This window comes from Anomalospiza imberbis, chromosome 1 (genome assembly GCF_031753505.1).
Source record: "Anomalospiza imberbis isolate Cuckoo-Finch-1a 21T00152 chromosome 1, ASM3175350v1, whole genome shotgun sequence".
NCBI classification, from domain to species: Eukaryota; Metazoa; Chordata; class Aves; order Passeriformes; family Viduidae; genus Anomalospiza; species Anomalospiza imberbis.
Genome location: NC_089681.1, coordinates 40,272,062 through 40,344,150, shown reverse-complemented (window position 1 = coordinate 40,344,150; position 72,089 = coordinate 40,272,062). Strand labels below are relative to the sequence as shown.

Genomic DNA, 72,089 nt, shown 5'->3' with positions numbered 1-72,089 from the left:
CCTTACTTATAAAGAGTTTAAGAGAAACATGCTAGTATGCTCTGATGAAAAGACTAAAGTATCCAATTTCTCAACAGCAAGCAGCAAGAGCTTTTAAAAATATAAAACCAGAGCTCAATATGCAGACCTTAAGTCAATTTAAAAATAGAATAATTTTCATTATTTTGCTGAATTCAGCCAAACATTCTTACCATTGATGAATAGCTTCTCTTCTCGACATAATTTGAAGAGGGCACAAAAACCCATTTAACTGATGGTATTTAATGTGCTCTTTCACTCCCACATCCAGTTGTCCCAAAAAACTTTCTGCCTTCTAAAATAAGATTACTAACTTGTTGAGTGGGGAGAATGCTTATTTCAATTTTAGTAAGGCTCTCAACACCATTTCTCTCAGCTTCCTGACAGACAGACAAACTGAGGAAGTAGAGACTGGATAAGCAGACAGTGAGCTGGACTGAAAACTAACACTCAAATCTAGCTAGAGACCAAGCAATTGTGGGGTCGCACAGAGACTAAAATTGGTTCAAAACTGTTTAATGTCTTCATTGATGACATGGGTGATAGGACATAGTGCACCATGAGCAAGTCTGCAGATGATACAAACCGTGAAAAGTGTTTGATAAACCAGCTGGATGTGCTGCTCTTCAGAGGGATCTCAGTCAGCTGGAAAAATGGGCTGACAGGTGTATTGGGAAGTTCAACACAAGGAACTGCAAAGTCCTGCACCCATGGAGGACTGGACTCCAGACACCCCCCAGTCAGACTGGGGGCTGAGGAGAAGTAAAGCAGCTTTTCAGAAAAGGACCTACACATTCTGGTGGACAAGAAATTGAACTTGAGACAACAGTATGTCCCTGCAGAATATAAGGCCACAACACAGTGGTCTGCATTAAGGGAGAGTGTTGTCAGCTCATCCAGAGCATTACCAGAAGTGCTTATTGTCCTCTGTAAATGGAGATACATCTGAAGTGCTGTGTCCAGTTCTGAACTCCCTTGGATGTGAGAGAAATGAACATTCTGGAACAAGTTCAGCAAAGGAACATGAAGATAATTAAGGGATTAGAGCATCTGCTATAACAAGAGAAGACTGAGAGAACTGGCATTATTTATCTTGGAGAACAGAAGGCTAAGGGTGGATCTTACAAATGTGAATAAATAAATACCTGATGGAAGGGGATACAGAAAATGAAGCTGGAGGTAAGAGGAAAAGAAGCAAAAGGAACAAATTTACATACAATAATTGCCATTTAAAGTTCAGAAAACATTCTTTATCATGATAGTGGTCAAACACTGGAATAGGTTGCCCAGGGAGGTTGTAAATTCTCTATCTCTGGAGACATTCAAAACCAAACTGAAGTCAGACTTGGGATACCTTCTGTACCTGACTGTTTTGGGCAGATGTGTCTGTCTCCAGGAGTTCCCTCCAATTCTCTATCGATCTCTAATTCTAGTTTCTTCTACAGGTTCCTCTGACATAGGAAAACTGATGATTTTATGTCTAGACTGCAAAATAATACTCAGTATAAGCTGTAGCAAGCATGAAAATAAGACCATTAGTAGAGCAAGTAGAGAGAAGAACTGGAGAGCATTGTATCTCACACATAACATGCAGCAGAAACTCAAGATTTTTATATCCAGCTGAAATGAAACCAAAATGCTTCAAGAAAGATGCCCTATGGTCCTTAGATGCCAGAGGACTTCGTGGCTACCTGTCTTGTAAAATTGTTTGTCAATGTCAACCAAAAGATACCACATTCACCAATACAGACATTCATGTTATGAGGTATTGGTTTCTCAGGTTGTAGTATACTGAAAACACGTAATGAACAAGGCTTTTGCAATATGGTCACTCTTGAAGAAAAAAAATGTTAACTAGGGTGGAAATTAGGACCTCTGACTGCTTCTTGCACCATCAAAAAACAAAACCATCAAACAAACCACAAAATAAGATTGTTTTTAAGTGAAAGCTTTTTTGGAAGTCAATGTCATCATCTTAAGTGTGCCATTATGAAAAACTTGGCTGCATCACTTGAAAGTAAATGTTTTAATTAGTTAGTTCCAGAACTTAAAACTTTTTTAGGAAGCTGTGCTGTAGCTCATTTGAGCACCTCACCCAGTGATGACATTAATTAACACAAGGTTTTCTGAGAAAACATGCATCACAAATACAAACCTGCTTAGTAATACACTATATTAATCAATAATAAAATTTATTTATATATCTGTTTATGACTATCACCATGTATGGGTTCTGTTTTTAAAATTAAACCTTTAGGATCTGTTGAGAGTGAGGAAAGCAGAAAACAGCATGAAAAGACCTGTACTCGTACCATTTGTATGACTGCAAGCAACAGTAACAGGTTGGGTTTAATACCATTCAATGAGTTCACACACAGAACAGAAGTGCTTGAAAACAAGATTCTCATGCCAGCCTGACAGGCAGGTAAGATATTCAGGTTGTGGAAAGCAGATGCTACAGTACAAAATTCAACAACTGTCAAGAGCAGCTGTGCCATGCACGAGGCATTAAGTATGTGAGTTACTGACACATTTTCCCAGAAATGCAGATTCTTTGATTTGAGTTCTTGACTAGATAATCAGTGAAGATTGCAAAGGAAGAGAAAAAAGAATCAGACCATTTACCCCATAATTCTATGTAGCATAATGAAGGTAAGAGATATTAATAAGCCTCCTGAACTGCTTGCATCATCTCTAGATCACATAGAGAATAATAACTGTTGCCCCGGATAACACAATCTTAAAGTTTATATGGGAAAGAAAAAAAAAGACAATTCTATACTCCTCAACATTCAAGAGGAGGCAATTTTCTTTTTCTTTTCCATTAATGTAGCAGTCAGAGAAAGATGGAGAACTTTGGCACTGCCATCTGTAAAGTTTCTTTGTGATTTCTTTAGTGTATTGACTTTCCACCTTTTCAGTTGCCTCAGTCTGATGGGCCATGAAGTCTAATAATTCATGATAGAAATATTAGTAGGTGAGACAAAGCCTGTTACTACCACTGTAAGGTTTAAGCCACACCATATCACAGTGCCAGAAGAAGCAATGGTATAGTTCCAAACTCCAGCTCAAAACCACTTTGTCTATCCCTTTCTAAAACTGGTCCTGATCTTAGGTATGCAAGGCCAAATTTTGAATGCTTATTTGCTAGATCAAGATGATTTATCAGGTCTCCTTGCCTTATTATTTACTACACTTTTTTTTTCTTTTTGGTGATTGAGATAGTGGATAAATAGCAATTTTAAAACCCCAAATGACAAATAAGAAGCAAAGGCAGGACAATATTTCCAAAGTAAACTCAGTAGGATAAAAAGTCAAGTGGTTCTAATGGAGGAGTCTGATATCTGTGGTTTGCTAGAATCAAGACAATAGTTAAGATTGGTTTTGGTGGAGACAGGAGACGGCAGAGAGTCTGGACCATTTTGCATGCCAGTTATACCCTACACAATTTTTATTTTTTTTTAAAGCTTATAAAGGAAAGATGAACTGGTAGCACAACCTGAACAGGGACAACTTGTTAATATAAGAACATCAAAGATGTTAGAAATGCTTTTATTTGGGGACAAAGAGAGGAAAGGAACAGGAGAGATAATGATCATGAAGAGATATCAGGTGGAGGGATATAATCAGTGAGGCCTGAGATTGGATTAGAGGATACCAGATTAGCATCTGTGATGAGGGGAGGGGAGGAAAGGCAAGACAAAGGGAAGAGGACAGTTTCTTAACATTTTATCAATTTTCTCTTAGATGATGTTCATGTTTCTTCAAAGAGGAAATTACATTAATTTTTCAAATCTTTCTCTTGTCTATGTCAAGAAAGAGCATAAGAGAGTCTATGTCATGAAAGAGCAGTGTCGTGAGGATAAATAGGGATTTGGGCTTGGAATTTGGCAATATATTTAAGAATAGACAAAGCAAGATCACCCAATTTGAGTTTTCCACAAATTTAAGAAAAACAAGGACAGAAGATAGTTATGAGAGGTGAATTTATAGCTACTTTGGCAGGGTGACTTACAATAAATAGAGAGATAAGCATTTGAACTGATTAATTATAACAAAAAATTACTGTTTTAAGTACTGATGGAGACTATGGAGACTGGGTTGTCAAACAAGATCAGGGTAAAAGAAGAACTCATAATGATGAGCTAGTGGTGATAGGAGGTCAATAAAAAGATTAAAAAAGTTTTCATGAAGGAATGGGGATAAAATTGCTGGGTGACAAATAGTTTAGTACAAGGTACTTTCAGTATGCAGGAGAAAGAATTCTCAGCTAAAAATAAAGATGGTAAAATGAGGAAACAGGATAGGTTAGATCTCATTGGTCATCTACTTGGAAACTAAAAATCACTAAGCAGTGAACATAGGAGATGATGAAGGAAAAAAAAAAGACAACCAGTCAAAAAAATTGAAGATTTTAACAGTCTGGTATTCTACTAACTTTTAAAATAGTTTCAAGTTGCTGTTATATAGTTTCAAAAACCTAGAGAGTAAAAAGAGATTAGGTAAGATCACAGTGACAGATGGAGATGTCAACACAGATGATATAATGCCTTAATGTCACTAAATGAACAGCAAGTCTTGATTGAATTAAAACTTTGCAGCAGATGGTGCCTTTATCATTGCAGACAATCCAAAGTGTCTCTATATTACAATTTATAATTTTTATTGATCAGTGGAAAATTTAGTAGTCTGTTTCTATAAAGGTTATTTTCTTTCCTGGTGATAGCGCTAAATGTCTAGTATCTTTTGCAATATTTATAACTGCTGCCTCACAGAGAAACCTTTATTTTCAGTTTGCAGAATTTATTGGAAGCACAAGAGACCTTTATTTGACTGCCTTAGATTATGAACTGAATATAAAAAGATGGAGTGAAAAACTGACATAAGATAACAAGGTATCATGTTATCATATCCATAAAGCTATGGATATTTATTTCCTGGGCTCCTTTATGCTGAAGGTACAAGTTTCCCCTACAGATCCAGCCTTTATGCCTTGGAAGCCTAATCCTTGCTGGAACTCATTTAGGGAGATATTCAAATGGACAAGCTGTGATTTAACAGACTTTTTTTTGTTAATCTTCATGCGGTGAGCAGAGAAAATGAAAGTTATTCAGAACCTTGTTCAAAAGATGTAGTAAACTGTACGAGTTCAGAGTTGTTTAACTAGCTGAGGTGCCAGCCAAATGTGTTCTGAAAAGAGGATGTAAGATTTGGTCTCACTGCTGGCTTTCTTTGGTTCAGTGCTATAAACTCTTGGAATAGCTCACAAGGTTAGTTTGACCTTCTGTTCCTAAGCATCCAAGGAAAACACTAATGACACTCTATTCTACCTAGCTTACTGAAGTTAAAGAGGAACTAAAGAATAAGTGTGAAACCTACTGTATGTTTTATTCAATTTTCAGTTATGCAGAGGTATGTGAGATTTTTAATTTGCTTGTTTTAAAAGTAATATTTCAGGAATATAGCTTAGTTTCTTGAAAATAAATTATGAGGTTTTGGATTTGCCCATTTTTAAATTACTCTTACTGATTTATAGGTGCTTTTTAGCTCACGCCTGTCAATTTCTTATTCCCTAGCTGATCATGTCACTTTCCAAACTAAGAGGTCAATCTCTTTAGAAAAGGAAAGAATTAACAGCAACCCAATGTGTTTATCAACAATTGTCTTTGCTCATACATTAATATGAACAGCTATTTTTTTTAAACTTTAACAAAATCCTGTTCACCCCAGTTTTGCAAGGCAGTCTACTGTTAAAAAGTATGAATTAAAGAGACAGGAATTCTGACCTACCACCCCATGCATGAGACTTCCCAAAAAATGACAGAAATGTCAGGATAATTTATATGGAAACAGAGCACCAAGCACCCTTTGAGGGATATTTCCACAGCTCTAGGCTGTTCCATGTGGTTGTACTCTGGGCTGTTTTATTGGAAAAGCAGGGCACAACTAACTGCACAGGAGTCTTCTCCTAGTTCATCACTTCACTGAGTACTCACTTCTAAGAAGGAATACAAAACAACGAAACAGAAGCTATGAAGACCTTAATTCTGATATTGCTCAAATATGAGTGTTCACATCTCAAAGAAACCCTCAATCCTGAATAAATATTTGCTTGAGCAAATAATTTTGCAAATTTTTTCCCAATATCAGGAACTTTAGCAAGCATATGCACATAAGAATTTCAAGAATACGTACCCAAGAGTTACAGTGTCATTTGTATCTTAAAGTTATTGTCTATCACAATTCTGGAAAGAGTACACAACTGAAAGAGGCTAAGATCAGGTCTCACTAACTCTTCTACAGTTCATTCATTTATTAGTGATGTTACTAGCTCCTTACAGCCCATTCTTTTCTCATCAGACTCAGCAGCAAACATCACAACATTGATTTACTTGGATACTTTAACTTTGCCAGAAGGAAGAGAAACATATTTTCAGTAAATGTTGCCTTTTTAACTGATAAAAAAGGAAATGCCAGTACATGCACTACACTGACCAGCACTAACCACTCATATTTTATGAAGGCCTGCCATACTCTTGTTGAAGCTTACTAATTATAATGTTACCTTGTAAAGTAATCATATCAGTTTGGAGTTATTTGCTCTGGTTCTAATTAATAATGGCATTAACAAGAGCTTTTTAAAGAAATTTTAGACCAAGTTTAAGAAAACATAACTAATTAATGGATCAAAAGTTATATTTACCCTAGATATTAATTAAACTGTTGTCTTTAAAAGGCAGACAGAAGATTTCTGTACTTAACCTAAAAAAGTTTTTAACTTCTTCATGGATTAAGGTGATCAGTAATGACTTTTATCAAGTATAATAAAATATCTACAGAGATTTGCTCTGGCTCCATGTGGAAGTTTCTGTCAGCTTCAAACCAGGTGCTGAACCCTTGATAGGAGGGTGTGTGGCTTATGGGAAGCAACAGAGTGAGGTGTAGCCTCTCTCACATCAGTTAGCTCAGCTGGGTCCTGCTAGGATGATGCTGCTCAGCCCTGGGGCTGAAGAGAGGACTGAGTCCTTCCCACAGAAGTGGGAATTTCACTCTGGGTCACCAGCTGGAGGGTCTGTCCAGGCTGGCAGACAGGGACAGATGAGCAGGCTCTGCAGAGAAAGTGAACAGTGAGTTTAAAAAGTGAATGTTAATTCTGTGTTTTAGAAGAGAAACTGCTGTATCAAAACAGTAAAAGGCAAGTTGAAGAATTAGGTTCATTGCAGGGAAGAAAATAATTTTCTGGAGTAGCAATTAATGAAATTTAAGGAGAAAATTAAAATGAGATGGCAACTTGTAAAGTAAGAGTAGAGTAAATAATTAAAGTATCTGCAGGGATTTTCTGAAAGAATATATTACTGATGCTTGCTTATTACTAAAATTAATCACTATACTTCCTTCTAGTAAATATTGTAATGGTAATTTGGTTGGGAACCTTTGACAACTGAGAACATGCATAATGTTATACCACATAAATGCACACTTTCCTAAAAGCCCCCCAAAAATGAAAAAATACAGTTTAATTCAGCAATTCTATTATCTACTTAATATTGCAATTTAGTTACTGCTGTGTGCTATTTTTGATAAAGTTTCAAATGGAAGAACATTCAAAGTTTATCTGAAAATTTTTTAAACATTTTAAGTCTGCCATATTTACTTATCTAAAGATAAAATCAAAAGGAATTTTCAACTATGGTTCATTTATGTAGTATCCATGTATGAATTCAGATGTGAGCTTTTGAAACACATTTGCTTTGAACAAGAAATGACTGCAAAAATGTTTTCATCTTGTAAGGTTTTACACTACTTACAATCTGAATTTTCTGTTCCTTAGCCACTTACATCTTCTTTAACAGGATGTGTTGCTTCTACACATTATCTGCCAAATGATTTGGCATTTTTCTAGTCACAGGGAGACCCAAAATCCGCTAGTTAACTTTTGTGGAGTTGGCACTTATGATGTTTGCCTGTAAAATATGATTGCTTCCTTCCTTCATTTATTTATTTCCTGACTTTAATGGTTTTGGTTAAAACATTAGTGCAAGTGCCAGAGAAGTTATTGCTTGAAATGAAAACTCTGTGATTCAAAAAAACAAGAGGGCATATATTTTATATAATTGAAAATAAATCCTCTTTTACCTTTAAATATATGTATTCTTATCCTGATAGTTTACAAAATAATTTGCATTTTGTGGGAATCCAGGGCATCCCTCTGGCTGCCCTGGAAGGTCTGGGACCCTGGCAGGGGGTCAGGAACCCCTCTGTCCAGAGCCCCTCTGTCCATGCAAAAGATTTTTCAATTTTCAGGATGAATTACAAGCTCTGTGTGTTTGATATAAGTAGTAATTACTGTGGCACAGGTGCAAAAGTAGAATTTTAGGATTCTAGATAAGGAGTTCAAAGGGGGCAAGATGGAGGAAACTGGGCGTGCCTTGTCCTTGTTCTTCTTCATGCCCTCCATGTTTCACTGTGGTGTTGGCATTTTTCTATTGGTTTAGGCTGGGGACACACTGTTCAACATGGGTGATAGGTATTGGCACGTTATTGTAAATATACCACACGTAGTTTTTAGTACATAATGTTTGTAACATCCCACTGAGGGGCAGAGCCCCACACACGGTCCTGCAAGACAGACCTGCTGCAGGTCAGAGAGAAAATATTTTAGATAAGAAGAAATAAACAATGTTGAAAACCAGCACAGATGAATTATGACTCCTTCTTTGGCAGCAGGGCTGAAAGACAGAGACTTTCTACAATCTTGGGAGCATCTAAATATCACAGATCCTGACAGTATTTTTGGAAAATAAAATGCAATGTGCTGGCAAGATTATTGTATAAAAGACATCCATACCAACTAAAATAAAACCTTTGTCTCATAGAGAAACAGATGAACAAAGTTTGTCTTCTTTCACTGTGAACTCATAGTCACAATGTGGCAGAATATTGGAAAGTTCCTGAAGACCCCTACTCACAGGATCAGATGTAGACATGAGTGAAGTAGGTGCTGCCTGGGTAGAGGGGCATTTACTTCCCCAGGTGGTACCAAGAAGATGACATGAGATGGTTGTGTACTCTAGCTCCTGCCTATGAATGTGGAGGTGAAGGAAGAGCAGGATCTGACTGGTCAGATAATGAGCCCCATTCTGCCCCTGTCTCAACAAGGGTAAGCCCAGCACAAGTTCTTTGCCCCTCTACCTCTGTAGCTGCCACCTGGAAGAGTTTGTGGGGCCAACTGAGTAAGAGCAAATCTCAGGGGCAGTAGTTAAAAATGAAGCCCACACTTAGAGAAGATGAGAGAGCTTTGGGCAAGAAAAATGATAAATTCTCTCAATTAAATTCCTCTGGTTGTAAATGGAATTTTGTCTTCTTATTAATTTATGCTTGATGAAGTCAAGAGGAGTTTTTAATTTATTGCTAGTAAATAAATGACAGTAACACTTAGTATTTATTCAATGATCACCTCATTTTCTAAACTGAAAATATCCATGGCACAAAAATTGTAGTTGACATCTCAAATCAAAGAAGTAATACTTCTCTTAAAATTATGATGTTTACAACATGCCAGAATATTTAAATTACTGTCCTATCTGTATCTGCCATTTCTTTATGAGTTTCATGGTGTTCTGATGTTGGAGTGTTTTGAATAAGAGATGCCAGTGTAAATCTTTTCATCTCTTACGCCAGTAATTAATTAGTTACTAGTAAATTCTGCTGTCTGACATAGGCAATCTCACAGATGTATGATATAGATCTCTTTTTTATTTAGGTAACAAGAACCAGGCCTCTCTTTTGTACTGAAATGCACATATTCCTTGATCTATGGGAGTCTTTTATGCATGTTTTCAATTATTCACCCAATGTCCTGTTATATACGCACCCGTTTTTAACAGAATAAAATTTTAGACCTCACTCCATGTGATGCCTCTTTTTTTCCCTTTTTGCCCCACTTCCAAAAGTTCCAACTCTTAAGGAGTACATGCATGAAAAGAAACTGACTTCCTCAGAGGTCATGACCTTTCACGCATAATATAAATTCATATATTATGATTATAGTGTAGCTATAGTCATTCAGAAGTACTGCAGAGAGCTATTTGACATTATTGTATATAAAGTGAGGGCAAAGGGAGTTGAGCTACAAAGAGAACCAACTGTTTTTATTAATGCACAATTTCATAACTAATCGTTTTGTTGAAACATAACATACATCTTGGGAAGTGATGTATTTGTGTTAGACATTTGTAAATCTAACTAAGAATAAACACTTCGCTTCAAAGCATTCCTGTGAGGGAATGATCGTATTTTAACAATATGCCCAAAAAGGCTTGTCTTGTTGTTCAAAACAGGTATACCTGAGAGAAGAAGTGTATTCTGAAGTATACTCCTGAATATTAGTCTCTATGAACATGCCTCACTTTTGCTAGCTAAAAATCATGAGATTAGGTAGACATAGTCTACTGATAAATACTTTGGGGATTTGAATTGTGTTATTAAGCAGCCCTAGAAAACTTGTTTTGCACATAAAGCAGGAAACTACCTCAAAGTTTCAGCTATTGCAATCTCACTAGATACTTAAATTGACAACAGCAGCTTCAAAACCAAGATGCATCATCTGGTGCATTGTCCAGGGCCATGGTAAATGATGCATACACATATAGCCCATGGGAAAAGGAGAAAGTCATTAGCTTGAATCCTTTTTGAGTCATCCTGCAGTGAAGGTGACAAATGTTACCTACTCATTTTGGTGAAGCATGTACACTGGGTTAGCATGGCTCGACTGACAGGCAGAAATGTAACAACCCTCAGATTTACTGGAGATGCTAAACTGGGCTTTCAAGACAGTGTCCATATCATGTAGCATTCTTGTTTGGAAACTAGTTTTACAATCCCATCAATTTCAGTAACCCTGTGCTGATAATATTAATAATCTGCCTTGAAGGATGTGCTTGATGTGTGGAACTACAGGAAGAATGGCCGCTGGTATCTCTACCACAGCTAGTCTCAAAAGTTTGACTAAAGCTGCGTTGGTGTGCACCACTTTCATAATGAGACTGGTGTGGAGAAAAGATCAGACTTGTGCAATTGCTTTGCACACTGAGGTGTGCCTTCAGTTTGCTCTGGAATTTACCATATTGTGTTGGTCTGTAGGAATACAGGCAAATACCTTAAAATAGGTTGATTTATGAATTTCAGCTTCAACTTTCTGTATTATGTTATAATCTGGAGATTATCACATAGATGTGTTTCAAAGAAGTGATGAAAGAGAATGATAAAGTGATTTTGTGAATACTTGGTAGAAACTAGAGAACACGAAAGGAGGATAAAGAGTGCTGCTAAGAATTAGTGATACTGGAAAGCAGTCCACTACTTTGAAGTGCAAATCAAAGGACTGTCATTTGAATACATCACCATGTGGGTAACAAATCCTTTCCAAAGGCAATTGACACAATCAAGGGTTGTGTGACCCCAACACTCAGAGACACTCTCTCCATGCTGGTCTTTTTTCAGCCATCTTCCAACCACAGGACTTCTAAAGCTGCTGGTTGAATGCAAGAGCAGGATCTTGCTCTCCTGCTCCCAATCCATGACAAACCATCATCCATATCTGTAGTATTTATAGTATCCAGAAAATTGATTAAAGGTATTATAATTTCTGGTTTACAAGGCTTAAATGTCAAACATTAAATATAAAGAAATTCTGTACAATAATCAGAATGTTACTGGAATAAATTAAAACATGGCATTTATAATATGGAGAACAATTGAAGCCAAAGGTGACAGTAATCTCTGCCGAGGAAACTGTTACTTCAGAGATATATTCTGCTGAATTTGCAGTGTTCTTGGCAAGAATATTTACAGTCTGAAAATAAAAATCTGCTAATTCTTAATTCTAATCTTTTCTCATTTTCATTACCCTCATCACTGCTGTTCACTGATCCAAAGTTTTTTATTCTATCAACTTTAACACAAGACTAAATCCATTTATCCATACTATTTTCACGTATATGAGCTGTATTGATTCCACCTTTCAATTACTTACAGAAATGCTGTAGGCCAGAAAGTACCAAAGGCAACTTTCACATCAGATTTTACTGGGAAGTGCAAAACACCTTCAGAATTTTTCAAAAATTTTCTCAGTATTACAGAACCTCTTCTAAGGCCTACAGGTGCTAGAATGCATGCCCAAGTTTGATACTGTTCTTCAGGTTTATTCATATACAAATATCTCAAAACACTCAGAATTGGCATCAACAAATAAACCTTCATGTAATTAATTCTTTCTCATTTTAGTGATTACTTTGTCTGGAGGATGAGTCATTATTGGTCTTTACTGATGGCTGCAGAGAGCCTGACTTTTGATTTCCCCCACTTTCCATTACTGATTAAGATCTAATTCTCTTTTAAGGAGACCAGCTGTGCCTGGAAATTCCATTTCATGAAGCATGAAAGGGATGTGCTGAAAAGAGGCCCAGCAAGTGAACATTATGGTACCCTTTGTAACACATAGCTAATTTTTCAGACAGAACATAAACTGAACATGTAAAAATCTCTCATTGGCAGATACATAGAGTTTCACCAGCCACTGGATTTTGCAGCTTGAATGAAAGTACTTTTCGTGCTTCACAGACTAAATTAGGAACAACTTGATTTTGTTTTAAAAAGGGGAAGAGTCATGGAATGATCTTCAGAACTTAACTGCAGCACCTATAACATCTGCAAAAACATGGAAGCAAATCCACTATTCTTTTATGTGTTCCACGTAAATCAGCTGCTGGCCATCAGGGTTTCGGGTGGTCCATTTAGGTTGTCTTTATCTGCCTAATCTCTCCATTGTACAATCAAGCTAACAAAAACATATCTGGTCAGCAAGCAGTCAGCATGGAGAGGCAGCAAGTGGCACTCAACCGTGGCTTAGTTCTGACTCCCTCCAAGAATGTATCAAAATTCTCTAAAGAAAATTCTACAAAAATATTATGCAGTTGAAGGGTCAATAGTTGGTGGATTAGCACTTAATTCCCTGGAATAAGGATATAGGAATGAGCTCATTAACAACAATATTTATTCCTGGAACAGGGTATAGAGACAGCTACTCTCCTGCTGCTCAGTTTTGCTTCCCTCCTGCAGTAATTCCCCAAGCCCATACATTCAATTTCCTTTGACCATGGTGTCATCTGGCAGTAGCTGCACCTTTAGCAGCTGTTGCTGGATGTGCCACACACGGCTCCAGACAGCACACTGGAGCCTTGTGCCCTCTCTGAGGTCTATTTGTGCTTCTGGGATAATTCATATTCCCCAGATGTTTGTTGCTCCTCTCCTCTTCATCCATCTCCCAACCCTCCTCTACTGCATGCAGTGTACCGCAGGAAGGAATTTTGTCAGCTCTTTTTAATCTCTTCAGGTAAAATCTTCCAGATTAATGTTACTTTCCTCATCAAATTGAACTGACTTTAGTGGTTTTCTCAGCATTACTCCTTACAAGTTCTTCAAAAAATGGGAGCACAATGTATTCCGCCTAGCAAACATATTAGAAAAATGAACACTTTTAAGATTAAAATTTATGTTCCAATTATTAGTTTTAAATTAATTAATAATTGAAAATGAGCTAAAATTTATTATATGGTTTAATGTTAAATTTCAGACTGAAAAACATTTTTATCTCAGAAACCTAAAAAATTCTTCAACATTGGAAAGTCTATTAACTTCCAGTATTAGCATTTCTTATACTGGATCTTCAGAATTTTGTCTTTATTTCATTGTAAGATCAATTATGAGACAATTTGTTTTCTGATGATAACAAAATATTAATCACCTATTTTTAATTTAAGAACCCCTAGCATTCAGTTTTTTTCAAATGAAAGCTGTATTTCAGCAGTTGATGTAAAATTAAGACCTTTTTTTCTTTGAGCGGCTACCTTTTTTTCTGTAAATTGTTCTAAAAATTTGGCAAATAGAGGCTAGGAGGGAGATTCCCACCAAGAGATCATACAATTACAAAACCTTATGACTAAGTTTCTTTAGGTGTCATTTGTAGTCTCAATATGTCTGCTTCTTACACACAAGCATCAGTTATAAACCAAATTCCTGCATCCTCTCCCTTGAAAAACCAATACTGTTTTTTGGTAACAACTTCATAAATGTGAGAGAAATAAAAGGAGATTGTTCTGAAATTATTTTTCTTATATCCATTTTTGTATCCATTTGTGTGATCCTCTTCCCTCTCTGCTGACACAGACCAGTTATACAATGAAGAAAAAGGTCCCAAACTTAAATTCCCTTGGTTTTGTGTGTGGATGAGGAAAATGACCTGTTGAGAAGAGTAGTTTTCACTTCTCAGAAGTCACATGAAAGCAGTTGATTGCAATACATTTCAGATATGTAGGTTAAAGACCTTGTTTTGAGACATGACTTGATATTGTACTACCAGGTGGAAGGGTTGAATAACTGAGTAGGGTTTGAACTCTAGGAAACACTGAATTCAACTCAATGGAGATCAAAATGTAGATAAAAGGTTGCTCTGGTTTTAAATTATCAGTGACCCTAAAATCAGAGAACTATATGGCCTATATAAGAAAAGAATTGTGACTGCAGTGAAAAATTAGGTTAGAGAGAAGAAATCTCTCACATTTGGGAATTACATATATTTAAATAGTAAAAAATGGTATGTGTTTAGAAAATACATCAAGACACAAAATTCAAGAGCTATTAAAACCTTAAAAAGGACATAAGACCCAATTGAGGAGGCAATTTCAGTGGAATTAACATTATTGGGTACAGAGTTAGATAGGATTGAGAAACAAAAATGCTTGCCAAGTAGATCTGATGAGCCTAATTATCTAGTATACCTACCAGGGATTTATAAATAAGTACAGGAAAGTTATACCCTAACAGTCAAAATGAAAGAAGGCATATTTGTAATACAATTAAAATATAGAAAATATCTGAACTACAAAATTTACCATAGTACATCAGAAAACTCTCCAAATACCAGCAACAATTGCCCGGTTTCAAAAAAATGTGACAAAAAATAATTCTTTTGGAGGTGCTCCTCACAGGAACAGGTAAAAGATTTGTCCTCCCATCCTAAGCTTCAAAAAATCACTGTGCTTTCTTCTAAATTAACAGTCCATTTGACTAAGGGAGATTTTTCCCTATACAACGCTGGCACAGTCAATTCAAGAGCTGAAAGGCAGATTTTAACAACTTGGTGGAGAATGGGTCTGAGAGTTGTTTGGTCTCCCAGATCTGAGTTGCCTGTCATTCAGGAGTAATCAAAGCCCCCTACCTATGTTTGGACTGCTGCTGTGGGAATGGAACTGTGTGTTATCAGGTTACCAAAATGATTTTAGTATTCACTGATATGTAGGATAAGAGAGTTGGGATCTGCTGAATATTGGACTGTAATGTGTTCCTTGTAATGGAAACAATTACAAAAGAAAAAAAATAAGATAAGAAAAACAAAATTGCAGACTAAGCTTATCAGTTCTTAGCCATTTTAAGATCATCATCATTTTGGCTAAAAGTGAGGCTGGCCATCTAACCTTTCCTCTCCTCTCATTACAAAAAAAGCTCTGAGAGTTGCCTGTTTCCTCTGCCTGGTATTAAGAGGTGTATTTTCCTATCCTTAGTGTGCAACCCATATAAGGGACAGACAGTTGTGCTTTTCTGGCCTTCAAACTCTGCTTCCACTCCCCACTGTGTCTAATATTCCTACTGTGCTGGCTGAACTTAGATAATTTCTTCCTGCTTGCCTTCTGCCTCCATAACCAGTTAATGAAGGACCGCGAGTTGGTCTATGTGACCCCCAAAGGTCCCTTCTAAATTCAGGTACCCTAAAGAAGTCAATAAATTTCACACTTTGTAAAAAAAGTGCTTATAGTCATTTTATTAAATTCTAAAAGATGGAAAAATGACATAGTTCACAAGTCATTATATTAGTTTTGTTAACACAGAAGTAGTTGAAACTACAATTCTGAATATAACAAGTCTGGTAACATTTTGTTTCAATGGTAGAATACCCACCAAGGGCTGGCTTGTTTCATTCATGTATTCATAGATTGTCCAAAATTTCACCTATATCTTCTCTCCAGTTTATTTGCCCAAGGAAACAGAAATTCAAAGGTTGATCATAACTGAGTCAAACCAACTTACTTTTCCATCCGTATGAAAATGTAACTACACATTTCCTTTTTAGATGGAATTTGCAACCAAACTACATTTGACCCTTTGACAAAGATTTTTCACAGTATGAAGCATGGTACTCTTTTCCTCCTAGAGCATAGTAGTCCTATCTTTTCTGTGTAACAATTATGCAGCCGAACTGTAGGCTCATAATGAGAGGTTGGCCAAAATTACATGCAGCTTCAGGCTTTGAGAAAATAACAGAAAAAAATAATTTTTCATCTCTCTAGAGTAAATGTTCTGAACATTTTCCTGTCATTAAAAATACATTTATTAACTATCTATTCTATCTAAATCTGAACATCCATCTAAATTTTTATTTCATTGTATGATTGTACTATCTGGGGCTACTGAGCCAATTTCACCTGTATGCACATCCATTTTCCCTGAACCATATCCTGAACATTTTACAAGAGCCAGCTATAAGCTGCAGCACTGAAACATGGGATGCTTATATCCCAGGAAAGGATACACAGCTCAAGCCTATATAAAAAAACATGAAGTATCTCTTTCTATGGGTGACTTAGTACCAGTTGTGTTACTGAGGGCTGCAGATATCAATGCATATCAGACAGAGTTCATTACAGCTCTTGCCTTACAAGAAGTCTAAAATGTTTTGGGGCTTTCAGGAACTAAAAAGTTAAAAAAAAAACCCATGTCATTGGAACGCGTTAGCTGGATCTATGATCCTTCAAGAGCAGACAGCCACCAGGCACTATAATACAAAATAAAAACTCACTTTCTTCTAAGCAGGATTCTTCAAGTTCTTACTTGAGCAGATATCCTGCTTAAACAGATGCTTAACTCCCAATATATTGTATAAACTTTGTAGGGTGGTTTTGTGGAGTCATTTCTGTTTAGCATAAATAGATGACTGTCTCATGTCTAAAAAGTTGTAAATGCAGGTCACAGGAGAAAAGGACTGCATGGACTTATGACAGTGACAAAAGAATTTTGAGTCAAGCAGCATAACAGGAAACTATATAATTTTTTGTTTTAATAACATTTCCCCTTCCTTCAGATGTTAAGTGTGTAGCTAGAGAGAGATAAATCATTTTGCCTGAGATACTACATCACTTTGCAATAGTACCTTACACCTGTGATCAAATAGCACTTGAGAGCATTTCTGCATGTAAAACTATAGTTCAATTTTTTTCTTCTTTAACACTAAAACAAATGGATATATTTCTTTTCCTCTAACTGCCTTCAATGTTCACTGTTCTATTTAGGTCCGATCTGCTGCGTGTTTCAAAGCTGCATTTGAAACTTGTGAATTAGCCACACTACCATGTGAAGGACAGTTTCCTGATGGTGGGAAAGAGTTTAAAAGAATGACAGCTCCCAAGATTTAAGTGGTGCTGCAGGGTGTTAAGCTCCATAGGAGATTTTGAACATGTCAGAAGTGTCAGGTACTTTATATTCATGGACAATTTCACAAAGGAGTTGATGGTGCTGTCTTTACATTATTAAAGGCAAAAGGAATGACGTGGTTACCAAGTTTAATGACTTCAAAGAATTGGGCCTGTCACGTGGGCTGCTACAGAGCTACTTGTATTGAACTATTGTAAGGCAAACATTCTTGTCAGTATTTGCTATTAAATTGTTTAAGAAAGGCCACATTGAGCTTTTAGTCAAGACCTGTAATGTTCTCAAAACACTGAAAATTTGCATAAAAGCCTTGGGGCAATGTGCTAAGTTGATATAAGTTAAAACATCTGTTGCAGGATTTATCCCTGGGTAATTAGACTTGGCACAATGGAAAGGAACAGATTTACCACTCAGCTATAGAAACCTATTTCAGGGAAATAACTGCTAAACTTCTCTTCTTCCTAATTCCTTTCCTAATATCATAGACTATTCTTTTGTTTCATTAAAATGAAAAGATTTCTGGGTATCCTGTATATGAACAAAGAAAATTACAAGTGTGTTTCTAGCACCCTGATTTTTTAAATTTCTGTTTGCAACTCTGCCATATCATATGAAGAAACGTGCAGTCTATTAAAACCACAAGGTGTTCCAGGTTGGGGCTTATTCATAATCTCTAAGTGAAGCTCTCCTACTTAATGTGAAACACCTAATACCCCCCAACCAGCAACCCTGGGTGTTACATCACTGAATGAGCTTGGTTTTTCTCTGCGCAATCAGCCCACCTCCAAATGGACCTGGTTCAAGCAAAAGAGCAGGGAAACCCTGTCCACATTACAACTTTGCCCTCTAGTTTGGCAGCAAGGAATATGAATTTGGCAATGACTATGAAACATCCCAAGAAATAGAAGGATTTCAGACTGGACATTAGAGTAATCAGGACTGACCTAAGAGGCTGTATTTTTCTTCCCTGCTGTGCTTTATTGGGGGATAGCATTATATGCTTATCTAACAGAATGCCTCTCTTCTCCATGGGGTCCAGAGAGACATAAATCTACCCAACACATTTCCCAAAGACATCTGAGAGTTCCTCTGCCAGCATTCTGAGCTCACAGACACAGGCCAGCTGTGGCCTGGAAGCTATAGATCCAATTTAGCATGGCTTTGTGCCCAAACTAAACTAAAACATCTTGCCTCATCAGAGCTGTGTTAATGCCTAGATGACTTCTGGACTGCAAGGGGCAAGCTTGACCCGTTGCAGGATGGGCAGGACAAGGGCACTTGCCTGTGTGAGACACATGTCTGCTTGCAAGTCCCCTGGCTATTCAGGCTAATGGAGTCACCACCTCTTTCAAAAGTGCTGTCCATGCCAAGCAAAGGCAGCCCTAGGAATTTTCTGCTGCAAACTAACACATTGAGAAATTTAGTCTTCCCCAGGCAAAGGAAAGGATTTGGGTGCCAGGTAAGTTCTTAGGGACAAGAGGATATTTGTTCATCTCATCCATAATCTTGTGAAGCAGTTGAATAACCTTAGATTAAAGGCATATTCATTCATTATAGCCTTGAAATGGATTTAGACTAAATGTTCTATTTCTACAGTGTATAAGCTAGCGTGTTCTGCTCAGCCTAATTAGGATATTAACAATGCAAATTGAGAGAACATGTCAAAATTTTAGACAAAACATAATCTATTTTATTTCTACCCAGTATGTAGAGTTGCTGCATATACTTTGAAGACTGTGTATGGTAGAAATTATTTTGGTTTTCAGAATCTTCCCAGAAAAGATAAACTGACATCTGCACTCTCTAAATGATTCTGAGTGCAAAGTCAGTTGTAGAAGTGTGGGGGGGTGAGTTTTATTTGCCTTTAATTAAATTTAAAAAAAATAAAAATCATTAAGCTAAACACTCACATGACCTACAAGATTATTTTTTTTTTCCTGGGACAATTCTACTGACTATTTGGGATTTTAATTGCAAGTTTCAGGTTCAAATTTGTCAGTGACAGGATCAAGCTACTGCTTCAGGTCACAACTTAGGTGGATAAATGAAAATGAAGAGCAAGGACTACAGAAATGTGAATGATGGTGTAATTTCTTAGTACCATAGAAACATAGAATATGCTGAGTCAGAAGGGATCCATCAGGACCATTAAGTCCAACTTCTGGCCCTGCACAGGACACCTCAAGAATCACACCACAAGTATTTTATACAGGATTTAGATTACTGCCAGAATGTTGTTTGTCTAATATGGAGGTGCTCCATCCTTGACATATATTCTATGAATGGGATCAAAGACCCTTGCTTGTTAAATTATATTAAACAGATAGGAATTAAGTTTTTTATTTGATTAGGGGCAACACATTAGTTTGATTAAAATTTGGAGGGGTACAATGAAATCTCATTTCTGAGTAAACAGAATTAGTTTTATAAACTGTGCACATGCCCTTCTAAATGGCGTGCTTGAGGAAAAAAAAGATTCATTGCTAATACACAATGATTGATATATTAGCTTTTGCTGTCATTATCAATTTGCTATTTTGAATAACCTTTAAGGATGCAAAGAACTGCAAAGAATTCAGACATTTGATAATTCATATCAATGCATTCTACTTTCAAACGCTCCAGTCAGGATTGTAAGAGGAATCCTGCTTACATACAACTATAGAAACCACTATATCTCAATATTTAAGAGATTGCTTCAAATACATCAATAAAAAAAGCTAGTTAGAACTTGCCAGTTTCTTTTAAGTTACAACTGTAAGTTTGGTAAAATATCATTTTAAAAACAGGATCCATAGGAATTCTTCTATGTGTCAGTGGAAAAAAAATCACATAATCCATATGAAAGATCTTTTTAAACATTGCTGCTTTCTTTTTACCTCATACATGGAAGTACATGAACATTTTGCTACTCCAATCATAGGCTTGAAAACACACTAAAGTCAGGAAAATTCAGATGAGTGTGTAATCGCTTTAACTAAAGCTTTATCAATGCTTTTTTTGAGTCTCTGTCTCAAAAAATCTCAACTGAGGTATTAATTCTTATTGAATTTTAATAGTCCTTAGCTATAGTTGTGCTGAAGTGATACAAACACATTATTCTGTGACTTTAACAGCCACCAGCCTTCTAACCAACTGGTGGCCTTACAGCAGAATATACGCAAACACAGTATAATACCTTAATTTCCACTGACATTTTGCCATGGCTACACTACTGTCATATTTCTCTCAACTCAATGGTTAAATGCTTGGAGCACAGGTTGTTTTATTTTAGCCAGTAAGCTTAATAAAATATAAATATTTATGGATGCAAATACAATTCCAAAGTTTGATCAAGCTGGCCAAAATCTACTCACATATCTGGTTCCAGGGATTTGACTACTGAACTTGGCAACAGGAAAATGATTGAGTTGATCAGCATTCTAAGGTAAATATGACAGTGAGTTTGCAGGAGATCAGTAGTAGTGACCTGCAAGTGAAAATGCACTGCTGCTCTGATTAAGTAACATAAGACTACACGAGGTGACTTGGAGAATAAAACAGATTACTGAGAAAATAATATCTTACAGAACACTTTCCTACCGAACCACAGAAAGCATGGCTCTCTTACTGTTCCATATATTTTGACGCTATCATGAGCTTAAAAGGATACATATTGTAAGATACAAATATAGAGATATTTTAAGTGTTTATTCTATTACTGACCACCATAGAGATGAGAGTTGCTAGCCTAAAACAAAAGTAGTAACTACTACTCTGGGCTAAGTGTGGGCTGTATTACAGAATGAAAACTAAACAAATTATTCCAACGAGTGAAGCAAAATTGCGGAGCACCAACAGCAGTTTCTTCTTTGAGCCATTGTTCCCTGAATGCCTTCATGGGTTTACATTTCAGACAGGGAATAAAGCATGGCCAGGAATTCTTAGGAAAGCCCTATGATCCCATTACCTTGCCCTTAGGCAAGGGAATTCAAGTGCAAGCACTCTTGAGCTTCAATTTCTTATGTAGATTGCGAAAACGGAACTGGGGGGACTGGATTAGGAAGAGAACTTGGGCCAGGGAAGAGAGCAGGGCATCTATCTCCAGGCATCTGTCTCCAGGCTTCTGTGGAGACAGCTGAGGAATCAGTCCAGTAGGTGGAAAAGCTTAACCTTCTCCATCTTCTACATTTCTTATGTAATCAAAGAGAGCTCTGCCATAGCATGTGCAGTCTTAAATGTCTTATTAACCAAAATAAAGTGAGACATTGCTTGCCAACTGTGTTTTTCCAATGTCCCTTGGCTCATCTGTGCACCATCTGTCTTTAAATCATAAATATACTAATAGCATTTACCCTTTAAGGCCCTAATCACCTAGGTTTGAATAACCCTCAGATCACAGGCTCATATTCAGCTCAAGTCCACTACCCACACCAGGTGCAGCAAACAGAGATAAGCTCTGTAAGATTTTGTTGATGAGAATAGATTCTTTTGAGAGGAGAATCTAATTCAGATGGACTGGCTCTTAAGACATGGTATACATTTTTTGATAGCAGGAGTGATCCCTACAATATATTTTTCCTAAATATTTGTTCCATTAGCCTTTAAATATTCAAGCAGTAAAGCTTCCACTGTTTTAATTGAGAAATAATTCTACAGAAATCACTGCAAAATGAAAACAAAGTTGGATGACAATATTCCTTTCGTTTTTATGTTTTACCTCATTTGCCATTTTGAAAAAAAAAGATGCTCATACAAATGTTAAAAATTTAGGAGACAGCTGAATAACTTAATGGTTTTAATAATATTTTCTTTTTACAGAACTTCACCATCTACTGCAGCTCCAAGCCATCTTCTGAAGAAAGCAGTAAAGAAAGAAAAATATGAGGTTGAAAAATGTCAAACAGAGAAAACCTCCTTGGTCTTTTATACCTCCCTGTCAACAACTCTAGGACCTGTTTTTTCCTTGGTCTTTTATACCTCCCTGTCAACAACTCTAGGACCTGTTTTTGCACAGCTCAGCTTCTGACATGGTAACACTTCCTGTGCAATACACTCATAGGGATATATACATCTGCATAAGAGAGGAGAAACAAAGTAAATATCCTAAAGAAAGGATACAGAACAAGCAGAAAAGAGGGAAAGCTGAAAAAAAAACTGAAATAAAAGGCCAGAAGAAAGATTTGCCTTCACAGAATGTACTCAGATATTTATATTAATTCCCTTTGGAAAAGCTCATTGCATCCTCTTTATTGACAGTGAAGCAAGTCTTTTTCAGCATATGTGCCCACATATCCTCTCCATGATAGTTTAAGCAAAAAGACACAAAAACAGAAAAAGAGAAGCAAACTCAGGTCAATTATCTCCCAACTTTTCAAGCAATACTTCTTTTACCCGGTACAGTTGCAATTGCAACTGTCTTTCACAGTCCCTAACTTTGCTTTTAGTAGCAAACAGAGCATATTCTGCAAAGAACACTACCAAAGCTGCTGGACTGTATTATTTTACTGTTCTTAATAGTTAGTATTTGAAAGACAACAAGTGAAGAAAATTACTGATGGATAAACATTCGTAGAAGAGATGCAAAATTAAAGATTGTCTTGTACCTGTGATGGTTTGTTCAGATTTACTGTATTCATTTTGAATGATATTTTATGCCCTCAGGGTGAGAAGTTCTGTTTATTGTACAAATTTCCTAAAATTCCTTACCATTTTAAAAGTAGACTCTAATTTTTCCACCTCTGCAAAGATACAGCAGAAAAGTACTCTGAACTCCCCAGATACATCTAGACTACTTTGAAACACAAGTGGTGCCTGACAACACAATTTCATTTGGGAACAGCAATTAGAATATTTAGCATTGCCTAGTCACACCAAAAGGAAGAAAATAAGGGATAATAAATGAGCAAACCCAAAACTTCAATTAAGGTATTACATATTCTTTCTAGCAGCTCACTAGCATTTCATTCATCTATTCTGAGGAAGTTAAGAATTTGCATCACATGAACTGTGGGTAGCAAAAAGCCAGTTGTGATTCTTACATGAGATTGTCACTCTGTGGTGTGCTCAGAATTCTGCTCAAGAGTAGCACACAACAGGACATGAGTACAGCAGAGAAACAGAAGTTCCAGACGTGGTACCAAAAGAGATGTGTGGAACTATTCATGTAATGCCCATGAGGCTGCTAAATGTTGTGCTAAGAACCACTCTATGCTATTGTGTTTGGCTGTTTACCTGTTCTTGCAGTGTTCTGACATTGTCTTCATAAGACAATGCAGTCAACCCTGATGATCCAGAACACTGGAATAATTTGTGTAATGAAAGTAATTGGTTTTCAAATCACATCTGTGCTGCAGAGTAAAGCATTTTCCTAAGTGAGGATCTATGTAATCATCCATAAGGTCAAAGGGTCACAATACATGTGTTACTACCTCAGAGCAGGTCTGTCTGAACACTGTGGACAAGTGCTGCTGAGTGCCAGATGGCACAAACATAATGCTGATGTGATGTTCTTCCCCGGCACACAAGCGGAGCTGCGCGCTCTTTGAAGACACACGCCACTGATGTGAGTTAGTGCAAATCTGCCCCCTGCAGTCACCAGCCTCTTGCAAACACGGCCTTCACGTCTTTCCTCATGTTTTATATCAGCTGATCCTTGTCATCATTCAGATATACAAAGGACATATGGTGCGGATCTCTGGCATGCAGGGACTCAGATTTGGCCAAATGGGAAGCAAGCCATGAAGGACAAAGAGAGAGAATGTTACTTTCATCACAAGCCAAGACTGTGGGAACTGTTCTAGACATTAGCAGACCTTTATGTAGAGGTTTTTCAGCATCGAAGAAGATGCATAGCCTATTTCATGACAGCCAAAGTAAATAGTGCTAGCAGGACTCCCTTATTTCTCTGTTTTTGCACTAGACATCAGAAACATTTGCCAATGTCATGGTCACTGATACAAACTCGGTGCACAAAATACCATCTTCATTGCTATTCATAGGCAGTATTTTAATTCTGCTGCTGACCCTCTCTGTAGTGACCAGTCAGGCCAAAATCTTTTGTACATTTCTTTTTTTTAGGTAAATCACATGAGGGGAAGTCAGGCCAATAAAAAACAAATACCAGAAAACTCTCTTAAAATACTAGGCATCTTTATTTTTTACAAAATTATTGAATAAGAATTTTTAGTCCTAGCCTGGTTTTCACCCTCAGATAATTTAATGTCACAAGTACAGCAAGATAATTTAATGTCACAAGCACAGCAAGAATTCCTAGATGGTTTGCAGTTTGTATCACTCTGGAGAGATACTGTCTTTTCCATTTCTCTGTCCAGCAGTTATCCAGGACTCACAGAACTACTCACAGTTAGTGAGTACAGCATTAGAGTGATGCTGGGAAAGTATGCAAGTGTCTTAAATATTTTTAAATGAAAAACATTCACTGTGTTCTGTCAATTTCAGAAAAAGTTAAATTACAAAAAACAGTTCTCTCTGTCTGATCTCCTGTCCCATACACAGCCACTTAGAGGGAAAGCCAAAAGTATGGGATGTCTCATTAGCTATTAACTCAGTCATATAGCAGGGATAGTTGGCTTGTTCATGTCTGTCCTGTGTGTAGAAAAAAGCTGTCAAGAAACAAACTTAATTGTAATAGTTTAGGGAATGAGGGAGGAGAACTGTCATTCAAAATAGTTTTTATAATTTCTCCTGGAAGTACAAAAAATTTCTGACAGACATACGTTCACATCGGAAATTTCAGATACATCAAGGTTATCTCTATTCTATCAGTACAGTGTAAAAAAAAAAAAAAATCTTAATTTCCTCACAGGAAAAGGTAGGCCCAAAATGTTTTACAAGACTTCCTAATTATAGAGTACAGCAATTGCCAATCTCCTGAAGTCTTATTTAGAAAGAAACAAGCAGAGTAAAAAGCATAGGCTTTAAGGCTAGAAAGGATCATTAGATTATCCAAATTTGTATGTGTTTCAGGCCAACACATCTTAATATGTTTAGCTAGTTACTAAGCCTAATAATTTATTAATTTTCCTAGTACATTTTTTTGAAAACCCTCCATTTTGAATTCTTTCCTAATGCTCCCCGAGAATTGAACATACCTCAATAGATTAACTTTTTTTCACATATCATTAGTGATTTAGGGCCATTCTAAATTTAAATCTGCATAACACCAGCTTCCAGCTTTTAGTCTTTATTGTACCTCTCCATACAAATTTATGAAGTCCCTTTGTGCCTTACTCTTGGGAAAGTAATTAAACATGGAAATCTATTCATTACTTGGTAGCCTTTAAAAATCAACTAGGCAGACTGAGCCCCTTAATTCTGTCATTCTAACATATACTTTCCAGCTCCCAGACATTTGTATTCTGTCCCTGCTCTCTCCACTTATGCAACATATCTTGAAGCTGTACAGATAAACTACAGATATGGAGGTAAAAAAATAAGTTAAACACTGTGATGCAACATATCACAAATGTAGCACCACTTTTTTTCTCTCAGAAAAAAACTTCTTAGCACACCTAATATGAACCTAGAACTCTTCCCGGGGTTTTCAGGAAGTAATTCTTCATTCTGTATTTATGGTCTGTATTGCATATTTCTACATGTATAGCCTTATTTTGCTAATATTAATGCAATATTAAAGCAGGCCTGTCTTATAAATCATTCTGGGCATCAAATAATCCATATGATTATATTTTTGTGATTACTTAATATGACTGTTACCAGCAATAGCTTCATGGTTCCAAATCATAAATCAAAAATATTTAATAAGCTTTAAAAGCATTAGTTGATGTGGAGTCCCTTTTCAACAACTCTCCCAATTAATAATGAGTTGTCATTGGCAGTTCATTTCAGATCAGCCTGTCAGCTGTTTGCAACCTGTCTACAAAGACAAAATGCAGATTATATAGAGCCTAGAAAGCAAAATAAGAGTGAGATAGAGGAAATTATAAAGTTTATTAAAATAAGAAAAGAGCTCATACTGCCTTCTTAAAAAGAAGTTGAATTGAATTCACCCAATAAAGCACATAAAACTCAGATGGATAAACGAGTCTACAGTTTGGGGGAAGAAATCTGAACAGTCTTGATTTCATGTTGGGCTCCTAATATAGTCATTGTCAGTTAGGATCTCATAGACTGCAAGGCAGTGAAGTGAATAGACATGCTCTCCTCCCACTTCTAATCTGTTTCTCCAGACTCTCAGCCTGTTAAAACAAACTGCATTTCTCTGCTTATTTACATACTCAAGTTTGCTCTGGGAGGTGGTAAAAAGGTAGAGACTATATAATTCTTAGCAAAGGCTACAGCCATAGAAGCACTGTGATGCTTAAAACCAGAACACACTTTCCAAGACACGTGGGATCAGAATATCCTAGTTAAAACCTGTGCTTTACTGGTTTTGCTATGCCCATGCAAGTCTCAACATTTTCTTCTTATTCTCCAGTTCCCCTCTTCCATATGATTTGATGTCACAACATAAACCAAATTAATCTAACTCTTATCAGTGGAGTGCTAAATCTTATAGAGTGTGAGTCAAGTCTCAAGGCCACCTCCAAGACTTCTTTTTGCCATTGCATTACTTTAGTTAACAAGTGACAGGAATTCGATTTAGGAATGACAGATTTACTGTACAGACAGCTTCTTCTAGTGGAAGTTTTCACTAGATTTCTTCTTCTTTGAGATATTTTGCAAATATCATGTTGCCAGCTATTATTAGACCTTATGTTAATTTAGAAATAAAAATTCCATTTGACAAAAATATTATCGTACTTGTGCCTCCTTTGGCTCAAAGTTATCAATCATCATGATGAAGTAGACATAAGTTATGAGATTTCCATGGAGGAAAGAGTACTGGACCAGTGAGAGAATGTTATAACCCAGCTGTAGCAATAATTCCAAGCAGCTTTTAGGCAGTGAAGTCTTAATAAACTTAAACACTTGTTTAAGCCAGATTTATTGAAGCAGCTTCACATAATGTGGTTCTGGTTTAGGGTTTTCTGTTCTGGGCAGAGCACCAACTGGAAAGAAGCCTTGGAATATGCACTTCCTAGTCCACTAGAGAGTCCTCTGAAAACATCATATACCTTTTCCTCTGCTCTTCCCTGTCCTCCCATCACATGTATTACTAATATTAAACAATAAGATAGTTCACTATTCTATGATGAAAAATTAAAATTAAAGCAAACCAAAAGGATTGTGTTTTATTCACTAAAACAGGATGCATGTTACTAAACTCACACCTGAGACATCAGGTTTTTGACAGTTCCCATGTGAGAATTTGCCATTGACTTGGATATCTTTGAAAGCTCTTAGTGTTGTTTATTTCACCTTTTTTTTTTTAATAAGGACAAAAGGTAAGTACACTCTAAATTTTCTATTTGTATACTTCATGATACATTGTGTCACTCTTTCATGTTATCTTGAACTCTGTCTTTTTTGAAGCATAATTTCCCCTATATTTCTCCCTCCAGAATGGCTTCTATTTGGATTTTGTACTTTAGTTATTTCCAGGAGCTATTTTCATTTGCATGACCACTTTTTCATAGGTTTCTTTCCTCTTCTCTGACTTACTCAGAGGAGTAAGTCATTGGTATCTATTTCATTTCTGTTTACAAATTTAAAGGCATATAATAATAATTTTGGGAGTTCTAACAATCATTCCTTCCTTTCAAACATAAGCCAGTCTGGAATTCATCTCTATTCTTTCCAATAATAATTTATACACATGAAAACAAAGATTACTTCTCTTGCAAAGCACATTAGTCTTCACCATGCTGTGGAGTCTTCAGGATCTCTTTGAGTCTAACAAGATTCTAGTTCAGTTCTAGTCTAATAAACTAAAAGCAATGCTTGAAATATGCTGCTTTGTATTGTGCTTCTAAGTCTCCAAGTTTTTTGCTGCTTCTCCAAAAATTAGTATTGTGATTAAAAGATACAGTGTGACCTGATCAGTGTTTCTTGTTAGTGGATGATGTGGATGAAAACTAAAACTGGAAAGAGAATTCTCTCAAACTGTCTCTATTATTGATGCCATCAAGTCTTAATGAAAAATGACTGAAAAAAATGTCTCAATCCAAAGCCTTCTCTAAGCAAAGCAGTGACAATCACTTTGATACACTCCATTAGATTTGCATTGGGCTTGAGGAACAGTTATCCATCCTGGCCTGAGGATATCAGACAGTGGAGAACAAGGCAGATTTCTCAGAACTCTGACACTCGGTTTGGTGTTAGCCTTCAGCCATGAGACTGTATAGATTAACTGCAAGAATTCAAGCAGCATCATGGATACACTTATTTCATTTGGGAAAATGCAAAATAACTCCATAAACTGACAACACCCAGTCTCACCAAGAGCAATTCAGCCGCAGAACAACTTAAAAACACATTCCTGTTGTTCAAGTGAGAACAAAATATAAGCTGGTGGTTTATGTGCTGTGTCCCCTGGGTCTGTGTGTGACTGAGCATGTTCAAACCTCTAGGGTTCAGAAGCAGCCTTTCTATATTTTGTCTCTGGTTATCACCTGTAAATAAACCATGAGCCTGGTTAATGTGCCCTGAAAGCTGTACAATTCATGTAACAGAGGCATAAGTTATTCTCAGGGTATGGGAATGATGAAGGAACTCCTCAGGAGCACATAACATTTAAGAGCCTTTTGCCCCCATCTTGCAAGCTTTAGTTTCTGATGTCATCAGTGCCATTTATTGCTTTTTTGGGGGTATATGAATGGGAGAGACCTCTTAAGATGCATAATTAACCTACTAGATGAAGGCAACTTTTAATTACCATAATTTAATAAACATAATTCAGTCCTCTAATAAAAAATGCTAAAAATTGCCATTAAAAGACTCTCAGAATGTGACAGTGAAATTATTCAGAGTTTTATACTTTCAAAACATCATCCTGACATTTGTCCCTAGTCAGCTCTTATGGAGTACATCCTCATATAGACTTTTCAGACAGAGAATTACACCAAGGAGTTAGTGATAGACACTGTATCGGTAAGGCAGTAAGGATGTGGAAATCATGTGAGGAGAAATTATTCCCATTGAAAGCCCTAAATAGCTCAAGTTCACAGAAGTTTAGAGACAGAAAAACTTTAAGGGGCATTGCTGTGTAGCACTCAAAGTGGCATTCAGGAATGTGTGAGTTATATAGATCCTCATCCCTTCCATATCTCCCTCCAGAAGCAGGGAGAACATGGTAAGGCAGCGGCATACTTATTGAGAGAAGCAGGGCTCAAAATGAAAAAGAAAGGAAAGGAAAGTCTGCAGTTTGTTTGCTTTTGTAGACCTCTCTTATGACCATATGGAAAATATTCCCTCTATTTTGTATAATTCCTCTCTAACGGAGCACAATCAAAAATTGATCAATTTTAAGTACTTTTATTGATGATAACAAGTCACTTTGGGTACCCAAGATGAAAGCTTACCTGTAAAATATTCCTACCAGAACTTAACATACTGAGTGACAGGGAAACAATGAAAACAATAAATTTTACCTGAATAATCATGAAGCAATGCATATGAGAACAGTCGTGTTACACTTTATGTACAGATATAATGATGAGCTTCAAGCTAACATTTTCTGAGATATGGAAGTGAAATAATTCCATGAAAACATAAATTCATTGTTCAGCTCTAACTAAAGTGAATGTTACTAGAAAAGACATATCAGTTACACAAATTGGAAATACTTAATTTATGTACTATTTAGACAGTGAGTTCTAAGGGAAGCAAACGGCATAAATGTAGTTCATGTTGCAGGGAACAGAAGACTACAGCAAAATGTGCTCCATAAGTAGAAGTGCATGACCATCAGTGAATATTTCAAAGATAGCAGTTTTGTTTGTAGTAAAAATGAGTAAGTAATTATTCCTTGAACTTGTTGCTTCTTACACAAAATGCAAAATTTACCATATTCAATGTAAAAATGGACAGCAATTCCCATGACAGGACTATTCCTTTGTAGAAGAAATATCTTTAATAGGAGGGAACAAACGTTTTCTGATACTGCAAGTAAGCAAATTAATCAACTATTAAAGCAAGGGGCAGAATTACTGCACTTCCATAGAATTACAGAAGTGATAAGGACAAATGAGCACCAAAGATAAATTAATTGCACTTATTATATTGTGCAGTGTAATTACATTAATAATGCTCTACATGGATAGTAAGGGTATGCTGGTATGGTTGGAAAAAAAATACTCATTCTTGGGTCTAAAATCAAAAACCATGCTATAAAATGGTATACATTTGTCTGTCAAAATATTTAAGAATTATCATCTTAGTGAAGCTACATGAAAGCTTCACAAATTTATTTTCACTGTGTTCTTTCTTTGGTGGACTTTCAATGATAATGGCTTATATTTGATTTTATTTTTTTTTAATACCTGTCCATGAGCAGAATAAGGCTTTCATATTCATAGAGACAGTGAGGAGGTAAGACTGGGTGGAAAGTACAGCTATTGTATGGTTGATGGAAGAAGAAAGAAATTAAATGTAGACCAGCAGCAAATATTAGCCTAGGGAATTCAAACTCATACTCAAGAGTATTAAGTGCTGCCTACCCTCACTCTTTTTATTTGTACCTCTCCTTTGCTTCTCCAAAGCTATCTTTCCCAGATCAGGACCAGTGCAGGTAGCCCCTGATACTGGGATGGTGAGAGCAGTGGGACATATTTCAGGCAGATACTTTCTTTCCCAGCATGGCAGCTATTCATCCTGGTCTTCTGCACTGACCAGTTGTCACAGCTCAGAGTGTCATGCCAAACCGTCCTGTGCCGGGTAACTCTGACAGGTCTATAAGCAGCATCTCTATTTCTGCTGACCAGTGCAAACTACTGACCCAGGTGAATTAGAGATGCCATGGTGGACCTGAAGAGACCAAGGAGGATCTGAAGGGATGAAAAGAATGTCAGTGAGGTGTTGGTTTCGTTGGCCGTGTTGAAATAATTAGGATTTCTACATCTCCTATGCCTAATGTATTTATCTATCTAATGTCTCAACTTTATCCATTTCCTCCTGCAGCTGAAAACCAACATAGCCATTAATAAAGTCTTTTATATATGTTCTGAACATATATTCATTTTGTTGTTTTACATCTCAGTTACTGTGCCAACACTTTTGCTGGTCTTCACAATAGGTGTCCAAGGTGAATCTTGCAGTTAATCTTTCCCACATTTTTGCTTATTCTCATTTTTGGTGTCTTCCATGGTATAATTTTCTTTTTAAAACTAATGTCTCATTCCATGCTAAAATTTCAGTTTCTGACACTTACAAGGTGTTTATACCATCACTTATTTCCTATGTGGGAAATATTGGGTTCCTATGTGCAGTGTTGTGTTCTTCTAATTTTTTAAGAAAAGCCCCTCTACAATGAGAGACCTCATAACAGGAAGAGTTCCTTATAAAACTCTTCTTTGCTGTCTTGCTCTCTGCTGTCAAATCTCCAAGTGATGCATTTAGACAGCTGACAATAAAGTCATTTTCCACCTCACCGGTCAACAAAAGTTCATCATTTTCATGTGCACTTCCCTCACACTGTTTTACTCTGTGGCTTTAACCTCTCTGAGACGAGAATAGGGTCTCGTGCATTTGAGTGTATTTGAATAGCACTCAAAGCACAGAGTAGGAAAACTTTTACAGTGTTGTGATAAAAAATTAAGATGGTGTCAGCAATAAAGACAAAAAATTGAACTTTGGGTTGTAGTCTCCATTCACACAGACCCAGGTTAAATTGTTGTTGGCCTTATGCTGTTGGCCTTCTCTCTGCAAAATGCCAGACCAACAACAGTATTTGCTGACAGTGGTTTTCTTTGGTAATTCAGAAGTCTGGAGCAATGAAGTTTTTTGAAAAAGGTGAACAGTTTAGCGGAGTGAAAAATTGGGATGAGGCACTACTGTAGATTCTGGCTCTGTCCCTATCCAATATTCTCCACCAGGACAGAAATTAGGCAAAAATTTTGAGCATCCAATGACAACACAGTAATGGGAAAAGCCATAATCAGAAGTATTTCTGAAGCCAAAATATATTTTGATTCAATTGCTCGAGAAAAAAATGAAAGAAAATCTAGAAAAGAAAACGGTCATGTGAAAACGTGACAAAACTACAGCTTATTTGAGTGTATCCTCTCAGCTTCTATGGCATTTGGTTCTTTACTGTGTTTCCAAAAACCATCCTCTAGACTTGATTCCTAAAATGCAGGACCATTAACAGATCTTACAACTTATGTGTCAGGTTAACAAGAAAGTGACTGTGTTATGCTACTTCATGATTTTTCTGCTACTAACTTTAGCATCCCTGCATCTAAAAATCATGATGGAGTATAGTGACAAACACATGTGGAGAGTAGTGGTTCAAAAACATTGGGTGTATTTCCAGCTATTTAGAGCATACTGGGCATCAAAAAGGGGTAAACAAAAAGAAGGGATCCATGCCACAAATGTCTCAAAGAATAATTTGTTTCCAGAAAAAAAAAATCGAAGTCGTTTGATTTCTGCAGAAGAACAACTATGGGGGTTTATCCTTTTCATAATTTAATTATTTATTTTTTTCCCTCATAAATATTTTAACTTGTCATACTAATCTCTGTTTTGCATCTTTGTAACATCTGTGGATCTTCTCTAAGATAGGGACTGGATCACTTTTCAACTCAATAGAAATAAAATTTCTTTATTTTTTCAAAATTGAAGCTCATGATTTAGCACATTAGATTTGAGCTCAAAAATTTTATTAAAAAACACAAATTAGGTCTTCTCATTTTAATTTAGATAGTGCAAAAAGTAATTTTCAGGAAAAAAAATCACAAATACTTGAATTATTTTCAGTCCCTTGAGGAAAGAAGTTAGAAAATTTTTTTAGACTGAGAAGCTAGCAAACCAGAGTGGAAAAATCAAGGTGAGACTAATGACAAATGCTCTTCTTGGAGACTGATTGCCTGCTCTGAGCCTCATCCTCTCTCCTCTGCTGAAGTGTTTTGGCCAATAATACTTCTGTGAAGTATGTTACTTGCAGAGATCCAAAGATATCCTTCTCACCATTCCAACCGCTGGGATTTTCAGAATGAATATTGATTTCAACATGGATTAGAAGGCGACTTGAAAACATTGCTCTTACCAAAAGAACATGATTGTAGAAAATTAGAAAACCAATTCAGTTAACCACAAATAGAAAGAGTAGAGGACAACCTCCTAGCTGGGACTATAGATGGAGTAAGTACTTCTAAAAGCTGCGGGTTGGACTGCTTAGAGCATCAGAGGACACTGCACATCTTTGGTGCAGTAATACACTGAACATATCGAAAGAAGGAAGAAAATCCCTTTGGATAGCCCTTTGCTATTTGATGAGGAATCCCAGGGCAAAGTTTTCCTGCTATTCTGTAGTGGGAAAAGTGCTGGACATAGAAGCTAAGGGACTCATGAAGCCCACGTTGAGGGAAAAGGTAGGGATAATATTTAATCTGAAGGGATTATCTCGAATGGGGAATTAATCTCAAGAATTGTGATTTGAGCATAGTAATCAATGTGTGCTGTCAATTACTCTGTATCTGACTGTAAAACCCCCATTAGATAATAGGTTATTTGTAAAGCAATGACATGACCTTTCAATAAAAGAGATAAGATAGCAAATGGATAGCAAATGTGACCAATGCAATTTGATTAAAAAAAAATATATATATACAACAGTTGTGCCCTGGAGTCTTCCCAAATATTTAAGGCTGATGTACCACCAGCCAAATTTATTCATTATACCCCTGGGATTTATGGTATTATGCTTTAAAGCATTTTTTCTCCAGTTAGACTTTTTTATTACCCTCTTTGCATACTTGCAGATGTTTTCTGTTGTTCACACTAGGTACATGATGAATTTTGGTTCACACCTTACTCAGCTGAAGAATAAATGGCTGAATAAAAATTACCTCATGAAAATGAATGCTGTAAAATACTAAGCCCACAAGTTTGAAATTCTCAGTGGAAGATTATTTCAAGTTCACCAGTAGAATAAATATACATATTAAATAAGTGACCTCTTAATAAACTTAAATAACTCCTCCTGTAAAATAGTTTATTTTTATGTTCTTTATTCCACCAAAACTGCATTGCAGTTTTCCAGTCTTTATATTTACATTATTTGCAACTCTTTCCATAAGTGCCGGTACAAATGTAACTGATGAAAATCCAGAATAGTCATACAAATGTTCCTGAAAGCAAGGTGCATTTCTGAGCAATTTTTTTCTGATGCACAATAATACATATGTATATATTAACAAAGCTTCATAATATAAAATATCTTCCATGGCAAGTAAAACTTCCCCACTTACAGCTTATTCAGATTTCAGTTACACAGATTTCTGCATTTCAAGTTAGTGCAAATAATGAGAGTAAGAGCCTGAGCAGAACGATGTAAATACAATGGAACAAGAGAAACAGCAAAATTTTACCAACTCCCTGCATACGGTTATAACATTTAATCAGTATATCATTAGTATTCTTCATATACAATGTATTTAAATAATTGGCTTGTCTGAACTATAGGCAACAAATTTACAAAATAAAATAATGTTTCACACAAATATGGAATGTTGGACAAATATATGAAAATAAAATGCATCTAGTAACAAAACATTGTAAATCAAAAAGATAAAAGATGTCTTCTCCATTTTTGAAGATTTCAAGGCACTTTCTTGGCAAATCAGAATTCTCTCCTTTGTAGAAAGTCTGCAAGAGAAAAGGACATGCCATTTTATAGCTAGTTTCAAACCAGAGAAGCAGACTGCTTGACAAAATTCTGTTCCTAAACCACAGCTTCCTGCAGATTGCATAAACCATAAGATTAACTTCAAATGCCAGTGGGTCTTGCCCTCCTGTGAACACTAATGAGTTTTGCCGTGGCAAATCCTCAGGGTCAGTGCAAAGAAGTTAACACATAGAGGTCTGCACTGCTGCACCTTGCAGGGAAGCTCCCCATGCAAATAGCCACGTGCAGTTCTACATTCTGGGTTTCATCAAATCCTTTACTTCCATTTGCAGGGATCTGATTCAGGAAATGAAAATAAACCCACCCAAACCTCTAAGAGCTGTAAGGGCAGCATGTGCTCGGTATCCCTGCCAGGAGCCACCCCAGCGGCCGCCCAGGGTGCGGCGTCTCTCCATGGTGCTGAAACATCCCGCCACGGCTTGCGCGACCACATCCCGTGGGCAGACGGCTGGCTTTCCCCAAGAAAAAGTTCATTTGGAGGAGGGAAAGACCACGTCTTCTCTGTATAGCCGGATATTTACAGATGAGGAAGGAAAATATTTGCATAATAGCACTTCAGCACTTTTTTTAATGAGGAAAAGACAGCCTATTTTAGTACTGGCAGGAAAAGCCTTAAAAATAGCTGTCAGTTCTTCAAGTTTGAGAGCCTCCTTCTTCAAGGCAACCAAGAATCTCCAAGACTCTGTCAGATGTTAAAGTGAAAGAAAATTTTCTCACAGGCAACAGGATCTATGGCCATATCCTCTCTATACTAGTGTGAGGGTGGTGAGGAAAACAGATCCCTTGTGCCAAAAGATGAAGCAGAAACAATCAGAGAATCATGATAGAAATGCAATGTTATTGAGTGATGTATGTAACTCCTTTGTTGCATTCCCAACTAACAGGAAAGAGAGAGAAACTCCTGCCACTCTTCACCCTTCTCAAGAAAATGTTTCTATTCCAAGAATCAGTGGATATGAGTAAATATGAAAATTTGAGGATGTCTTATTTATGATGGAAACTGTCCGCTGTACTTAGTGGAGGAATGGAGTGAGGGAGCACAGAGACAGATGGGAAAGTCTCAGATCATGGATCTACTTTTTCCTATAATGTTTTCTCTATTCTTAACAAAGTAGAGAGAAAGCCAGCCTAAATACAACTTTAAGTGAATGCAGTGCACACGAGCTGCTAGCAATGCTTACCATTGAAAACCTTTCTTCCCTATTTTTCATGTCTTTGAATGTATTTTTGGCAGGCAAATTAAAACACCTGGCTTTGCAAATCATAGCGACTTGTGATCCTTTTGTGTTTTAAAGATGGAAATAGGATGAGATAGATGCTTCTGTACTGTGGATATGTAGGCAGATCTTTGACTCATTCTCTTAAAAGAAAAAAAAATTGGAACACCAGAAATCTCTCTGAAAGCCCTGATGCATGAATCCAGAGATGTAAATGGATACAGATAAAGGAAAAAAATAGACAAAAAAGGTAAAACTGCAGAAAGTAAGAGAGTGGGATGTTTGAGAAAGCCGAGATTTAAAAGAAAATGCTAAAAAGCAAACAGGAATTTAAGAAACCCCCCTTTTTTTTTTTTTTTTTTAATAGGGCATTCAGAAAAGGGTTCCTGCCTTGAGTCATGAAAAGGAGATACAGGCAAAGTAATGAGATGCCTAATCAGTTTCTGTTTGCTGTCCTTTGCATATTCAAAACCATCTGCAACACCTGGAAATTGAGAGGCCGAAGAGACTGAAAATTGTTAAGAAGAAAGGAAGAGAAATAAATTATGTCATTTCTTCTCATAACTGAAATATTGCCATATTCTTTAAAGCACAGCCACCAAAATGAATCCCACCTCCACTGAGAAATCAAATCAGCTAACACTGACTCATATCCTACTCTTCTTTTCTTATTCTTGATTAGTATGAATTGAAGTCTTGATGCAGGAAGAAGTGACATACACAACTCCCCCAAGCTCCAAGCTTGCAGTATTTGTCAGGAGGAGGGGGTGAAAGGAAACCATCTTTAGAGAAATTTAAATAAATAAAATGCACTGAACTTATACATTTTAGTGATTAGTAATAACAGTCGGTGTGTGTATTTACAATTAATCTTTGAAAGTATAACCATCTTATTATTATTCAAACAACAGGAGAAAACAGCTGACTTGGAGATGTTACTTTTATCAGTGACAATGCTGTGTAATTAACATTTGACGTGCTATGAATAAACAAGAATGGACTGGTTTCTTCCTCAGACTACTTAGTGAAACCTTTAGCTTTCCACATCTTTATATTCAGTTTCCTTCTATCATCATGAAGTGGTTATTAACTTTTCAGAAATTCTCAGAAGACAATATGGGAATGAAAAGGAGTGTCAGAAATGAATTAAGTAACAGGTGATATATGAAGATTGCATTGGTAGACCTGAGACTAAGACATGCTGTTTCTTCTATGGATTAACAACAAAGTCCTTGGGCATTTTCTTTCACCAAGCAGACTCCATAATGAAATTTTGAACAGCAAGAGGCCACCCAGTGCACAATTATGGACTGCAGTGCCACAAGGGACTTGTAGGAAATTATAGTGGGGCTTGTTAGAGGTAATTGTACTTCCGTGTATCTCCAGGAGGAGCCAGTCAGTTCTGAAATGCCAAAGCTGCATGTTGATACACTCTGATAATACCATGTTTTTGTATGCACACCTGATAACAAGGTACAAGTGTGAAGCAAACCACTAGACCATTCAACAAATAAGAAAATGAGTGGGGAAAATGATACTTACATAGCAAATATCCTAGGACTGTGTACACAAAGGGCTCATTGCTAATCTTGTTAGCAATCTTGCACACCTTTTGTAATCTATAAAACAGAATTACCCACAGCAATAATGAATCTCAGTTGCCAGATATCCTTTAAAAAACTGCATAAAATTAAATGTAAAGTTTGTACTTGAATTTCAGACACTCTACACAGTGAAACTGTTATCTGATAGAAATTCACAAAATTGTGTGTGCAAGATGCAATATTAGATTGTACCTTAGCATAATCAGTGCTCTAGAGGAAAAGTACAAGTGATGGAAGGCACTAAATTTCTACCAGGAAGTTTTCTACTGGGATGTGGAAGACCAGGAATTTAACTCATTAACTGGGAGGCTATTATAACTATTGCTATAACATAGTCAGAAGTCAGGCTGTTTCAAACATTTTATTTTTTCATTTAGTATTAATATTGATTTAATTTCATATTTTTCACATTTAAGTACATCTCCCAGTCATCAGACTAATGATACTAACCTCCCACTTCCATTCCCCCTGTTGTGTGCCCTTGGTTCAAATGATCACTTGGTTCAAGTGGACACTGAGTCTCTGCCATCCTTTCTGATATTTGCTAACAATAAATTCATAGGTGCTAATTTCTTCTCTTGCTTGTTAAGTATTTTAATAAAACTTAATATAAATTGTGCCAAACAGTAAGAAAGTGATTGCTATCTGGGTTTCAGTTCCTCCAAAAATATTTGTACGGTGTATAACCATGTCAGAAGGAGAGGAAATAACTCATCCTCAGACATCTCATGATGACTAAGGTGTCCCTGACAGAAAATATCAAACCCCTCTAAAGACACAAGGAAAGATCTTGGCTATGATCAGCCTGAGTGATAGATAAGCTGGAGACAAATCTGAAGATTTAGCTCTCCCTTTTAGAACAGAAAATTTCAGGTGAATGTAACACATTGTCTGCTTTGGGTTTGCTTGATGCAAGGGGGAACAAAATTCTGCTGTGGTTTAAATCACCCTCTTTATTTTACAATTTGCTTTGATAGTTGAACTAAAAAAGAAGTTCTTCACACCATTCAAATTCACAGTCTTCTTTTTATCTTTAAGAAAAACTATTTAATTAGAAGGAAAATAATATTACTGTGTCTCTTTAGAAATAAAGTGAAACACTCAGGCAATACATAAGAGTCCAAATAATAATCACAAGCTCTGGATCCATGTGTCAAGGCATACAGCACGCAACATGGCATTTTTGTTGCACAGCACGTAATAGAAATATGCCTTGCCTACTCCTGTGTCTACTTAGAAAGCTGTATGTATATCTTTTGAGGATCAGCCATGGATTCCTACATTCTAGCTTTTGATAAGCGTAAAGGCAAATGGAGATGAGGGCTGCTCCATCCCCTTTCAAACACTAAATCCTCTGATGTGCTGAGCTATGGTGAGAGAGCATCTCAGCTGCTCACAAATAGTGCTTCTAAGCTATGCAGTCAGAAAGTGCCATTGTTTTTTCACATTAAATCCTGAAAAGCTTCCAAAGCACCAAACTTTGCCCACAGTTTGTGCTTACACATCCATAATGAGATTCGCCTTCTCTAATTAAAACGCACTGCTTATTTTCCACTGACTTTAACTGAATTGTCCATTGCACTAGAGAATGTGCTGAAGTAACTTCTATTTAAGGGCTTTCCATTTTGCTTTGGGGTTTTTGTTTGCTTTTTTTCCATTTTATCCAGGAACACTTCTATTTTTCAGTGTCTCTGACAAAACTATATTCAGGCTGTGTTAAAGCAAAGTTTCTGCAGTCTCAGAGAAGAAGGTTGTTTGATGAGAACTGAAAGTATCAATAACAGAATTATGAATCAAATTATTTTACGTCGTTTAACAATGGGCATATAATAGAAAATTATAGTCACAATCTATAATATACTAAACCCCAAAGATACAATTCTACTAGTAAGCATTACAAGAAGGTAAATAATGGTTCAGATTTTATCTTGCACAAGGAAAGCTAAAGAGAGCAAGAAGAATATCTGCCCTCTGCATAAGCATGCCCTACTGATTTTTTTCAGTGTAGTTTTCATTTCATTTATTTCAGCATCACTTTGAAGGAACTCCATGATGTTAAAGTACATAAATAGAAAATCTTTATATATTAGAAGACCTTGGGTATGTTTTTTAATGTAGTGCTAAAGAGCAACTGTTTAAAAAAGGACCAGGACCAAACAAATAACAGAAAAAGTGTGCTGCTTTCAAGCAAGTATCACAGCTAGCATTAGAAGGTACTTTACTACTTACAGGTTGGCGTTGAGCAGTCCCTTGTGTTGTGATACAGCCGATGAAAGTGCTTGCTACACTCTGAGGAAAATGTGACTGGCCCTGTTTGAAAGTAAGGAGGAGTTAACAACAGTGTCACTGCTCTGCAGCTTCAATGAATAACAACACATAGCACTAAGTTCATTTTTTTCTTGGCTAAAATTGCATTTAGTCTTTTACTATACCTTAAACAACTATGATATAACACAAGAATAATAGTGCTAGTGAAATAACAGAAAGAAATTCTGTTACTGTGCCTTTATGCTCATGATATAAAAAAAAGAAAAATGAAACATTAAAATGATGGGTTGGTTTGGCCTTGAAATTCCAGTAATTCAAAATTAGCAGTAGAATTTCTTATATGGTGAAAAATAGAATGGCAATTACAATAGAATTCCATTTGTTCAATAGTTGTCTGTAGTCTAAGGTAGAAGGAATAATGCACCTGGACTGAGGATACTATTTGTAAAGACAAATAAAACCAACATTTTAAGAAAATATGAGTTTCTAACCCCTGGAAAGATGAAGTACTTTAATGTACTAATGCTTTTAATTTGCACATAGATGGTTTATAAAATTCTTAATATACAGTGTGGGTGTTGAGGGAAAAAATGACAGCTGAATAACACCTAGGAACCTGATCTCCTGATAAAATAACATCTAGGAACCTGCTCTCCCAATCTTAGTAAAAAACATATAATGTGCAGAATGCAGGGTGTGTTTCATCTTTGGCAAGGCAAATCCCCGCATGTCCAGGGTACAGTGTGCTGCTCTCTTCTTTGGATATACAGTGCCATTGGTTTACACTAGTATTTGATAAAAAGGTCTCCCTGCTTATGGTCAGGGGGTTGGAACTAGATGATCTTTAAGGTTCCTTACAACCCAAACCATTCTATGGTTCTATTTTTCTATAAAACATGGCTCAACTGTAAGAAGTTGCCAAAGACCCCTTCCAAAATCGCTGATGGCCCCAGGAAAGTATTACTGGTGACATTCAAGTTGCAAAGGAGAGCAAAAATGCAATATTTGCATCCCATAACCTGCTTAGCAAGACTGTCACTGACAGCTAGGGATGAGTATCCTGTGGTTTGGACAGAAAACATTGACATAAACTGACGTTAAGTGAATAAGACTAAATTTAAATCTAAATTTAGTACAAGTAGGAACCCTGAATAAGAATAGCTTGCTTCAAGCAATGCTACAAAATTATTCACATGAAGCAGACTTCGTTGGCCAACTTTCCTTTCAGAGGAAGCTAGGAAGCATTTCTGGAAAAAAAATACTTGTTTCATAACTTGAAAGGTGGTTTATGGGCCTGGTAAAATATATCAAGCTAATTCTCTCTGGATAGTGAAGACAAACTGCCATGAGCTCCAGAGAAGAGATTCCTCTCTATGACAGTGAACATACTTGAAGATTAAATTTATTTTACAGTAGTACATGGATTTCAGTAGATTTTTTCAGCCACAAATAAGCTTTTCAACAAACTGGAAGAGCAGCCTTTGCAAGTCTGAACTGGAATATTGTTGCCATTTTTTTTTTATCTGAGTGAGTAATTAAGCTCAAGGAAAAGTATGGATAATTTGAAATTATCCAGCATATATGGAGACAACACTGGCTTTTGTCACTAAATAAATTCCATGTCCCTTCAGATAATATATGATTTTTTAGCTCTCTTCCCTGTCATCAAAAATAAGCTGTTAATTTTATTGTGCCTCACAAAACACTCAGCTGGCTTTCCAAGATAAATTGATAGATTACTTTATAACTCACAAGATTATTTATGATTTTTCCTATAGTCAAAGACTGTTACATGTGGTTTTTATTTGGCTTTAAAATGTGTCTATTATTTCTGGCATATGAGAATTGTGCAATAATTTTCTTAACCCTGAAACTGTAAAGATAATGTACTATAAAGATAATGTTGATTTCAGCTTCTCTCTTTTTTTTCACAACTTCAATAGTTTAGGATGTCCTAATTCTGAACTAGTGAGGACTGTAATCAAACAGTTTAATTAATGAAGGCTACTAGAAGATTATGATTGGAACAGAATGACAAAACCCAAAGTTCCACAGTATTTTAAGAAAATGCCTATGGATTACAGGATCTAGTAAAACTATGAAAAATAAAATCAAATATAAAACAACTAAAGGCAGAAAGCTCCATCACTGAAGATCTTAAGATATATTTTAAAAATAGTGAAAGAAAGAGAGGAAGAGAGAGACAGAAAGGGAAGGGAAGGGAAGGGAAGGGAAGGGAAGGGAAGGGAAGGGAAGGGAAGGGAAGGGAAGGGAAGGGAAGGGAAGGGAAGGGAAGGGAAGGGAAGGGAAGGGAAGGGAAGGGAAGGGAAGGGAAGGGAAGGGAAGGGAAGGGAAGGGAAGGGAAGGGAAGGGAAGGGAAGGGAAGGGAAGGGAAGGGAAGGGAAGGGAAGGGAAGGGAAGGGAAGGGAAGGGAAGGGAAGGGAAGGGAAGGGAAGGGAAGGGAAGGGAAGGGAAGGGAAGGGAAGGGAAGGGAAGGGAAGGGAAGGGAAGGGAAGGGAAGGGAAGGGAAGGGAAGGGAAGGGAAGGGAAGGGAAGGGAAGGGAAGGGAAGGGAAGGGAAGGGAAAGGAAGGGAAGGGAAGGGAAAGGAAGGGAGGAAAGGAGGAAAGGAAGGGAGGAAAGGAGGAAGGAAGAAAAGAAGAAAAGAAAAGAAAAGAAAAGAAAAGAAAAGAAAAGAAAAGAAAAGAAAAGAAAAGAAAAGAAAAGAAAAGAAAAGAAAAGAAAAGAAAAGAAAAGAAAAGAAAAGAAAAGAAAAGAAAAGAAAAGAAAAGAAAAGAAAAGAAAAGAAAAGAAAAGAAAAGAAAAGAAAAGAAAAGAAAAGAAAAGAAAAGAAAAGAAAAGAAAAGAAAAGAAAAGAAAAGAAAAGAAAAGAAAAGAAAAGAAAAGAAAAGAAAAGAAAAGAAAAGAAAAGAAAAGAAAAGAAAGAAAAGAAAAGAAAAGAAAAGAAAAGAAAAGAAAGCTTACTGTTGGCAGAAATTCTGAGCCAACAAATAAACTTTCAGTATTTTGGAATGATCCTGCTTTCCTCATTCATTCCAGCTAATCTTATTCAAGTAATTTCAACAATTTTGATGGCAACTACTCATGCAGAAAAGGACTATTAATTTAATGAATGGGTCTAGAGACAGGTCTTCAAGTATTTTTCCCCTCTTTTTCTTTTCTATGATTTACCACTCTCACAATAACTCTGTAAAACACATAGTTGTTTTTTTTTCCCTGGTTTTGAGTAACAAAACTCATTCTGTATTCATTACTTAGCTTCCTCAGATTCTTATGTTGAGTTTTTATGGTAGCTGAGGGGTTTCCAAAGCTAAAAATGAAAAGGAAATTGATTAAGTACTAACATAAACAAATCTCTCTTGTCTGTATTTCCAAGGAGAGGATTATTCAGTATTGCACTGTCACATAGCATAGTTTGAAGCTCTATATTAACTTCTTTCTCATATAGACTGAAAATGATCAGGTTCACGATTACTCCTGTTTACTGCAAGGGTGAAGGGCCAGCTGGCTCTGGTACATTTCCTGTAGATTCTGTTGGGCTTCAGTGAGTGATTGGCAGAAAGATCCTAAAAGTTGTGCTTATCCCAAGGGCTGGAATACACTTCCCCCATGCAAAAGAGACAACAAACACCTTCCTTTCTTGTCAAGCACTGCCTGAAATTTCCAGCAAAGAGGAAATGCATAATTATTTCCAATTATCTTTTTCATGCTCTGATGTCCAACCATTTCTCTAGCTTTTAGTTTCAATACTTCAAATAACCCTGAAAAACACCATGAAATTTGTAGTGTCATACTTTCAGACCTTCAATTTTCTGAGTTACAGAAAGCTGGAACTGGAGAGTGAAGAATCAGTCTTCATTAGCAACTCGTCATTAGCAACTCTTATTGCATATATTCAGAGAGTATAATTTTTTTTTTCTCAGGAGTTACAGTACAGTCCCAAAGCTAAGTGCATTATACAGCTCCTCAATTTTCAAGTACTTGGTTGTAATCATCATAAACTTTCATACTTGAAACAGCAAGCTATTTTTATTTTTCACTTACACTAATTTAATTCTTCCTTGTTCTAACTGTTTCCACTATTAAAATAAGAATCCACATGTAGACATCATGAGACAGATACAAAAAATCTTCCCTGATTTGGTGAAAACTTATTTGGCCACAAAGGTCTGTTTCTTTAAAATATCTGTGGTCCAATGAGAAGTTCAAAAATTAGTGAATGCAAAAATAAATATGGAAAGCACAATAGGAGGATAAAAGTTAAACAATGACTTTTAAATAATGTTTTAACTTACCACATTTTGAAAGTTATTTTAGACCAGATAGTTCAGTTGATTATTCAATGGAACTAGAATTCTTCAAAGATTTCTACTTCTAAAATATGCACATTTAACTTCAGAAATGTTAGCCTCAGAAATGTTGAGCTTCAGAATATTAGTAGTGTAGCTACTTAGAGTATGCTCATGTGGGAAAACACAAGCAGCTCCCTTACCTGTAAAATGTTTTATGAACTTGTCTTTTAGACTGGAATCTCTTGGAAAAATTTCTGAGGAGAGAAGAAAAAAAATATATTTATGTAGCCCAGGAATTACAGTAAAAGCTCTGAAAGCATAATATGACAAGATGTCTGATGTACAGAGACCAAATAGATTCCCAAATTAACTAGTATTAATTTTCATAGTTGTGGGGGTGTGGGTATGTAAACAACATTGTGAAGTATTTCAGGTAGTTCCCAGATGAATACCAATGGTCATCCTACAACACACAATCATTTTCTGACACTAATTTCTGCACATATTAGGTCTGAGTGGGGCCTGTAAGCATAGGAAGACTGCAAATAATATAAATTAGCATACTTACAAGCATGTAAGTACCTGAAGAAATTATGTAAAATACTTAGATAAATACAAACTAAATATTACTTTTTGGATTTTGAAATAACAAGTACCTGAAGAGAAAATTCTCCTACAAATCACCTAAAATCGACATGGGCCATGCACATTTTCATTGCAATATTAGTAAAAAAATGGTCCTCCTCTCCTGTGAAAACTGCTGTGAATTTTAAAATATTCCCTTTCCACTTATGACATTTTTTCCCAGAAAGTACAAGAGAGTAGAAGCCTCAGAACACACAAAAGAATCACAAATAACAGAAAATGCAACTAACACAAAAAGATAAAGTTCCAAATTCTTTTTTTCCTCTTTTTTTTTTCAATGGGAGGCTGCCTCTGGCTGACAGCAGAAACTTTTGATGCAAGTAAATATCCTCAGAACCAGTACACCTCCCCCCAGCTTCGTGAATTTTCCACTGGAAAAACGATTTCAAAATTTTTGGGTACCTGCAGTTATTACTGGAGACAGTAACAAGCTGCCTGTTATGTCAAATCCAAAGAACCTTCTCTGGCAGTTAGACAAGGAACTAACTTGCAGCATTAGGACCTGCTGTTAAATATATTTATTCACTAAAAATATTTCCTTATATCTAAAGTAATTTTAAATCTTTGCATTCTCCTGCATTTTTTTTTTTTTCAATTCCCAATCTGAGTTAACATTCAGCTCAGGAGAGAGCTAGTTTCCTTTCATACTATAGGAAGATGTTGGTTATCTGTCAAGATAAATTCTTTACCACTGGCTTTAGGCAGCTTCTCAGAGGTCACATGGGTGCATTTTTAGGCTGGGATTTTAAGATAAAATGCCCAAGTATTACTGCAACTCATCAAGTTTAGAAAACCTACTTTACTTAAGATTCCTTAAATATATCAGTTTTAATTAATTTCTTTTCTCATTGCAGAAGAAATGCTATCCCTTCTCCAATAAACTTGGAATTTTACTGACAAGAATGTCAGGTAGTTTAAAATTATACAGAATGAAGAAGATAAGAAGGCAAAATAGGGAAACAATTGGTGTGAGTTTTGAATGAGATGCCTCAGTGGACAAGTACTGATGAATAATCACTGTCTGGTGAAGGATAGGCTAGGAACCAACCATTCTTGCTCAAAGAACATTTAGATACAGACACTTGCAAAGTACATAGAGTTTCCTGTGGGAACAGTAGCTGCTTTTTGCCCCATAAAATTCTCTATTTGCCCCATAAAATTATTTAGGAAAAGTCTGTTTACAGCCAAAATCCCACCCCTTAATGGCCAGAAGGTGAAACAGGAGGACAGACTGATGCTCTGTCAAGGAGCTGGGCACTGCAAATATAAAATTGCAAGCTGTAGCTGTGTCGGTAGGCCTGAGAAGGAACACTGCAGAGTCTGCTTTCCACGAGTAACCCACACTGGCCCAGGGTTCACAGCAGCCCAGCCTCGCCTGCCCCAGCAGGGAAATCTAGGTCAGTTGTGTGCTGAAAAGCAGCCGAGTGACACTGCCTGAGCGCTTGCTGTCCCTTCGGGCAGCAGCCAGCTTTTCAACATGTGCCCATGCTTCGGCTTCCTTCAAGTGCTCCTTTGCTTAATAGTACAGTGCATGTGCTGGGTGAAACACAATCACAACCAGTGAGCCCCCAGCCCGGCACAAAAGCAACCTAAGCTCATTTGTATGAGAACCACAGGCAGCACAGGTTACTGGAACCCTTCTGGCTCTAATGGCAGAGGCAACTCCCCCTGAACTATGAATTGCCCAGTCATTTTCTATGAAGCACAGTCATTTTCTCCCCTCTTCCAGCAGCGTAGCCAAGCCCTTCTGTCTGTACACAACTGCGCGTCTGAGGTCTCAAAAGACTTAGCATTTCAATCAAACTAATGAACATCTTCTTTGAAAAGAATATGTGTCACTGACTCCTGATCACACTGTGGCCAGAAGCAGGATATCAAGTCCATACATACTTCTGACAAGCTCTTCTGTACATCAGTGGAAAATCATCATCAAAAAGCCCCTGAGCTAGCTTTTTCTGGCTTCTAACAAGTTCTTAGCTGCTCCAGTCATATTTTATGTGTTATCTATCACCTATTAAGGTGTCCATTTTCATAACAAAGGCTTATATCGTCACAATGCAACTTAAATTCTTTGACATACTAATTTCACAAAAGAAAAGCAGAAGCATTAATATAATAAGATAGATTGGCAAAGTATTACTAAAATCAAAACACTTCAAAGTCACACTGTGAAAAACTAAAAAAGAAACAGGAAAATGAAAAAATAAAATGTTTTAAGTGTGAAACCCACATAAATGGGAAATATTGAGTGGAGAGAGTTTATTTAATCCACTCTTGCCTCAAGACCATATTACACAAATTATTAAAATGCAGCCAGTATATATCCTGTGGGATATAGTAACATTGATTTAATCAGCTGGGAGAATATTTAGACTGTGGCATTCTTGTGCCCAGGCTTACAAAGTCTGCACTGCTCACCACAGAATACATCTGGGTTAAAAGGCACTTGAGCTATTGGCTCTTTGTTCATTCTGGGCATAATCTCAGTTTATAATCATAAATAACACTGGTTCTAGGATTTATTTCTTATTTACATTAGGACTTCTATGCATATCCTTAGATATTTACTCATCCGGGGCAAAATATTGCCTGCCCTTGCCCACGGCACTGGCCATGGGCAACTATTAAATGGTGCTAAGATGGATTTGCTTTTGGCTCTTCTGTCCAAAATAGCAGAAATATTTATGGTAAACTCTAGGGACAAGACAAATTTAGAGCACTTTTCAGCTCTGCTTCACAAACAGAATGGTTAAGTTTATAATGCAAAGTTGGTTCTAAACCAATCCATACTATTAGTTCTATCAAGCTATGACATTTCAGAGATCTCATAGCTTTAGATAAGAGGTGAATAGATCTGCCTGAGTTTTATCCCAGCTGGGTTAGATGTGATGATGGGGAGAACTAGCCAGGTCTGGGCTAGGAATCAGTAAGCAACACCTGATCCAGCTCCCCTTTCTCAAATTTTGTTATAAACTTTCCAAAGTTGATTTAACCACTGTTGTAAAGCTAATTCCCCAGAAGATTATTCTTTCAGTTGTTATTCAGCACACAGCAACTGATAGGAATGCTTAATTTTTCACTAATTTGGGTGAAATTACAGAAAACTATGAGATTAAATAAACTACAGATTGGTCTCAGGTTTGTCCTCAGCTTGCAACTTAAGACATAGTTGCTCCACCTTCAATGGGTCTTTTCACCTTTCTGTGCCTTCAATTTCTCTGTGTTTTGTCTGTTCAGACTGCAAAGTTGTGACAGCACATGCTGATTTTTACCCTGTGTTTGCACTGTCTCCTGTATCATGTCACCATAGTTGTGCCAGGAACATTCATGTCCTAATGGAATATAAATAAAAAGAACTGTGATCACAGCCCTGAAATAAGCCAACTCCACACAAAAGTTTTTTGACTTGGAACATAAAACCTTCACATCCTCAGGCAGAAAAAAAAAATCAAGATATCTATTTTTTTATGCTCCCAACAGACAACTTTTGTACATTTTTAATTTATTCAGAGAATTAGTGTTAATCGGACAGCAAAAGTGCTCCACTGGTCAAGGCTGGGCCAATCAGAAATGGTGGTAACACCTTTGTGATAACATATTTAAGAAGAAAATAAAAAGAAGTTATTGTCCAGATGCAACTACAGCCAGAGAAGAGCAGATTGAGAACATTGAGAGGAACAACTCTGCAGACACCAAGGTCAGTGGAGAAGGAGGAGGGAGGGGAGAAAGTGGTCCATTGTGCTGAGCAATGCTGAGATTTCTCTGCAGCTGGTGGCGCAGACCATGGTGAGGCAGCTGTGCTCCTGCAGCCCATGGAAGTTCATGGGGATGCAGAGATCCACCTGCAGCCCCTGGAGGAACCCCATGCCAGAGTAGGTGGATGCCTGAAAGGAAGCTGTGAACCTGTAGTAGGCCCATGACAGAGCAGAGTCCTGGCAAAAATCTTCAGACCCATGGAGAGAGAAACCCACGCTAGAGCAAGTTTCCTGGTAGGATTTGTGACCCCATGGGGACCCACACTGGAGCAGCCTGTCCTTGAAGGACTGCACCCCATGAAAGAGTGGCCCATATAGTAGCAGTTTGTGGTTGATTGTTCCCCGTGGGATGGGCTCCAGTTGGAGAAGTTCATGAAGAATTGTCTCCCGTGGGAGGGATACTGTGCTGGAACAGCAGCAGAAACGGCATGCAATGAACTGACCCTGATCCATTCCCCATCTCCCTCTGTCACTGAGGGAGAGGAGCTAACGCTGAGAAGAAATGAGGGGTGGGGGAAGGTGTTTATAAGGTCTTACATTACTTCTCATTATACTGCTATGATTTTGTAAATAGTAAATTCAATTAGTATCTCTAATTCCAGCCTGTTCTGCCCATAACGGTATTTGGTGACTGATCTCTCCAGGTCCTTATCTCAATTCATGAACCTTCATTATATTTTCTCTCCCCTGTCCAGTTGCAGAGGGGTGTGAGAGAGTGGCATTGCTGGGTGTTTGGCATCCAGCCAGAGTTGTGCACAGTTGTGCATTTTCTTGTTTTTTTATCTGTGAAATGGCAGAAGAAAACCATCAGCAGTAAGATGTAGCTGACTCTTCTATTATAAACCCAGATGCAGGCTTCCAAAACATTTTGGCATGAAAATAGCATGTGCGTTTTGGTTTTCTGTTTTGTTTTGTTTAGTTTTTTAGGGAAGAACATTTCATGTCATGAAGCTGCTTACAACACAGTATATTTTAGCAGAGTTTTAAATAAATGTGACATTTTAAAGGACAAGACTCTCCAAAGTTTCAACTTATACAAAGGCTATATTGGTTCATAGTATACAATTAAATCTTGCAATGGTTGAAATTTCATGCTCCCAAAAATATTGGAACACTTTCAGTAAAACTGTCTCAAGTGCTTACACAGACAAGTCACATTTATTTGGATGGAGCTTTTCTTTTCTACAAATTCTCCACCTTGCCTAAAGATGGCAACTCTTGCCTACTGCAACAATACAAGTTGAAATACTACTAGGAGGAGGTTTGCATACTTTCAACAATGTCAAGATGGTTTACTTAACACAGAAAATAAAATGTTTGGTAACAAAAATTATAATAAAATCTTTCAAATGTAAATTCGTAAAGAATTTTATAAGAAGAAGAATTGAAGCAACAGAGATGAAATTCAACCAGAACAAGATAATAATACCCAAGTAAAGTGATATGCTAGGAAGATGAGTGACTAGAATGACATTGCAATACCAAGATGAAAGTATCCTCAGCATAATTGTCCCAAATATAAGTGAAACCCAGAAAAACAGTGTTTTATATATATATATATATATATATATATATATATATATATATTCAAAAACTTAATGTCCCAAAACATCCTTTCTCTGCATTTAATCTACACGCATAACTATTCCTACAACTTCTAGATATAGATACTGCCTCAGTTTAACAAAAAATTAAAAAGAGTTTTGCTCAAAATAGAAAACAGTTCGAAGAGCAAAGATAAGGCATTCTAGTAGAGAAAAAATGTTAATGTTCATTTGATAAGTATTCAGTGAGGTGTGGAGTAAAACATATGTGTTATTCATGAGAATCACAGATAAAATACCCTGTGATTAAATTGAGCATGAAGTGTGTGCTTAGAGCTCTCACCTGGGTATAACTGCTAGAGGTAGACAGAAACATGTGGTCACCACTGAGGGCAGATGTAACAGGAATTGGATCCCAATCCCTGGCTGGGGCACTTTCCACACTGAGGTTTCACAGTGTTCGGGAGAGCAGCTCCTAGCACAGCCCTCAGCAGCACATGATGTTAAGCATGCTTGAATCAATTAGCATATACTTCTTTCTTCAGTACCCCAAGCAATTAAAAGGTCTTAATTCCCTCCTTTCATTATTGCACTTCAACTGTGACCAGATTACACAAAGCTCTTACTTCTGGGCTCAGGGCTGGGCAAAGTCCCTACCTGAAAAACTGAGGACTTCCAGGAGTTTTGGCTAGGCTGAAAATGCTATATTTTCTATGCTGCTATGCCACTGTAACCAGAATGATATTACTTTTTGTTCTGTACACAATAGACATATCAGTATAGATTGAAGAGTTTTACTGGTTCCTCATGTGGTGTTGGAAACAGCAGGGAAATAGAGTATGCACTTTGCTGAAAATGTGTGACATTTTTATTCTCTACTAAGGGACCACCAATTGATTCTGAGGTCCTTAAGAGCACTCAAAATCCTTAGGATGAATTTGTGGTTGTATTACAACTCAGTTCACAGACTAACAGATTTAACACTTTTCCTATTGCAGTCTCCCATAAAGAGGGAAAAAACCCTTTGTGCAAAAAGGAGCAACTCCTTCCATCATTATCAGTCATAAGTCATGAAACACTTTACATTATTTGCGTTAGAAATAACTTCCATATGGGAAAATACCTTCTTAAATGATGTATATTAATTGTCTTAGACTACTTATCTGCAATTTCTACTACATAAACTGTATTTCTGTTTTTGTTTTGTTCTTTTTCTTCCAGTTTTCCGCAATTAAAAGTTTTACAATAATTTCTAATTATCTTAGTAATTTGTTTGTTTAGATACCCCCACCCCAACTCATATACCTTGCTTTCCCACACTAGATCTGCAATTCATTCCTTTACACAAAGGAAAATATCTATTTCTGTGTGCAGTATTCCGAGAAGTCCGTGTTACTACTCCTGTTAAGTAAAACACACATTTCCCTCTTACTGAATACTTTTGCTTTGAGACTTTGATGTGTACATACTGAGCATAGATGGAAAATGAGTCAATGCTCCAGACAGACACATTCCTTTTTGGATGTAACATTGCTGTTGAAATTCAAAACCTACCAGATTCCTCCAAGTGCTGTGTAATGAAGATTACAATAACTTAGCAATTTTTTTCATTTTCTGTCACCTTCTACTCTAGCAAGTGAAGAATTATCTAGCATCTCAGTATTTTCTGGGGAAGAAAAAGTCTCAGATAAATCACCAAATCAACATGGCTTGGATTCACAGATGTAAGAGTGTCTGCTAAAGATAAAATCCAGAATTAATATATTACTGCATACCACTGCCATCTACTGAAAGGTAGAATATGCTGAAAGTAGTCATGCATACCTTCCTGCTCTGCAAGCAGACTTTACCAGGCTTCCCATTACCCTGACTTATGGGAGCCCTTTCAGTTCCCACAACACAAAGTATACTCCAGAGCTTAAGGGTTACACATAGAGTTCAATTAAGAATTCATAATTAATGACTTGGTCAATTTATCCTCTCAAAGAGTAGATATAAACCCTATTCCAATCTCTTTGGACTTATTTGCTGTCCATAAAATTTTTGTTTGGCATTACAACTTTATTTATACAGAAAATTGGAAGGCACATTGTGATATATTATAACACCTCATTAGTCAAGTCCTAAAATGCTAGTTCTGCTCCCAGGTCTAATAGATGCTTCTATGTTTAATTACTTGTCCAAGCTTGAAAAAGTGCTTCTAAGGATACTTAAACCAATAACTTAACATTTATTTGCCTCAGTATACATTCCAGTAATATTTTTCTGATGTGAAAATGGCAAATAATACTCCTCTTAAATGCAGATTAATTGATATATCTTCAAATTCTCCCAACTTTAGTTACAAACACAATATCTGGCCTTGTATATATAAATTTTTAAGGTTTTATTCTGGAACATTCACCAGAAACTTGAGTAATGAAGTGGGCTGTGACATCAGGCACTTTAGAGGTACAATGGAATGACCCCAAAGAAAAAGCCTACCAGGATCTGATTTCATAATGGTTGATGAAGTTTACTATGTCAGCCATATTGTCAAGAGTATTACATTAAAAAAAAAATCAGTGTTGTTATTAACTCTGCTAAAGATGGGTATAAAAGGAAGCACTAGCTTCAAAAATCACAGTCTGGCATTTAGTCACGATTTCTATTTTTGTCCTCTCTTTGCTCTGGAGTCAACCATTCACTCTTATCCCAGAACCTCTACTCACATATGTCCTATCTCTCTTACTCACCCCTGTAAGTCTTGTCTACATCAGCTGCTCCCTTAAAACCAGGGGGATTAATATCCACAGGGCATTCAGGAGCATAATTGCAATCAATTTTGGTTCTACCAAAACTGCGGTACTGCAAATACTGGGGATTTTTAAAAAGTGCAAATTATTGTACAATGGGATTCCTAAAACTGACAAAAAACCCCAAAACAGATAAGGACACTTACAAAGGGTAGTAAAATGTGAAAATAAGCCCATTAAAAACATACAAAGAGCAAAGGCATACAGCTTTCCTAGTTCTGCATGCTTAGTTTTTTGTCTGCAGATCTATGTTTATATGTCCTCATAAAATTTGTCTGATGGATTGAAACCTGCACACTACAGATGCAAATAGATTTGAAGTATTTCAAATTTCTCATTATTCACCTTTTGCTTGGAATGGAATATTCATTATTTCTTTTAAGATTTCTAAAAACTGGCTTGAAATTTAATTTGAAGTGCTGCCTTTTTACAGTGACCAGAGTCAAATTCTACTCTCACTGATGGTCGTATACTCCCTCTCACTCATGAACACCTTGTTCATGTAATTGCAAGAGAATTATGGAAGGCATTTTTTACTCAAGTAGTTTTCAGCTTTATTGTTATTGCAGAGACTTCAGGTGGTTCTCAAGAAAACACATGACAAATGTGGGACACAATTTCAGTTGGATTTATAGAATGTATTTGAGCAATGGGGCAGTAAACTTTAGGAACACTGTTAAAAATAGTATGGAAAATTCTGTACATACTATAATATAAATAGTAACACAAAAGACATGACTTGGATCTTTCTTGAAGAATAAAGGGGTACTTATTTATCTCTAATAATTGATAAACAGGAAAGAGAAGTCTTACATTACCTAGGCACATTCCATTTATTTGAAAAAGTTTATGAACAAGATTCTTGAATGTGCTTCCCAAAATAGCTCATAGCTGGATTCAATAAATCCAATAGGCTTCAGTCAAATTATTCTAAATGTGAAATACTAATTTTAATTTATTTACCGATTTAAGTTCTGTCATCCCCATTGGATCATGGCCTATGAACACCTAAGAGGATAATTTCCCCTTAAATCTCTACTACTACCTCTCTCCTGGAGTCCTTCTGATTACACCCTACGTCTTACCTAAAAATGATGCAAGCTTGTAAACCATGAACCAAAACATGTTCTTAAACCTTGAGAAGAAGTGCATTTATTTGCCACAGTGTTTTATCCCTAAATCCTCCATTCTTTGTTTACTGCAAGTCACTAAATGGAGTCAGTTTCTCAATTAATTCAGTTTACTTACTACTACATGCTAAGGAGTACCTGGGATTAGAAATTAAATGTCTCAAGCTCCTTGCCACATTTCTGGCAAATCCATAAGTAACATCCTACTGATTCAGCACTAGTTTTTATGAAAAAACTGCCCATTATCTGTGCTTTTTTTGATGTTTCAAACTGTAAAACTTCACTGTTTTTAGGAAAAGCAAATGAACTTTGGTGTACATCATGAGACAGATAACTTTTAAAGCAATCCTTTTTTTTCAAGTTTCTCTTTCTGAAGCACCAGAGCCATAATTGTGCTGCTGTCTCAGAAGGCGTTATGTGCTCGTTTCTATTCTAAATTTATATTCTAAATTTGAGCTCATTTGTATTCTAAATTTTTTTCACTGCTGCAGTTTTTTATCCATTCATCTGTGGTAGAAAATGAATGAAGTCTTTTTAGAGAAAGCAAGACCTTCAGTCCTGTAATCCTTGTACTTCTCTATTAAACATCACAGGACATACTGAGAGCAGATTACCCTGGACAGGGATGCTGTGCTATTGCAGCTAGGATCATGGCAGTCTTGTAAGCACAGTCCATCCCCAGCATAATGTGGGATGGACTGTGGGAAACCTGCCTTCTTTCATGCGAGTGCAGGTAAGAGAAGTGACACAAAGTCTTCTGAGACAAACTTTTGTCTCCAGGTTTTCCTATGTTTCAGGTGAATTCAATTTTTCCATAAAAGCTTTCACAAAATCAGATCAGTAAGAGTAAACAAAGCAAACACATACTGGTTTTACTTGACTTTGCTTTTTCATCATATTATGCTGCTAACTGGAAAGAATAGAGAATTTCTACCCTTTCGCAGCTTTCTTGCTTGAACTCCTAGGACCATCTTTGAGATACCACAACTGTTCATGTGGTCTCAGTTTCCCACTCTCTGTGATCCATATCACCATATTATTCAAGAGTAAAAGCACCTGTGACAGTGCAAGGGAAGAGACTGGAAAATTCATCCAGATGTAAAAGAACAAAAGTAGGAGAAACAGGCAGAGGAATATTTGGTGTTCATCTTGTATCACTTGGAGCACTTTCAATGGATACAAAACACCTTCCCACCTTTACTCATACTGAGGTCAATCCTTCAGAAGCTATGGAGGACAACTGTATTTAACCAAGGCTCTTCAGTAGCCTTAGAAGCAGAAAAGGTTGACTTGCAATCAGGAGAGGATGATTCAGATCTGTTCACATCCATGCTAAGGACCCAGACAGATACTTCCCCCACACTTCCCTGTCCTTGCCCTACTCTTGCCAAGCCACTGCCCTTTGCCTTCTCCCCTCCCTTGCATTCTGCTTGGCCTCCACATCTTGTCTGGACTCTGCTAGCTGCGAGTGGGAGCAGAGAGTGACAGGAACAGTTAGCAATTGCTGCTATGAAGACAACTAACAGCATGAACAGTAATTCCAGGGAGGCCTTCCCACCTCAGCAGAGCAATGACTATTTACAGCCTGAAAGAGCTGGCCAGCCACAGTTCAACATCCTCTTAAGGGCAACAGATTATCCCTAGAGTTGGCTCCTCCAAGATTGAGCACTGAACTGTGGGAAGAACATAACCTGAAGCTGGAGGGAGCTAACCCACTCGAGCTACAGAAGAAACATTTAATTGTGTCTGAAGTGTCAGGATAGTTGGACTTGGAATGGGGAGGATAGTTTCTCCTGCTGTGAACTATTCACGTTTTTCAACACTGGGAATATTATGTTCCTCCTCTTCCCCTCAAACTTTGATTTTTCTTTGATTAATTCACTATTTTTGAAGGAAACATGATTGCTTGCTAAGTGCTTAGACACCAAACTTCCATTTCTCAGAAAAAGAAATCACAGCTCAGTTATGGTTAAAAGACTGCTGTAATGATATTATCATCATCACGAACTTGAAGAAGCTGGGCCCTAGGTGCAGTATGAATGCAGAAACCAGCACATAAGAACTGCCCTATCTAAATCAGAATATTTCTCACAGCATCTTCCAAGTATGTCCAGAAATATGATACTAAATAGTTTCTCTATGCTGTGTTCCTTTATAATGTATTAGTTACATGCTGTACCAAGTCATTCATCATCCCAACAGAATTTGTACAAATATATGTCAGTCTATAAATTGGCTGTAGAAGTTTCCAAATATTTTTTTTCTGTCACAAGTCTACTAGTATTTCACCTTGTCACTAGTACTATGTGAAGGATCTTAGCCAGATAATGGAAATGTGTTTCATTTTTTCATGTGAAGCCTTCTCCCAAAACAGTCCTGCTCTTTCTGAATGTAAGACTGTCAGTCAGCTCCAGGTAATTTAATTTTGGTTGTAACTAAAAATTCCTTTCAAGTTTTCATGTGCTACTGTCCTTCTTTGGATACTTTCCTCACTCCTATAAAGCCTTCATGATTAAATATGTTTTTTGTTTTTTTTTTTAATTTTAATAGAGAATTTAAAAATACTAAAGGAAGAATTCATTAGTCTAAGATTAAAAGTGGTGTGATTAAAAAAATTTTCTCCTTTCATTCATAAAAGTAACAAACATTTCTTAGATGTTCATTACAAGAAAAAATGAAGTTATAACTATGAAGTTATAAGTATTTCAAAACTACGGTTCCTCAAGAGGATATTTATAAGGTGATGTCCTTGAGCTGAGGCACAGGTCTAATTCCAATATTGGAAGAGTTGTAATGCAAGACTACAATAAAGGGAGGAAAATAAGTGAACGTTTCAATGTATCTCTTTGAGACTGGCAACTGTCAAAAACCACTGTCTAAACCAGGAGTTCCATTTGCCGTGCTTAGTGACAGAATCCATTGTTTGAATGTCAAATTTTGGAATAAAAACCAAGAGCAACTAAGGAAATGGGTTCTGTTTAGTCTTAGCTTATGTTTACAGCAATAAGCCATAAAGCAGTTGTGTAGAAGCAGCTCTCTGGATTCCCGACTAATACAACTAACCTAGGAGCTGATGTACTCTCAAAGAACACATTTTTGAGGACTGAAAAATGCTGGAAGGAGAGTATGCCCTGATTCTGTTCTCCTTGATTTCCACAGGAGCAAAACCAGGTTCTCAATCTGTGTGTAATTCACATGATCTACTTAGCTAAACAATTAAGTCACAGCTCTGACATCTGATATTTATTTTAAGTCCTTTGAGCCAGATTCTCTTTTCTGAGCCAACGCTTTTTTCTGTTCTGGTGGCACAGAGGCTATAACAACCATGGATTTTCCCAGCTGGAGATTCTATCAACATGAATAAGTCTTTACCTGTCTGGCAAAATCAGCTTTCATGTTATTTCCTCCTCTATTTTACCCTCTGCATCTTTACCATACTCTTATGAGAAGGAGTAAATTACTAGGCCTGGGCTACATTCCTCATTACCATGCTTCAGATATCCTTATCCTGTATACTTGCCTCTTCAAATTAAACCTATATGGTTAATTTGAAATAATCCTTAGGCTATTGTAACTGAGGTAAAAGCATAGTCTGCTCTGGTGCTTCTTCTGTGGTATTTCAGAAGATATACAACTGAGGATCCTTCCAAGGTTTGCTACCAGTGAGGTACCTCAGAAACTCTAAACCCATGTACAGTTCCATTTGTGCAGGTCATGCTTATTAATTTAATCATAGTGCAAGGTCATCCCTAAAGAGCCTCAGTCCGAGCATGCCAACCTCTTAACCCTCATCTCCACTCTTAGAGAGCACAGGCTGTTTGAAAGAATAATCTGAAGGCAGGTTCAACTGAAAAATTCCACACAATCTGAATAGTGTTTGTCAGCCATTGCCTGAGGGGGAACCTTATGGCTCCTTCTACATTATTGAAGGGGATGCATGCAATGAGAAGAACTTTAGGTGAGACTAGTTTAATGGAGATGACAAAAATCAGGATGCAGTTTAACCCTGTGCTGATTTGAGACTACTTTAACCAATAATGCAGTGTGGAACTGATCTGCTGGGAAATGTGAATACTCACAGTGGGACTGCCTCCTATGTGTGCTGCAGGAAGTAATGGAACAACGCTAAGACACTGTGAAGGGACCACCAATTATTCAAACGTCATCCATATCTTCGAATATGTTCAGACTGTCAAGGAATTGGCCAAGGATCTGGGTCCAATCTCAAGAGGCGCTCACAGCCTAAGCCCTTATGCCTTTGCTCTTTTTTGATTGTTTACCAAACAGAAGAAAAAAAAGGAATAAGTATAGAAAGTGTGGTTTCTAAGAAGAAATTAAAGGTGTGCTTGGGCATGCCACTTATTTTGTTTTATCCCCTTTAGCTACCATACAGCTGTGCCCCACTTCTGGGGAGAATTCTATTCTAAGGTGTGAGTTCCAATGAACACACTTATAATGTTCATCAAACAGTTACCTACCACATTTATCTTCCAAACACAATATAATGGTCCAAACAAGTAGGCTTAGAGCTTCATGTGAAGAGATTTTTGGTGAAGGAAACGAGTCAGCTTGGGAGGTAAACAACATCAAAGAGAGCAACATTTAGAATACAGCAGCCTCTTCTGATTCAGTTTTTTAATCAGCCACTTTCCAATAATTCATTAAGACTTGAACAAAGAGATTGAAGCATTGGCTTCTTCTAGAGCTTCAGCCAAGCATAATGAAATTATACCGGGATATATTTACAAGGTTGAATATCTTGAACTCAGCTGTAATTATGTTTATTAGTAATTCTTCAATAGCTGCTCAGAAAGCATATTTGTATTAGTTAATCCTTGCCTGTGGAGACCCTTATATTAGCTTGGCAAAAGAACATTAAGAAGGATGGATTTTTTTTTTCCCCTCTCAGCAAATCCCTTTTTCCATCTGAAAATGCTGTGGGATCAAGAAATAAGCCAATTGTAGTGTATATGGTTACTTTTCTGCTATTACTATTAGTGATCACTTTAGAAAACGGTTAAAACTAGAATGGATAAAGATCTAGATTAACCCATTCTGTGAAGTTTTCATTTGAAATATAAAAAGTTATTTAACAACTATACTTTGCAATATGAGATTCTGGAACAGCACCACATACACACCACATACATACCATACACAGTACAGATAAGCACTATGTGCATACTTCATCTTTTTTCTTTTCTCCTCCACCAGAGATGTGAACATGTAAAACACTAAAATACGTATTTATTTTGAAAAGAAAAAAAAATCTCAAAACTATTACAGATCTGATGTATGAGTTTAAGCAAAAGATCCCTCTTTTTAAAAGAAAATCAAATAAACAGGATGGCATATCCCTCAAACAATTGAAATGAGAAAATGTAGGGTATTATGAAACCATTGCAATTTTGAATACTAAGCTGTGAATATGTACTTCCCCCTTTCCAAGAGGAAAGATGTATTACAATGCTAATTGTTCATTAAATTTACAAAAGGATAATTTACTGAAAATAACGAGGCATATAGAAAAGACTGGTCGAACTATTCAAGGCATTATTTACTGAAGCTATCTTTCCCTATTCAAGGGGTCTTTTTTCTATAACAAAAACCGATTTTCATTAATTCGTCTATTAGCTACTTGGAATCATTAAACTATCAAGATATTTCAGATGATATTTCAGATGAATCCAGAGACTCCAAATTATGCCTGGAAAGTTATTGGAGGGCTCCTGACTGAAGGCAAAACCACTCTTAGAATAAGATACAGACACTACATATCTGTAAGTATTAAGAGGAAATTCACTTTGTGCAATTCTGCAGGACTCTACGCAAAGCACTCTGTTTTAGCTATCATGGCTGCTAATAAATGTAGATTCTGGAATATTTGCATAAATTAAACGCAAGAACAGCTGCAATACATCAAAGGCAATATATGAACTAGTTGAATTGACTGAATGAAGACTGATGACATGTGCTTAACTGCATACAAGCCAAACTCAGCACTGACAAACATAGGCAAACTCTGTTGGTGTAAAAGGAAATAGAATTGAGTTTGCAAGAGCTTAATTAGACCCCACTCTTTTTTCTAAATATGAATAGGCTCCAGGTTGATTGCTGTGCAAATGGTAATGTTTAACTGTACTTTACATTTCCTGTGCTTATTTTAGAAATGTTTCTATTTCTTTCTGAATTAGAACAGATATAGAACTGTCACATATGGATTAATAATGCACCGTTTCTGCATTACAGATACTTTATTGTAAAATACTACTTTAAAGATGTTCCCAGTGATCATATGTCAGGTTTATGCTCAGGCTAAGGTCATTTTACCCTATCATAGTTACATAAGGAGACTGCTTATAAAGCATAGCTAAGATCATAATATTTTATGTGAGTGTTACATATAAATGAATCAAAGATAGCAAGCTACTTAGACATACTAATATTGGATGTTTGATCTTCATAAACAGGTGCAATATACATGCAAACATATATTTCATTGGGCCAAAAGGTGCTGAGCAGAAAAGAGCTAACCTTAAATAAAAAAGCAGAAAACACTTTCCATAGTTTGTGACTGAGCATAGTTTGTGACATTTCCCTGATTTTTAATACCACTGTCACTGTTATAATATTCTGGCATTCTGAGATAGAGTGTAACTGAAAAGAAAGTGCTAACCTTAATACTTGAGAAGTTTTCTATTTATTCTAAGATAACACAACATATTTGTAATATTTAATCTACAGATTTTCTCCTTCTCTCACTTCTTATTCTGACAGGAAAGAAACAGCTATCCCAACCAAAAGTAAAGATGGCTTTTCTGGAGGTGCTGCTCAGTTCTGGGACAGTGGACTTCAGTATAAATGTGTAGTTTGGATTTATTTCAAGGATTTCTAAAGCCCTGACTGCATCTTGCATAAGTGATCCTCCATACTCCTATGCAGCTGAATCACACATCCACACATGGAGTGACACCACCATGTAGGTAATGTAGAGCCACCCTGTTCATGAGAAGTAGATCTGAGTGTAAATTTGCTGTGCCTTTGCCAGTCTTATCTATACAAATTATTTGTTTTGTAGTAATCCCTTTTCTGAAAGAATGAAAGTTGCCTGATATCTAGAAAAGTGACTTGGTACTGAATAAAGGTGGAAATCTGTATATGTTATCTTCACATACAAACCTGGCATTTGATCATATAATAATGGGAAGCACAAATTGTGGTACTTTGCTAATTTACTACCGACCAAGAGGTCCATTCAAACTTTAGGTGCATAGTATCAAATGCAAGCAATTAGCCTGCTCTAGATTGCCTTCTGATCCAGAAGATTTTGTGGCCCAGAAGACCACAAGAAACCCTCTTATTAGCATGTCTCAGCCATAACTCTTTGTTTACTGTGTAAAAGACAAGTTCTGAAAATCTTTTTCCTAAATTTCCTGAATTAAAATTTCCGTGAGAGCAGAAAAATCTCTCATGTGTTTGGCATGCTATGTCATTAACAGACTAAGAAGTAATTACTCTATCATGATTAGAGTAATAACATCACAGCTATCTCCTTACTTATTTTAATCCAATGGGATTTAAGGGTTTTATTAATCCAGGGCATACATCCACTACTGCCACATAGACGGACAAGCATGCATTTTCTAACACTTCATTTCAAAGTCATCATAAACAGCGCAGGTTAAGGAAGAAAAATTATCTGACTGTTTTCCAGTAGGGTTTTATTTTGCTTTTCACTTTATTTTACAGGCGTGGGCAAAAAAGGAGAAAATAATTTGAGTAGCAAAGCCTTAATTAGATTTGTGCTATGTCACTCAGGATGCTGTCTAAACTCTGCAAGGAACATGACAATAATTGCTTTGCTGATGTAACTTTAAAAGTTTTTCCTTTAGCCAAAGACACAGATTTCAAACCATGTAATAAGATAACACGTACTAAAATGCAATTGAACCAACTTACTGGAATTGAGAAAGAAAAACTTAATAGACTTTAAAAAACAACAACAAGAAACTTACAAAATAAAAAGTTTAAATATTCTTAGCATTCAAAATTGTGCCTTTACCATGATTGTTTTTTTTCTTGGCTACATACATTTTAACTGTGTCTTTAAAAACAAAGTATTAGGATCAAAAAGTCGCCACAGTTTTTGACTCCAAACAGTCTTTTTCACCAGTGTTAAAGCCTATATTAAAAAAACACATTTTTAAGCACCGTTTTGGTAAAATCAGTGAAGCACTGCACATCAATGATTTTTTGCACAAGCAGACATAATAAAACAGAGGATAATATCAAAATGGCCACTAATCAATCAAATGCTTGGATCTTTCATGTGTTAAATCTTATTTATAACCTAAAGAATTGTGCCCTCAGTATGTAATCAATAGTCAATTAAACCCCTCACTAGAGCAACTGTTTTCCAATTGGCTGACATTAAAAACCCACAAAACTTGAGTAAATAGCCTCTAGGACTTACACAAAAGTAGTAACCTCTAATTCACAAGTGACAAAATGAAGCACTCATCCTTAAACTGAATAGAAAAGCCTAACCATCAACTACCAAAACCAAACATAAGCAAACAACTGAGCTTTTTTTTTTTTTTTTTCAGTACAATGTCATGTGACTGCATGCAATGAAAAAGAACATACTTACTATGACCATCACAGTGTACTTATTTGGTATGTTTTAAAACAATCCTCAAAAATTATTAATACTGGATAAAGTTCCATTTTAGTTTTGGGGTATTTTTACTTCTGTGAAATGCACTAGATAAACCCCTGAAAAATTAATTTTTCTAGAAAAAAGGTGTTAATAAGGGGGATATTTTCCTCTTCCAAAAACTACTTTTAGGTCACTCGGAGAGATCTTCTTTAAGAGTAAAATTATCTCAAAACAGACAGTGGCCTTACATATACTTTAGGCATGGAACCAGTCACCCTTTTCTCTCTGCACCCTTTCAGTGACTCTTTTGGTAGATGGTGCATCCTTCTCACATATCTCATTGATTATGAACTTTTGCTTATAGCTTTCCACAGTGACAACTACTTTGAAATGATTTTTATTCTGTGTTAAGCACTTTGGAAAACATAAGCCTTTATAATTCTCAGTGGTAACTTAAATCGCATGTGGGTGTAAAACATCACATCATTCTCATGCACATTGCCCTCAAACCCTATTAATTAAAAGAGGAGTCTGTGTGCCTAGATGTATGTATGTATGTATAATTCTCTTTTTATATCTTTTTCCCTGTATACATACTTACTTTAAAAGCAATATCATCTCCACACTTGAAGCAGTGTACTTGCAAGACTAGAGACTATCTATCAAACAATAAATGTATTACAAAGCCTTATAAATGTGTACTGCCATTCTCCCACCTCTGAGGCTTTCCCTGGCAGACTAACACCTGAAATAACAAACCACAAAAACACAGAGACCTGCCGTTCTTTCTTGATAGAAAAATCAAAATGTGCATAATGTAAAGGAAAAAACCACTCAATATATATATCTCAGCTCTTCAGTTTGCTCACAGGCTCAAGGCCAAGTTAGACTAATACAATATTCAGGCTGTTCCTCAATTACAGATGGTAATGCATGCAGATCTACTTTGAAACAAAACTTCTGTTTTCTTTGCTATTCACTTTGTTGCATATTGGAGAAGTCCTGGTGTACTTCAGAGCCAGTCCTGGCGTAATATAGTGAAAATTGTGACATTCACTTTTTTGAGGCCAGAGCTGCAAAAACTAGTAATTGGGTGTCTTGACGTGCTAAATACAAGTTTTATAAAAGTATTAAATATGACTAAAACAAAACCCAGATGATCTCCTCATATTGATCAAAACAATAGCTCAACAAAAAAGCTTTTCTGTATGCTGACATCCTATCTTGCTCCTGGGACAGCACAGTGCACTCTGAAATGTTTGCTGCTCGGGGTACTCTAGTTCAACAAGGCTTCTCCCTTTTTGTGCCAGGACAGCACAAGGTCTCAGATATCGAGTGCCCTTCACTGGGATTAATGGGAGTGAGAGCAAAGCCCCTTGGAGACCACTTCATTTGAAGGACTACTCTGGTACTTCACTATATTTTAAGTCTCCTATTATTCAACAACTATGTCTTATCTTTGCTCACTCCCTCATCAGCTCTCAGGGTTGGCCCATATATTCTCCAACACGATGTGGAAGACTTCTGTCTCATCCTAGATTTCAGATGACTTTTGTTCAGTGGCCTGGCTCTACTGTCTGGCAGTTATGTTTGCCAAACACAGAGTATTGTTAAAAGTCATATTGCACAATACACCTAAAAGGCCAAGCAGGCAGGGACAGGAATGTAGCAGTGCTGTGACAGATGGCAAAGCTATCATAACCATGATTGGTCCAAGCACTGTGCAGAACTGAAGGAATCTCTGCAGTGTTTGGGACATCCTTTCATCAAAGAAAATTAAAATCTATCCCACCCACTTGTATTTTTTGGGTGGAACTGACACCTAACCATGGTAAAAGCAGAGATAATGGTTCTTTCCACTGAACCCTCTGTAATTTTTATTAACTCTCATCTTCTTCTAAGTCTCCTGAATGCCCAGCAATTCCTATTAACAAAATAAAGTAAAAAAAAAAAAAAAAAAGTGCCAGCTTTTTAACAGGAATAATAATTGGAATAATTGGATGAGACTTAAGGATTACAAAGAACACTACGTTATGTCATACCACACATTTTAATTTCTTAGAGACAAAGTTTACATTCCTCAATGGTCTCCTTTTCTTATTCCAGATCTGTAATTATATTCACTAAGTAGTTTAGTATGAGCCACAGCAGGTCTTTCAGAATTAGGGACTTCCAGATGTAATTATCAATACAATTACAGAAGATTTTTTTTAAGTGAGGAAAAAGAACAAAACTTTTTTTATGCCTTGCTTAGGATACATGGGTTTGATTTAACCATAAACTAAAATAAACCTCAAACATATTTTTCAAATCTAATTCATTATGAATAATGGTTAAACTAGCACTATGTCACAGGACAACTTACAGTTTTCTGCTGCTGATGTGTAAGAAATTTTGGCATAAAACTGAACTTGTAAGTGCAAACTCAAAGTTTAAATATTTTGAGGGCCAAATTCTCTTCTCTGATATGTTATTCTAAATCTGAAGTAGATATGCTCAGGAGGCTAATTTGAACGTACTCGTAAACTCAGAACAATATTTATCTTCATTTCTTCATGCTTGAAAAATGACTACTCAAAATGTTTTAAAATGTCTTGTTGGTCTCTCAGGACAAAAGGGAAATTTCAGCCCGCTAATGCTTGCAAGTTCAGATAGCTCCTTTTTCCACTGTGGTGGGCAATATGTAAGGAAAGAATAGTTAAAGCATCTTTTTTTGTTTCTCAAGATTCTTTAAATCTAATTACATGGAAGCTATTCTGGTTTTGAGGAAAGTATTTGGATAAATGTAACAAAGAGAATCGAAGAAGAATGACAAACTATTCTAGTTCCCCTGACATGACATCCAAAAATAACCTGAAGCTGAATCTTCTCTTTGTGAAAATACAGGTTTTCTTCATTAAAAAAAAGCTGACCACAGTTAAGCATCAGAAGCAGGGGATAGTTATAAAAAAGACAACCCATCAAAGAGCTTTCATCACTAAGATCAAAAAACTTTAAAATACTTCTTAGTGAAAAATATAAAATCACACCCAAGCATAAAATCTTCATGGAAATCGGGCAAGTAAAGGATGTTATGACAGAAATTTTAATTCCACTGGATATATTAACTCTGAGGAACAACTTGTATTTTTAGTGACATCCTACCAGGAATCCTAGAAAATATGAAGATTGCTTTTTGGTTAGTTGGAATTTCTTCTAAAGGTACTGTTCAGAGTAAGTGCTCATTCTCATTAATCAGGTCACCAAGAAAAACAGGGACAGATCTGTGTGAGATAAGACTTTTGAACATGGAAGGATAAGAGATAAGAAGTTAAGACAGCTAAAATGTTGGTGAAACTGGTATTTCTATTGCACATGTAAGTGTCCTGAGTCATACAAGAACTATGATACAAATTTTCTAATGATTAAGTACTTGATATGGAATATAACTCTGGTTATTAAGGGGCAAGAAAGACCTAAAGAGTCGTTTGCAGACAGGTCACAGCATCACACTGTCCCACACAGCTGAGTAGGTTTGAGTGTCCACTCTATTTCAGGCATGCCCCTTTGCTCTGTGACAAAATCACATGAAGTAGAGCACAAGTCTTATTCCCATGGCATAGCTCTGGCCCAGGAGCTGTCCATGAACCACCTGCAAGCCAAATCCAGATAGGGTATCACAGAACAAAACCTCTCTTGCTTTCATGTCCCCTTTATGCATCTGAACTGGGTGGTACATGCACAATGTCTGACAGGTAAGTGTTTCACTCTTCTTTTTCCTGCCTCATCAAAAATGCCCTGTGGGTGCTTGTGCTTTTCAGCTACAGCCTGAGCTAAATGGTCAGAACCCCATCAATCTAAGGAGGAGGTCCCATCCTCTCTCAAACCTCACCCTTGAACAAGTGCTGTAGCCACTTGCCCTGTGCTGCCCCTAGAATTCACCCAGTGGTACTCCAGGTCATCTTTCTCACTCTACAAATAGTTAACCAAGTCCCTAAATGAAATAAAAGAAAGGTGAGTGTGGGGGTGTGACTCAGTGAGTGGCTAGACTAAAGCTGGAGAGAGTCCTAAGAGTGAGGGAATGAGAGAACAGGAGGGAAGCACATTTCAGTCCTCCTGCTATTCAACTCATTGATAATACAGAGTAACATCCCCAGAAAAGAAAAAAGGCAAAGAGAAAACACACAGAAATTGTCTTGCATTCTCTGTTCTTTATACAGCACTATTCTGGATGCTTTTTGTTTCAAACAAAAGAAGTAATTAGCTGCTCAATTGTCTTTTTAATCAGACACTTGGGTTTGATTTTCAACAGCTACAGACAATCAAAATACATAACTCCGGTTTCAAATGCTTGGCTGAGTACGTAACAACTTTCCTGTCTGAGGAGAAGATAAGCCGTTCTGTTCAGCTGATGATCGGGTGCTACCAGCTGGAGTAAAAAGCTGCCATTAATGTGTTGGTGAGAGGAGTTATAAAAAAAGTTAATTACTTGTAAGAAAAGCTTTGTCACAGTTGTCCATCCCAAAAAACAAGTACACACCATCATGACAAGTACTAACTTGTATCCTTGGTATTGGTAACAAAAAACGAGATTAATATAAAAATGTGAGTATTATTTACACTTTAGATCTGCTCTTTCTGTGCTGGAGAGACAGCTACCTTTGTGGCTGCCCCTAGGACACTGTACCTATGCCATGGATGACTGGAGAATTTCTCTAAGGATGTTCAGCTGTTCCTTTTGTGTACAACATAGTTACTAAAAGTAAGAACTAACAGAAAACACAATCTTGCTGTGTATAATACTTATGGGTTTAAGAAAATTCCCTTTCAAAGTTATATAAATATTATGAAATATGTATACTTTCTATAGTTAAATAGAATTATTTAGTTAAGAGCAAACATCTCCAATGGGACAGACTGTTGTCCAAACCAGAATTTTTTCCTCAAACCACCTGATAATAGTATTTCTTGCAATAATTATTGCAAAGTATAAACCTAAGACTAATTCTCAGGTTTATACTACTCTATCTTTCATTCTCTTGAGAAGAAGAATGTAAGACTTCATGTACTCTGCCTTGAAAAACCATTTTACTTCTTTTCTTGAGCTGTGGTCTTGTCCACAGCATATATAGAATTCAAGCCACAGCAAATAAACAATTATGATCAGTTATGTTGATAACCTGCAGCATCTTTTCCAGTCAACACACAAATCTGTGGCAATCTGGTTTGGGCTGGTTTTCCATAACTACCAGAGACTTTACAGTCTGAAAAAGTAATATCTGGAAGATCACTAGGGCAATACAACCCCTTACGGATGTACCTGGAGTTCAATACCTGGAGTAGATCAGGCTGAGAAGTTTCCATGGCCAGAGCATTGTTTACTTTTTGATGGATAAATTTTAGCCCAGTTTCCTTAGAACGTGCAGCAATCTCCCTGCGCAAGTGCCACCCTACCAATCTGTTATTCACCTATTAACTTCTCAATTTGTCACCCAACTTCAAGTTTTTCGAAAGTGGAGCTTAATTTCATTTAAAACAGGCTACTGAACAGACAAGAGTAAGTCTACCAGTGAGACTTGAGGAGGGGTGCATCTCAGCTTCACCCATTACAAGCCATCACCCACAAGGGCGCTCTCCAGAGACACAAATCCCAAGAAACCGAACTTCCTTCGGTTTCCTCAGTTGGGTTTCTCTCCAGCAAGGTCTGTGGCAGGCAACAAGAGAAAAATATTAGTAGGCCACAGCCAGGGATAGTCACTAGATTCTCCTTTTTTGCGGCACTGCACCTAACCCACACAAACCTCTCAGACAGCTCTACTCCAGCAGGAAATGCTTTTGCACGGCTCTGCATCAAGCCTAGCAGTGTCAGCCTCCTGGCCAAGGACAGTGTGACTATCACCAGGCAGCTGTGCTTGGCCCTGAACTGTGTGAGCATCACCAGGCAGCTGTGCTTGGTCCTGAACTGTCCCTGCTGTCACTGCCAGGCCTGGCCCGTGCCAGTCCTGCAGTGCTTCCTGCCCCAGTCTAAGCATCCTCCGAAAGGAGAAATAAGCCCCATGCCCATCTTGGTCTGGATCTTCTGCACCTGCCCTGCAAAACTAGAGAAGTGCATCACATGGGAACTAGCAAAGTTGGAGAGGAAGTTTAAAGGAGTACGTCCAAAGAGCTGTCACTCAGATTTGTCATTTGTCCTCTTTGTGCAATCAGAGCAGCAGTCCTAAGACTAGGGAGAAATGGGGCTCCCCCAGTTCTGCGCTGCAGTATAGGGAAGTTGGAAGGCTTGCTCTGAGGGGCTTGCTCTGAGATTGCTCTGAAATCACTGGTGGTCACAGCTGACCTCCCGGCCGAAGGTCCCGAAGCCTCAGTGACCCTCTCCTCCCTTCCATCTCGGATACCCCCACAGCTCCAGCCGGGAACCGGGGCTAGGCTCTGCTGCCCTCAGCGGGGCTCGAACTCAGCAAAGGCAAAGCCCCCGCCGTGGCAGCCCCGGGGCGATGGGAGGGCATCCCCGACCCGCTTTCCGCTCCCTCCCGCAGCGGGATGCGCCGACAAAGGAGCCGTCGGGCTCGGCCGCCGGAGGAAGCGGCAGGGATGGGATCCGGAGGGGGCTGCACCCCCGGGCACCCTGCGCGGGGCAGCGCGGCGTCTCTTACCTCCGTGCCGGGCGGCGGCGAAGAGCCGCGGCGGCGGCGGGGCGGCGGCGGCGGCGGCGCGGGGCTCTGTCGGGGGGGCACTGCCGCCGCTGTACCGCCGGGAGATCACCCGGTCCCTCCGCGGCGGGCGAGGCGGCAGCGGGCGGCCGTCGTCGCCCAGGGCTTGGAGGAGGATGTCGAGGAGCGCCCCCCGCTCGGCTCCGGCGGCGGGCACGTCCCTGCCCTCGGCGCCCGGCGGCGGCGGGGCCGAGGCCAGCAGCAGGAGCACGATGGCGGGCAGCGCCTGGCGCTTCTTCGCCCCTCGCATCTCTGCGGCGCTGGGAGGAGGCAGAGAGCGAAGGCGGTCAGCGCCGGGCCCGGCCCGCACCCCACCCGCCCGCCCCCCATGCCGCGCCCGGGGGCACTCCCGCCCGCCGCTCCCGCACGCCGGGGCGGGCGCGGTGCGCGGAGCGCCGGCGGAGGGGGCGCGGAGCGGGGACCCGACGGGCCGCCGCCCGCTGGCCCCGCCAGCCCCCGTGCGGTGCCCGGCTTCACGGAGGCTCTGCGTTTAATAGACACGGATTAGGGGAAGGTTTTTAGCCGCGCCGCACATGTTCGCGGTACAGGGTTTTGCAGGGGATTTGCTCGGCTCCCTTTGCCCCTGGAGTCCCCGCGCCCGCGGGTGCCTCCGGGTTCTGCCGGCGGAGCGGGGCGGCGCGGGAGCCCCCGCGATGGGCCACCCTCGTCCAACCCGGGCGGTGCCACAGCGGGGGTTCGGGGAGCGACCGCGGACGGCAGTCGGATGGAGTTCAGTGAGGGGCAGGTTACATTGGGAGAGCCGCAAATCAGGGTAGAAAGGGCGAAAACAATTACCACAGGCTGGGGCTTCGAGAGCAGCACTTAATGCCCTAAGTAAGCTATTCTAATTATAGAGAACGGGTAGGATTAAGAGGAAAGGCGGGAGGGAAATTCTGTTATTTACAAACTGTTTTCTAGCTGGCCTGCCTTGCAAATCCTCTTGGACGAAGGAGTTAATCGGAGCCTCAAGGGAGCCGGCTTTCCCCGACGGCTCCGGGTTCTCCCTTCCTCCCTGCCGTGCCGGGGAGCACGGCAAACCCGGGGAGTAACCAGGGAGAGACCCGCGGTTCGCTGCCGGGGCAGCGACACCTCCTCGTTCCACGCTAAGATCCCCTCCGGAGAGCCGGCTGGCGGTCGCTTACCTTCAGGCAGAGGCGAGTCCGGCTGGGTGCGTGCGGGCTGGGGAGCGAGGTCCTGTGCCGCCGCCGCAGAGCCCGTGTCCCCGCGGAGGCTCCGCCGGGCGCGGAGTGGGGCGCTCGGTGCTGCGCCCGGAGATGGGGGATGCGCCCTTCAGGGCCATGCGCTTCTCTTATATAGTCCACACCGGCGTACTCATTTGAGTACTATCGACTTTAGGTGGGTGGCAGTCGATGGAGACACCTCTGGTAATCACTCTTGGGCTCAGAGAGGGTCTTTTCTGACAAACGTCCTCCTCCCCGTTTGTCCCCCGGTGGATGGCAACTGAAAGCTGTGTTTGAAGTGACTCTGATCTATTTGTGAAATTAGATTTCCCTGAAGATTGGGGAACGCTTACTAATAAAGCTGCTGGCTCAAGAGATTAAAATGTGCTTTAACTTAGCGGGATTCCCTTGGGAGTACAACAAGGAAACTATTTAATTCCCCCCTTTTTTTATTGAACCAAGAAGACGTGAGCAAAGTCTGAAGTGTGTATAAATTTGGTTCTGTTTTGATGTCAAGAAAAGTGGTAGTCTGTCTTTGGCAGGTGCATTCACAAACTATGAACCTCATAAAAGTTTGCTTCTTCAAAACAGCTTTTTTAATTTTAGACAATGACAGTAAAAGAAAACCTCACAAAAAAGGTAGTGACTACTCATTAAAGGTAGTTTAATGAAACCATTAAACCCGCAGCTTAAAAAACTTGCCTCCTAAAGCCCTAAATAGATCAGCCAAAAATTAGCAAATAAAATCTCAGCTTTCAGAGAGCAGTTGTATGCAGGTGGTCTTGACAGAATGAAAAGCAATACACATTTTTCAAATTATACCAGACAATATTTTATGTTGGTATTTTTGTTGCAAGTATAACCCTTTGTCATAAGTTACCACTTAGATATTTACTTAATAAGAGTGGGACAAAAAGAAAAAGGATTTGAGATATCCTATAAGAGGTGAAAATGGGGAGTTTAGATTTGAAGGAGATTTA

At 37.7% G+C, this 72,089-nt stretch overlaps 1 protein-coding gene across 2 annotated transcripts; it reads right to left on the bottom strand.

The window, feature by feature from the left end:
- Window positions 1-34,614: 34,614 nt before the first annotated feature.
- Window positions 34,615-71,566, bottom strand: ALKAL1 (ALK and LTK ligand 1). Of its 2 annotated transcripts, XM_068188996.1 has the most exons (6): window positions 71,071-71,532; window positions 69,872-70,188; window positions 44,912-44,965; window positions 40,362-40,442; window positions 38,071-38,147; window positions 34,615-35,271 (listed from the first exon to the last, which is right to left on the bottom strand). In XM_068188996.1, the coding sequence occupies exons 2-5, from the start codon at window positions 70,176-70,178 to the stop codon at window positions 38,083-38,085; spliced, it is 507 nt and encodes a 168-aa protein (XP_068045097.1). In that variant the 5' UTR covers window positions 70,179-70,188; window positions 71,071-71,532; the 3' UTR covers window positions 34,615-35,271; window positions 38,071-38,082. The 2 variants fall into 2 exon arrangements, with proteins under 2 accessions (XP_068045097.1, XP_068045107.1); XM_068189006.1 differs by lacking the exon at window positions 38,071-38,147 and having other exon boundaries at window positions 71,071-71,566.
- Between the last annotated feature and the right edge of the window lie 523 nt (window positions 71,567-72,089).

Coding starts and splice junctions, on each gene's coding strand:
- ALKAL1 (XM_068188996.1), bottom strand. CDS start 70,178: ATGCGAGGGGCGAAGAAGCGCCAGGCGCTGCCCGCCATCGTGCTCCTG. Junction 44,966..69,871: donor CGCCGCCGCCCGGCACGGAG/GTAAGAGACGCC, acceptor TTCTCTCCTCAG/AAATTTTTCCAAGAGATTCC. Junction 40,443..44,911: donor GTTCATAAAACATTTTACAG/GTAAGGGAGCTG, acceptor ACTTTCAAACAG/GGCCAGTCACATTTTCCTCA.